We start from the raw sequence: 72089 nt of genomic DNA on the forward strand, positions 1-72089 counted from the left end.
TTTATAAATCCATAATGGTTCTTTAAATGGTTCTTTAACTTCTTCCACAGTATTATGAGACTTAAATTAGAAATGAAATACATATTAGTATAATTTTAAAAATTTATTCTTATCAAATAATTCACATGCTAATAATATCATGTTAAGTAAATTGATTAAACTGAGTTGGAAAATGCTGACATCTCATGATCACATGGCACTGAAAAACATTTTGCTGTTGTTTGGTTTTAAATGGTAAAATGATGGGTACTTTTTTCTTTAAAAAACAAAAAAACAAAATACAAGCGTATGTAGCTCCCTATTCCTAAGCACTACTTCAACTCCTGGGGGCAACCATGGTAAGCAATTTCTCGTGTATTCTCGAAGACATATTTCATCAGCAAAATATTTTGGATAAACAAATGTTAAAATCCATTATTAGTTGTATCCAATTGTGTTAACTTTTTACTTATATTGTACATATTACCTCTAATGAAGTTACTTTACAAAATAGTATGTGTAGAAACCATTCTGCAATGAAGATGACAGATGTAATCAGAAATGAACCTTTATTAGCCCACTGTCTCTTGACAAATGTTTTAAAGAATCTACTAAATTAAAAAAAAAAATTAACCATGTGGTTATTTTCACTTTTAAAGTATAAAAGAGCAAAGACTATGACATATTTACCTTGGCATGTAAAGAAAGGGAAAGCTCTTTGACTATTTTTCTAATGTATTAAGTATGCTGTTAAAAATCCATGTAAAGAAAAGTCTATAAGCAAATGTTGAGGTTAATTTTATTGGAGTTGATTTAATATAACATGAGCTCAAAAAAGCAGGGTTCTGGTTTTATTTTATCTTGTGAGTTTTTCAAGACATAGATCCCTTCTGCCTCTGTTCTGTAATATAAATAAAACTAGGTTACCTCCCAAATTCTGCTCTTCTAAAATTTATAAAGTAAATGGTGACTGTTTAGGCCATGAAAAGGATTGTTTCTTTAAGGGAAATATTTAACCCACATTTGATGCACTCGGTTCATTTGATATTGGTTCAATTTATTATAAGATTCCGTTTCCAGATAAAAATAATAGGAAATCACAAGATGACCAGGTCTGATGTTCCAATTTTCATTAACAATTACTTACAACTCATCGTATCAAAATGATTTACCAATTCTGTCCATATAAGAGTTTAATTTCTACTGCATATAATTGGTCTTTTTCATTACTCAGTTTACTGTCTTCCTTGTGGCAATATATTCTTTTAAGAATTTAGGAAGTCTGAAATTAGCCTTGTTTTGAAATTGGGCTAAAATCAAATCAATCCAAATTAAAATAACAGTGAGCGTTTTTTTTTTTTTTTTTCTTGCTAAAGTTTAAACTCACCTATATGTACACTGGTGGCCCTGGAATAACAACTTCTGAAAAAAACCCAGAGTCACTGACTGCCAGTTGTAGCTGTGTAGGCTGAGGGACATTCTGATTTTATTACCTTCTACCTGGACCATCTTTCCTATAATTTTTATCTTATTCAAATTTCTGCTGGCAATCTGTATTTTTAAGCAACAGGAATTTTACCTTATGGTTGATTTAATCATTAGTTAAGCCAATAAGAATTCTGAGTTATCCAATATAAAAAATACCTCCCTTGCCTGCTTTTAATTGAACACTTATTAAGTTAATTAAATTGTAGAGACAATTTATTAGTTGATATGGCAGTTTCAAAGATGAACAGTTTCTGACTTGGGAAATTTACAGTATAGCATTGATACTAAGACAACCATATAAATTAGAGTAAGAGAAAGCAAAGTAATGTTAAATGACTTAAGAGATATACGCTGGGAATGAAATGAGAGACTGAGATAGTTTTTAGTCAGCCTCAGAAGAAGGGTAGGATTTCAAAAGGCTGAAATGAGATGGAGTGGAGGGACATTTCGGGTGGAGAGCTCAGTATGACTAAATCCAGGTGAGAAAATGAGGTGGCACGTCAGGGATTATTTAATAGTTAAGTCTGTTGACTACAGGAAGTCTAAAGGTTTTATTATAATAGAAGACATTTATTACTTTTTTTCTATATGTTTATCTCCTATCTAAATGATTTTATATAGTCACATAAGGATCCACCTTAATCCATTTTACAAAGTTCAAGTGTTGAAATTACTTATCTGAAGGTCTCAGCTATAAAGTGGATAAGTCAGGGTTTTAATGTAGCATCTTCTGGCTCCCAAATCTATTTCCAGTTGTTAGATGAAAGGTAGAAATGTTGTTAGGACTATACATGTTACTAAATGCCAAAGCCAAGACTTCATATTTTTTTAATCCGAAAAAAAAAGATATATTGAACACTTAATAAACATTAAATGGCACATGGAAAAAGCTCCTAGAGACAGACAACAATTAAACAAACAAATAGATAAAACATATAGGATGCTAGAAGGTGGTGGGTATTATGGAGGAAAATTAGAGTGGGAAAGGGAGATAGGGAGTGCTGGGGGTAAGGGTGGAGAGGGTTTTTGTAATTTTACACAGGGGAAAGAAGCTTCTCCTGAGGAAAAAAGACGAGACTCCTGTAGTTTATCTTGGAATCCCTTAATACACAAAGCATGTTTTGTAATAGGGAAGAATCTTTTGTATTCTATTACAAGTTAATCACTAAAGGGATATTGCCTATAAGCTTAAATTATACATAACGGCCCATATTTGGGAACCCTGCCTCCTAGGTAATATGCATTTAGCTAAAATACCTTTGTTTAGCTCACAGGAAACATTCTGACCAGGCCCACCTGTGAACGATGGCAGGGAGGAAGAAATGAATACATCCCCTCCAGAGGCTGATGGGAACCAGGAAAGGTTTGACTTTACTCCCTCCCCTTTTAGTATAAAAGAAGCCAGAATTCTAACTCAGGCAAGATGGTTCTTTGGGACACAAGCCCACCATCTTTTTTAGTTTGCTGGCTTTCTGAATAGAGTTGTTTATTGCTTTCTGAATAGAGTTGTTTCCCGAAGAACTCATCTCTTGATTATTGGCCTGTCGTGCGGCAAGCAGTATGCGCTTAGACTCAGTAACAGTTTGATATGTGTTGGAGTGTGTTGCTAGCGATTCATCCAGAGATCCAGAATCTGGCCCTGAGAAATTTGCCAATTCATTTCTCTGATCCTCGATTTTCTCCACTCCAAGATGAAGGGGTTGGACAAGTGTCAATAGATCTTTGCTGAACATTTACTCTGGCCAGAGTAGGAGGGCACTGTGCTAGGAGCCAAACCTGAGACGACCTTTAGATTCCCTTCCAGGCCCAATCATAGATAACTCTTATATTGGTTTTTTTTTTTTTGCTGTACGCGGGCCTCTCACTGTTGTGGCCTTTCCCTTTGCGGAGCACAGGCTCCGGACGCACAGGCTCAGCGGCCATGGCTCTCGGGCCCAGCCGCTCCGCAGCATGTGGGATCCTCCCGGACCGGGGCACGAACCCGTGTCCCCCGCATCGGCAGGCGGACTGTCAACCACCGCACCACCAGGGAAGCCCTTATCTTGTTTTTAAAAGGATGACAATCAATTAACATTTATGAGTATTCTCATTACTAATGTATCCAAAAACAGCACTGTAAATGTGGGATAGCAACAAAGAGACACTAACAACAAAAATAGTTTCCGAGTTGGGGTAGTTTACACTTGTCATTTGTTACAGAAGCATAGGCAAGTTATCTCTTAGTCATTAGCACAAAGGTAGTGAAATTTGGCTTATGAAAACTCAGTTAAGATGCCAGGAGGAAACTGATTAGGAAGGTGATGCAGGTGATGGCTATTATCCTATCATCTTGCCCTTACACTGCTGCAGAAAAAAAGGACTATACTGGTGAGTCTCCGCGGGAGGGGATGGAATAGCATGCATCTTACAGGAGTCTAAGTATTTTGTCTAGTTCTGTTCCCAGTAATAATACTAGTTAACAGTTATTGGGTCTTACATGTCAGACAATATGCTAAGTGCTGTAGTTACCCTAGTATAATATTTAACCACCATGAAAAAGGGGGTTGGATCATTATTATCCCTATCCTACAGTAGAAGAAACTGAGATTAAGTAATTTATCCAAAGTCAGGCAGGCAGTGAAGTGCCAGAGCCAGACCTTTCTGGCTTCTCATGACCTTTATTTGAGGGCTGCTTAAATCCACCATGCTCCATGACCACAGACTGAACCCTTAATCCAACTGGCATTCTGGGAAAAAGTCATGTCATTGGTGACAAGTAGAATTGGTAAGAATGCAGAAAGAGGTTATGGTAAAACCACTGCTGCTGACTGGGGGTTGAAAGAGGGAAACAAAAAACAGAACATCAACAACAAAACTCTTCACAGCATACATTCTGCCAAGATAGGTTTTCTGTGAACCAAAACAATAGATTTCTTAATTCTCTAAGTAAGTGAAAGGTTGGGGAAAATACAAGTCTAACCATGAAATTAAGAGTGCTGAAAGGGTAATGGAGAAACATAAAACATTAACTATATGCTGGTATCCAGAATAATATAGACTCATTTATAAAACATATTATTGTTAAAGAAATGGGTCAATCAATATTTGTTGTCAATTATGTGTTAAACTCTGTGCTAAGTACTTTAAGAAAAGCATAGACTTATGCATTATCACAGTCCAAATTTTATTAAATGCTCATATTTATAATTTAAAATTTCATGTACATGCTTAATAGTAGTATTACATATGACCAAACAGTATGTCATTAAAGCTCAAGATATTCCATGGAATTAAAAAAAATTTTTTTTATGAAATCACACAGCCTCCTTTGAGCTCCTTGAAGGGATTTTTGTCCTCTGGGATACCCTTTACTAATGGATCCTCCCCAGATCTTTCTTCAACATAATCCCTTACTTCTTCACAACATTTGGACACCTTAAAGGAAAAAAGGAAAGAGATGACTCATTTGGCTTAATAGAGAGTACTGCAGAATCCAAGAATGCATTTATAATAATAATTTTTGTGTCTGTTCTATCTTTTTAATGTGATTCTGCTTTCTGCCAATGCATTTGTACTTTCTACGAGAGACGAAGAAATAGCTGCTCCCTGCCCTGCCCTTGTGGATATCTCTGGGCAAAGGCTAACCAGCCGCCATACTCCAGCTAAGGGCTCTCAGTGCACGCTGCCTCCAGCTTCTTTAGAGGAGACAGGGTCCAGGGATCAGAACACAGCTGATAGCACAAGTCAAGAACGTTACCAGAGTGAGCATTGATTAAATCGTTGACTTCATTCCAAAAATGTGAAGGTGGAAGGGAATGAATAATTGTTAAATTCCAGGCTTATCACCACTCCTGGATTCTCAGAAGTATACACATGTAATTTTATTTTAAGCTGGTCTACAATGATTGATCATGATTGTAAACTTGAAGGTGAGCTCCAAAGGGACCTTTGGCTGATTTGTTCACATGTATCCCAGGCATCTAGAACAGAGCCTGCATTTAGTTGGTGCTCAGTAAATAAATACTGGCTAAACTAGATCATCCGTTTTACTTATGAGCTTGCTCCTTAGTCATCTGCTCCGTTATAGTAATGACCCTGTGAAAAATCAGGCTTTAGTATTTTAATGGACTCAGCCAGAGCCTGTTAATGTACCATGTAACATACTGTTTAGAGAGAGGCAAAGTTCTATACATGCGTAAGTATGAGTATGTGTACGTGTGTGTGTGTGTGTGTGTGTGTGTGTATACACATGCATATACACACATGGGACCAAATTATTCATTTCTTTTAATGGTCAACTTGTTTTGTTTTCACTTAATTTATCCTTCATGACATTAACACAAAACTGCTTCATTTTTGGCAGTCCATGAAGTGACCATTCTGTAAGTTACCTAAGGAATTTATTGCTTTGTTTTAATAAAATCTTCACACCATTTTTGCATGAAAGTTCTAAGCAACATTAGACAGAAGACTTAAGATTACTTAGACTCTGCAAGCTCATTATCTACATATTAGAACAGATCATTTCTAATCAGGGGCAGGACATTGTTCAGGTGGCTCCTTCACAGGACGATACTTGGAGTTTATGCACACATTTGAAATATGCAATACTTTAGATTCACTTTTTCCCCTCAAAATTCAAACTTGAGATTTAATTTCACTTCTTCCCCTGTCTTCCAAACACCAGCTCTTTGGGCCCCAACCAGTTGTCAGGAACAGGACTCAGTGAGGGGTTAGTTTTGACAGTGCCTGGCTAGGATCTGAGGATCCTGAGGAACAGACTACCTAAAATCCTATGTGGGTGGATGTGCTTCAAAATTATTTCACGGAGCCTTATTATAAGTATATATAGTTTAATACAGGATTACATGGCATGGTAGAAGGAGCATGGGCATTGGATTCAGGCCATCCCAGGTTTGATTTTGACTCTGCCCACTTACCAGCTGTGTGCCCTTAGTTAAAATAGTTTATCTAAGGTATAGTTACTTCATCTATGAAATATGAGAAGCAACACAGATTGCATTAAGTACCTGGCATACAGAGATAGTCAATCAAATGGTAGCTATTACTATAAAGATTGCTTTTAGTTTTTGCCTATTATATTCGCTTATAGTCATCATAAATCTTTCAGCTTTAGAAACTGGATGCAAAGAGTTGTCTTACTCTGACAATAATGCTGCCTTAACAGCAAAGTAGGTTGAGGCACATTATGAATCGGTCTGGTTCATAGATATAAATAATAATTTTTAAAGTAATAATAATTACATATTGTTACTATTCCCATTTTATAGAAGAAGAAATTGGCACAGATGAGTTAGTTCATTTAAGTGAGTATTACACAGGAAGTAAGCTGTAGAGCCACAATCTGAACCAGGAATATGGTTCCAGAGGATACCCACTTACCCATACTATGATGACACTATGCTATCCTGTGTCAGAGCTCTGGGTTCAGGCTTGGAAAGTTCTGTGTGTGTGCATGTGTGTGTAGTTTTGGCAGTCTGATATTAGATTAAATTGACTTCCAAGAGCAAAGACACATTGAGTAATAGGGCAAAGGAACCCCAAAACCTGACAAATGGGGATGGATGCGATATTTATCCCAAACAAAAATTCCCAGGTGAACTTGCCACAAGTGAAGAATAACATGACGACAAACAAACTGCCTACAAAACAATCCTGAGTATATAAATAACAAAACAGCTTTTGGATGTTTCAAATAAAGAAGAAAAAGATAACCCTCCTTTACCTCAAAACTTTATTTTCCCCCAATTATAAACATAAGGATTTAAACTTTTTTGGTGTGCGTTCCAAGCTTCTGTGCTGTTTACAGATTTAATTTTATCTTTTAAAAATTACATGTTTTGCCTGTATGGAAAGGGCAACAGGGAAGTTTGAGACAACTATAAACATAAAAGAAGCCAAAATTCCAATTTTTACTGGGAGTAAGAGTTTTGAGCAAAGTATGAAGATAATACAAGCTTCTTTTATCGCTTTGGCCTGATGAGGTTTTTTTTTTTTAAGAAATATGAAATATACTCTTATCACTTGTGGAGGAGTTTTTGTTCTACTGATGTTCCCAAAACAAAGAAATCTAAAATACATATCTACATTTTCTAAGCTTCAGTCACTGTTTGGTGGAAACTTTTATTCCTTTGCCATTTCTCCTCCTTCTACTGGCAGAGGACTTTTGGTAACCATTTCTAAGATCTGACAAATATTTTTAGGAGAAACCAGTGAGTTCTTGTGCCTGAACTCATTTTTATTTGCAAAGAAGGAATAGAATGTATTCATTCATTACTGGCCATGACAGTGCTGGAGGGGATGTCTTGGCTAAAAGTATTTGAACAATATCAAATAAAGAGAAGCTTATCAATTTAAAAAAGTAAAAACAAAATGCCTATATGCATTGCTTTACTTTATTGCTAAGCTAAAATATGATGTCTCATATCCTTCATTTTATTTTTCTTTCCCTTTTATTTAAAACAACTCTATAAGGACGCTTCAAGATAGCAGAGGAGTAAGACATGTAGATCACCTTCCTCCCCACAAACACATCAGAAATACATCTACATATGGAACAACTCCTACAGAACACCTACTGAACGCTGGCAGAAGACCTCAGGCTTCCCCAAAGGCAAGAAACTCCCCATGTACCTGGGTAGGGCAAAAGAAAAAAGAATAAACAGAGAGAAAAGGATAGGGACAGGGCCTGCACCAGTGGGAGGGAGCCGTGAAGGAGGAAAGGTTTCCACACACTAGGAAGCCCCTTCGTGAGCAGAGACTACGGGTAGCGGAGGAGGAAGCTTCGGAGCCGCAGAGGAGAGCACTACAACGGAGGTGCGGAGGGCAAAGCGGGGAGATTCCCGCACAGAGAATCACTGCCGACCAGCACTCACCAGCCTGAGAGGCTTGTCTGCTCACCCACTGGGGCGGACAGGGGCTGGGAGCTGAGGCTCGGGCTTCGGAGGTCAGACCCCAGAGAGGACTGGGGTTGGCTGCGTGAACACAGCCTGAATGGGGCTAGTGCACCACGGCTAGCCAGGAGGGAATCTGGGAAAATGTCTGGAGCTGCCTAGGAGGCAAGAGACCATTGTTTTGAGGTGCGTGAGGAGAGGGGATTCAGAGCACCGCCTAAACGAGCTCCAGAGATGGGTGCGAGCCACAGCTATCAGTGCGGACCCCAGAGACAGGCATGAGACGCTAAGGCTGCTGCTGCTGCCACCAAGAAGCCTGTGTGCGACCACAGGTCACTATTCACACCTCCCCTCCCAGGAGCCTGTGCAGCCACCACTGCCAGGGTCCCGTGATCCAGGGACAACTTCCCCGGGAGAACACATGGCGCACCTCAAGCTGTTGCAATGTCACGCCGGCCTCTGCCACCACAGGCTCGCCCCGCATTCTGCACCCCTCCCTCCCCCCAGCCTGAGTGAGCCAGAGACCCCGAATCAGCTGCTCCTTTAACCCCGTCCTGTCTGAGCAAAGAACAGACACCCTCAGGCAACCTACACGCAGAGGTAGGCCGAAATCCAAAGCTGAACCCCAGGAGCTGTGAGAACAAAGAGAAAGGGAAATCTCTCCCAGCAGCCTGAGGAGCAGCGGATTAAATCTCCACAATCAACTTGATGTACCCTGCATCTGTGGAATACATGAATAGATAAGGAATGATCCCAAAATTGAGGAGGTAGACTTTGGGAGCAACTGTAGACTTGGGGTTTGCTGTATGTGACTGACTAGATTCTGATTTTTATGTTTACCTTAGTATAGTTTTTAGCACTTGTTATCACTGGTGGATTTATTTATTGGTTTGGTTGCTCTCTTCTTTTTTTAAATTACTTTTTTATTTTAATAATATTTAAAAATTTTTTAATTTTAATAACTTTATTTATTTGCTTTCTTTCTTTCTTTTATTTTTTTCCCTTTTCACTCTGAGCCGTGTGGCTGACAGGGTCTTGGTGCTCCAGCAGGGTGTCAGGCCTGAGGCTTTGAGGTGGGAAAGCCGAGTTCAGGACAGTGGAAAACCAGAGACCTCCTGGCCCCACGTAATATCAATCGTGAGAGCTCTCCCAGAGATCTCTGTCTCAACGCTAAGACTCAGCTCCACTCAACAACCAAAAGCTCCACTGCTGGACACCCCATGACAAGCAACCAGCAAGACAGGAACACATCCCCACCCATTAGCAGAGAGGCTGCCTAAAATCATAATAAGTTCACAGACACCCCCAAACTCAGCACTGGACACGGTCCTGCCCACCAGAAAGACAAAATCCAGCCTCATTCACCAGAACACAGGCACCAGTCCCTTTCACCAGGAAACCTACACAACCCACTGAACCAACCTTACCCACTGGGGGCAGACACAAAAACAATGGGAACTATGAACTTGCAGCCTGTGAAAAGGAGACCCCAAACACAGTAAGTTAAGCAAAATGAGAACACAGAGAAATATGCAGCAGATAAAGGAGCAAAGTAAAAACCTAGCAGACCAAACAAATAAAGAGGAAATAGGCAGTGTACCTGAAAAAGAATTCAGAGTAATGACAGTAAAGATGATCCAAAATCTTGGAAATAGTATGGAGAAAATACAAGAAACATTTAACAAGGACCTAGAAGAACTAAAGAGGAAACAAACAATGATGAACAACACAATAAATGAGATTAAAAATTCTCTAAAAGGAATCAATAGCAGAATAACTGAAGCAGAAGAACGAATAACTGACCTGGAAGATAAAATAGTAGAAATAACTACCACACAGCAGAATAAAGAAAAAAGAATGAAAAGAATTGAGGACAGTTTCAGAGACCTTTTGGACAACATTAAATGCACCAACAATCGAATAATAGGGGTCTCAGAAGAAGAAGAGAAAAAGAAAGGGACTGAGAAAATATTTGAAGAGATTATAGTTGAAAACTTCCCTAACATGGGAAAGGAAATAGTCAATCAAGTCCAGGAAGCACAGAGAGTCCCATACAGGATAAATCCAAGGAGAAACGCTCCAAGACACCTATTAATCAAACTATCAAAAATTAAACACAAATAAAAAATATTAAAAGCAGCAAGGGAAAAGCAACAAATAACCTACAAGGGAATCCCCATAAGGTTAACAGCTGATCTTTCAGCAGAAACTCTGCAAGCCAGAAGGGAGTGGCAGGACATATTTAAAGTGATGAAAGGGAAAAACATACAAACCAGATTATTCTACCCAGCAAAGATCTCATTCAGATTCAACAGAGAAATTAAAACCTCTACAGACAAGCAAAAGCTAAAGGAATTCAGCACCACCCAACCAGCTTTACAACAAATGCTAAAGGAACTTCTCTAGGCAAGAAACACAAGAGAAAGAAAAGACTTACAAAAACAAAACCCCAAAATTAAGAAAATGGTAATAGGAAGATACATATCGATATTACCTTAAATGTAAATGGAATAAATGCTCCAACCAAAAGACACAGACTGGCTGAATGGATACAAAAACAAGACCCATATATTTGCTGTCTACAAGAGACCCACTTCAGACCTAGGGACACATACAGACTGAAAGTGAGGGGATGGAAAAAGATATTCCATGCAAATGGAAATCAAAAGAAAGCTGGAGTAGCAATTCTCATATAACAAGAGACAAAGAAGGACATTACATAATGATCAAGAGATCAATCCAAGAAGAAGATATAACAATTATAAATATATATGCACACAACATAGGAGCACCTCAATACATAAGGCAAATGCTAACAGCCCTAAAAGGGGAAATCAACAGTAACATAAGCATAGGAGGGGACTTTAACACTCCACTTTCACCAATGGACTAATCATCCAAAATGAAAATAAATAGGAAAAACAAGCTTTAAATGATACATTAAACAAGATGGACTTAATTGATGTTTATAGGACATTTCATCCAAAACCAACAGAATACACTTTCATCTCAAGTGCTCATGGAACATTCTCCAGGATAGATCATGTCTTGGATCACAAATCAAGCCTTGGTAAATTTAAGAATTGAAATCATATCAAGTATCTTTTCTGACCACAACACTATGAGACTAGATATCAATTACAGGAAAAAAATCTGTAAAAAATACAAACACATGGATACACTACTTAATAACCAAGGGATCAGTGAAGAAATCAAAGAGGAAATCAAAAAATACCTAGAAACAAATGACAATGAAAACACGATGACCCAAAACCTATGGGATGCAGCAAAGGCAGTTCTAAGAGGGAAGTTATAGCAATACAAGCCTACCTCAAGAAACATCTCAAATAAACAATCTAACCTTATACCTAAAGCAATTAGAGAAAGAAGAACAAAAAACCTCAAAGTTAGCAGAAGGAAAGAAGTCCTAAAGATCAGATCACAAATAAATGAAAAAGAAATGAAGGAAACGACAGTAAAGATCAATAAAACTAAAAGTTGGTTCTTTGAGAAGATAAACAAAATTGATAAACCATTAGTCAGACTCATCAAGAAAAAAAGGGAGAAGACTCAAATCAACAGAATTAGAAATGAAAAGGGAGAAGTAACAAGTGACACTGCAGAAACGCAAAGGATCATGAGAGATTACTACAAGCCACTATATGCCAATAAAATGGACAACCTGGAAGAAATGGACAAATTCTTAGAAAAGCACAACCTTCCGGGACTGAACCAGGAAGAAACAGAAAATATAACCAGACCAATCACAAGCACTGAAATTGAAACTGTGGCTAAAAATCTTCTAACAAAAGCCCAGGACCAGATGGCTTCACAGGCAAATTCTATCAAATATTTAGAGAAGAGCTAACACCTATCCTTCTCAAACTCTTCCAAAATATAGCAGAGGGAGGAACACTCCCAAACTCATTCTATGAGGCCACCATCAACATGATACCAAAACCAAACAAATATGTCACAAGAAAAGAAAACTACAGGCCAATATCACCGATGAACATAGATGCAAAAATCCTCAATAAAATACTAGCAAACAGAATCCAACAGCATATTAAAAGGATCATGCACCATGATCAAGTGGGGTTTATCCCAGGAATTCAAGGATTCTTCAATATATGCCAATCAATCAATGTGATACACCATATTTACAAATTGAAGGATAAAAACCATATGATCATCTCAATAGATGCTGAAAAAGCTTTCGACAAAATTACACACCCATTTATGATAAAAACCCTCCAGAAAGTAGGCATAGAGGGAACTTACCTCAACATCATAAAGGCCATATATGACAAATCCACAGCCAACATCAGTCTCAATGGTGAAAAACTGAAATCATTTCCACTAAGATCAGGAACAAGACAAGGTTGCCCACTCTCACCACTAGTATTCAACATAGTTTTGGAAGTTTTAGCCACAGCGATCAGAGAGGAAAAAAAAATAAAAGGAATCCAAATTGGAAAAGAAGTAAAGCTGTCACTGTGTGCAGATGACATGATACTATACATAGAAAATCCTAAAGACACTACCAGAAAACTACTAGAGCTAATCAATGAATTTGTTAAAGTAGCAGGATACAAAATTAATGCACAGAAATCTCAGGGGAGGGGGAAGGGTAAGCTGTGACAAAGCAAGAAAGAGGCATGGACATATATACACTACCAAACGTTAGGTAGATAGCTAGTGGGAAGCAGCCGCATAGCACAGGGAGATCAGCTCGGTGCTTTGTGACCGCCTGGAGGGGTGGGATAGGGAGGGTGGGAGGGAGGGAGATGCAAGAGGGAAGAGATATGGGAACATATGTATAACTGATTCACTTTGTTATAAAGCAGAAACTTACACACCACTGTAAAGCAATTATACTCCAATAAAGATGTAAAAAAAAATTAAAAATAAATAAAAATAAAGCAACTCTATAAAAATTTTAAAACATTTTTAGCTTAGTGGCCATAGAAAAACAGGCTAAGTGCTGGATTTGGCTTATGGAAAATAGTTTGCCAAACTGTTGATTTTAACTCTAAATCAAAAGATAATTATGATTATTAATTTTCTTAATTTCTGATGAATTTTATCTGAACAACTTGTTTTCAACTATATTGAGTTTCTCCAGTCAATGATGTGGGAGAGGAAAAATAATTTTCCCTCTACACTTCTAGGTTCTTGACTGAGATAATCCTGTAATAAGAAAGACAGATTAACAGGAGAAAAACAAACAGAAGTTTAATAACATGTATACCTTCTGTATACAAGGGAGAGACTCAGGAAAACTGAGTAGCTCCCTGAAATAGTCCAAGCCACCATCTTAAATCCCACTGCAGTGAAAGACCAAAGAAGATGGTAGGTGTGGATGACAGGGGTGTGGGGAGCCAGTTATGGGCTTAAGATAATTACCAGAACCTTACCCTAAAATAATTCACAACAGCCTACCCCTTAAGGACAAATATTTCCTCCCTTATGTCACAGTACAACCTCTTGGCTTTGCCTTTGTAAGCCCCTGACTCTTTCTCTTCCCTGGAACACTCTTTCCATTTTACCCAAATCTGTCTCCTGAACTGTAATTCTTAACACCCCAAATACACGTTTTTTATTTGGGAATTAAAAAAAAAAAAAAAAAAAGGAAAAGCACAGTATTAAAAAAACAAAACAAAGCAAAAACAAAGAACAGTCCCTAAATGGACAAAGCTCCACATCAACAAACCAAAACTTAATACCTAACTTAACTGCAGTTTCAGCCTTTCTCAGGAGTGGAATTTAAACCTATCAATCTGTAACTTCCTGATCAGCACTAGTGAGGTAATCTGCATGATAGACCCCTGTTCTTCCCACAAAGGAAGTTGCTCCTGCCTGAAATAATTCTTTCTTTTGTTTATGACTTCCTTCTCCCACCCCTTTGTGCCTATAAAAACCTTCCATTTTGTACCGTTCCTTGGTGAGCCTTTCTACTTGCTAGATGGGATGCTGCCCAATTCATGAATTATTTAATAAAGCCAATTATATCTTCAAATTTACTCAGTTGAATTTTTTTTTTTAACAACAGCAAACAAGGGTAAGGCTGTTAAGCAGATCTAATCCTTGTGTTCTCCATGATAAGAGTTTCTAGAGATTTAGAGTCATGCTTCTCCTCCTGATACAGAGAAGGAGACACCCTTACTAATGGAGATTTCCCTTATAAATGTAACTGTCTCTTAGGAAAGGGAAACTGCTAGTTGGTTTTCAGAGCTTCCCCTGCGTCTGCTATTTTTCAAAAATAATCAGCCTAAAATAATCCATATGCCAAAAAGGCATATTTTGGGGTGGCAAATTCTGCTCCCCTTCAATGGTTTTTAACCTGGTAGTGCTACAGTTATCTCCAGTTTAAAAATAAAATTCAAAACAGAGCAGCAGTTTACCAGCATTCTTTCCAGTGTCACTTCTTTCTTGAGCTGGTCAACTTCCATCTTCAATTTGTCCTTTTCTGTCAGGTCCTCAATATTGATCACTGGCATCTTTTGCCTGCTGAAAAGGTAGAAAGTTCATACACCTGAATTGCTAGACTCACGTCAAGTTAATGTTAGCCAACCCTTCCCTCAGCTCTTAACTTACTAAGTGAACTGTTTGTTTTAACTTCCTGTGGTAGTCAATTTCTCTTGAATGCTCTTTGAACAATTCTAGCACTGCACACTAGCCTTGAGGTTTTAAAGCTTCCTTATAATCTTCATTAATATGATTAAACTAAGTATTTGACTCTAAACACCTGCTAGTAGGTTTGTGGGGAGAGGTCAGTTCAGTCAGTAAATAATCTTAAATATCCAATGCTCCTCCTTTTCCCTGTTTATTTGACACAGTGTAAAAACTTGAGGTTCCAACCCTTATCTCCAACTCCAAAGCCCTCCCTCATATGATTTATGCCATTTAAGTTAGTTTGAGGTCATTCTGAGGACTACCCATTAATCCCCTAATTCGCTGGAGTATCTGATCTGGTATTAACAGAGAAACATACAAAAAGTGTCATTATAAGTTCCTTATAAATAATGGATTGAAATATAAACCAATGGAATGAAAATATAACAAACAAATAACCTTGTTAGTTGGAAACAAACTAGCATACTACTTAGATGTGTTTCTCCTGGAATTTTTTTGTATGTAATTGTCACAACGAATTGGACAGCAATGATGAGCAAATGCAGCAGGATAAAGGGGATGCGGGGAGTCTGATCTCCTGATGTACATCATAAAAAAACAGACTCTTCTGCCCTTTTAGCAATGTCTTCTTCTTCTTAATTAGATCAATGGGCAATGGGAAAGATGGCACAGTAGCTAGTGATTCCTGTATGAAATTGCCTGGAAAATATTTCATTGTAGCCAAGTGGCATCACGCTTTATAATCTGTCCTCTTTAGGTCCTCTCTTCTCTTTTGTTTCTCTGGTCCAACTTCTATGATGACATATTTTTATTAAAGTAGACACATTCAGGTCACATGTTATTTCAGAAAACAACATCATACATCTACATAAAAATACGCTGCTAATCACATTTCAGCAATTAACTTACTTCCTTGCATTTATATAGTATTTTCATTTCCAAAACATCTGAGGAAATATTATTTTCCTTCTTTATTTTATAATATCCTGTTCTTCTCTGGAAAAGAGGTAGTTTAACCTATTTTTTAGGGATAAATACCTACATAGGCCAGCACAGAGGTACCCGATGGGTACCCAAAGCCAATGTTTCCTATCCTTTTAATTTTTATTTTATTCTGTTCTTATTTTAAGAATCAATATGACAACAAAAAAGTTATTTCTTCCTGTGTAATTATTGCTTGGTATTCAAGAGCCCATTCTCAGTGTTTTTCTTTCCTTCCTTCTTACTCCCTTCAGACTACCTGCAAAAATTCACAAGCACCTCTGTTTCTGCTGATCATTTTTACCTGTTGACATTGTCTTTTGCATAACTTTTCTCCATCTTGGAAAATGTTTTCCACTTGGCAGTGACTTTGAAGAATCACTTTAGGAATTTGTTAAAATAGAGGCCCAACTTAAGGGATTTTGATTTGGGGTAGGGGTTAGAATTTCATTTTCTCTGTTCCAGAGAAGCTTTACCATATATTGCCAATGAAATGATCACTCACTGGCACTTGCTGGCTGTGTGGTCCTGATCAAGTTATGTAACCTCTCTGTGCCTCAGTTTACTAGGAAACAGGAGCAATAATAGTACCTACATTGTAGATATTTTCTGAGAAGAATAAAGATCACATAACACTGCATAGCATGGAGCAAGCCCTCAGTACACGTTAGCTGATGTTACTCACTTACTCTGTACCTCTAGAGTTTCAGATTGTGTTGTCTTACATGTCACTTGCTGATAGGTGGCTTTATAAATGCTCTTAAAGGATATCATGTGGACATGATTTAGCTCCTTTAATACCATGTGTAGTAGATGCCGTTGGTGCCCTTCCCAGACCCCCCTTTCCCTTTCCAGGTTGGGGTATTTATACCTCCAGAAGCTGCAGTTGTTGACCACCAAACCTTTACATACGTTTGTCCTTAGCTGATGGAAGCCACTTCAGCTGGTGATGTCTGGAAGATTATGACAACTGGCCCCTGTGGGTGTCCTGTAGCAAATGGCTGGCTGAAGTGGGGTTCTAATAGCCCAGACAACTTGCCTCTGGGCTGAAAAGCCTTGGTGTAATTGAGAAACTTCCTGAGCACCCCATGGGTTCAGGATGAAGCTAGACTTCTGAAACCGCATCTTTGCCTGTCTTATCCTCCTTCATCCTGTTTTCCTCCTTCCTTCAGAGATTTCTCCTGAGAGCTCACCATCAATAAATCACTTGGACAAGTGTCCCTGTCTTAGGCTCTGATTCTAAGAACTCTAAGACACGAAGGATTGTAAAGACCTTTACAAGAGCATCCATATCTTTCATAACTTATGTCCTTATCACTGTGTATTGTTTTGTATATTGTTTGGTATACAGAAGAGAATCATGAAGTATTGATAAAGTCACTTGCAACTTACATCAGAAATATTCACCTAAACATAGAGAAAAGTGCATGATGTTGCAGGGGAGGAAAAATAATTTTCCCTCTATACTTCTAGGTTCTTGGCTGAGACCATCCTGTAATAAAAGATTAATAGAAGAAAAACAAACAAAAGTTTAGTAACGTATATACCTCCTGTATACGTGGGAGAGACCCAGGAAAACTGAGTAACTCCCACAAATGGCCCAAGCCACCACCTTAAACGCTGCTTCCAACTAAAGACAAAAGAAGATGCTGGGGAGGGGGAGGGGGAGTCAGACATGGGAGGTTAGCAGGCAAAGCACAGTAAACAAGAGTTATGAGAGTTGAGTTGCTGCCTTCTCCATTGATAAGAGCTTTTAGAGATTTAGATTCATCCTCCTCTTTCTGGTACAGAGAGGGAGACACAATTACAAATGGAGATTTCCCTTATAAATGTAAATGTCTCTTATAAGAGGATAACTTCTACTTGGTTTTCATGGCTTCCCCTGTGTCTGCTGTTTCTTAAAAATAATTAGCTCAAAATACTCCTTATGCCAGAGAGGAATACTTTGGGGTGGCATATTCTGCTCCCCTCCAGTATATAACTTCATATTAATAACAAATGATTTCTTAACTCTAAAATGCTGTGATTCACCATATTTAATAATAATTTAAGCAAAACACACTTAATTTGGTGGAGGTGAATCTTAGAAGACTTGAGAACGCTTGCCAAATTTGATACCATGGGTCTTGTATGAAAAATTTCAAAGAGTGAGGATCAAAACTCTCACCACCCTCAAGGACACCTAGATACACAGAGAAGCACAGCATATATTGTCTGCATGGAGAGTTCAAATGCTCAGAGTTGTATTGAAGTCAAGGATTTAAAAGGATTCAAAGAAAACATACAGATGGCCAACAAGCATATGAAAAGGTGCTCAACATCACTAATCATTAGAGAAATGCAAATCAAAACTACAGTGAGGTATCACCTCACACCAGTCAGAATGGCCAACATCAAAAAACCTAGAAACAACAAATTCTGGAGAGGGTGTGGAGAAAAGGGAACCCTCCTACACTGATGGTGGGAATGTAAATAGATACAGCCACTAAGGAGAACAGTATGGAGATTCCTTAGAAAACTAAAAATAGAACTACCATATGACCCAGCAATCCCACTACTGGGCATATACCCTGAGAAAACCATAATTCAAAAAGGGTCATGTACCAAAATGTTCATTGCAGCTCTATTTACAATAGCCAGGACATGGAAGCAACCTAAGTGTCCATCGACAGAGGAATGGATAAAGAAGATGTGGCACATATATACAATGGAATATTACTCAGCCATAAAAAGAAACGAAATTGAGTTATTTGTAGTGAGATGGATGGACCTAGAGTCTGTCATACAGAGTGAAGTAAGTCAGAAAGAGAAAAACAAATACCGTATGCTAATGCATATATATGGAATCTAGAAAAATGGTACTGAGGAACCTAGTGGTAGGGCAGAAATAAAAATGCAGACTTTGAGAATGGACTTGAGGACACAGAGGGGGAAGGGCAGGCTGGGACGAAGTGAAAGAGTAGCACTGACATATATACACTATCAAATGTAAAATAGATAGCTAGTGGGAAGCAGCTGCATAGCACAGGGAGATCAGCTCCATGCTCTGTGATGACCTAGCAGGGTGGGATAGGGAGGGTGGGAGGGAGGCTCAAGAGGGAAGGGATATGGGGATATATGTATGCATATAGCTGTTTCACTCTGTTGTACAGCAGAAAATAACACAACATTTTAAAGCAATTATACTCCAATAAAGATATATTAAAAAATAAATAAAATAATATAGAACCTTCAAAAATTATAAAAGTAGAATCTTTAAAAATTATATGTAAAAAAAAAAAATTATATGTAAATTTATTATATTGAATATATAGTTATATACATATATTAATTTTAATAATAGTGAAAATATAAAATTACAAACTAAAAAAATAAAAGATTCAGATATAATATGATTTAATTACTCTTTTTAAAAAACATTTTTATTGGCGTATAGTTGATTTACAATGTTATGTTAGTTTCAGGTGTACAGCAAAGTGAATCATTTATACATATACATATATCCACTCTTTTTTAGATTCTTTTCCCATATACACCATTACAGAGTATTGAGTAGAGTTCCTTGTGCTATACAGCAGGTTCTTACTAGTTACCTATTTTATATATTGTAGTGTATATATGTCAATCCCAATCTCATCCCTCCTCCACCTTATCCCCTGGTAACCGTAAGTTTGTTTTCTGTATCCATGACTCTACTTCTGTTTTGTAAATAAGTTAATTTGTACCCGTTTTTAGATTCCACAAATAAGCAATATCATATGATATTTGTCTTTCTGTGTCTAACTTACTTCACTCAGTGTAACAATCTCTAGGTCCATCCATGTTGCTGCAAATGGCATTATTTTGTTATTTCTTAATGGCTGAGTAATATTCCATTGTATATATGTACCACATCTTCCTTATCCATTCCTCTGTTGATGGACATTTAGGTTGCTTCCATGTCCTGGCTATTGTAAATAGTGCTGCAATGAACACTGGGGTGCATGTATCTTTTCAAATTATGGTTTTCTCCAGGTATATGCCCAGGAGTGGGATTGCTGGGTTATATGGTAGTTTTATGTTTAGTATTTTAATGAACCTCCATACTGTTCTGCATAGTGGCTGTACCAATTTACATTCCCACCGTCAGTGTAGGAGGGTTCCCTTTTCTCCACACCCTCTCCAGCATTTATTGTTTGTAGATTTTTTTGATGATGGCTATTCTGACCAGTGTGAGGTGATACCTCATTGTAGTTTTGATTTGCATTTCCCTAATAATTAGTGATGTTGAGCATCTTTTCATGTGTTTTTTTGGCCATTTTATCATTTAATTTCTCTTTGTCCCATTTTGCAGATGAGGCAAAGGTGATCCAGAGAATTGAAATGCCCCAAATCACACAGCTGGTGACAACAGAGCTGGGGTTATACCACAAGTGTTTGTTTTCTGGTCTAGGATGTTTTCCACTCTAGCACACTTCTCTCAGTTACCCTCTTCAAACTAGTTTAAAAGAGTAGGTTTGCTTTTTTTTTTTTTTTAATATATATATACTCCATCACTCCAGAATTACATAGAGAAAGAAAGCACAGAGTTGACAACCAAGGGCACTAACCACCTCCATCCCCCCAGTGCCTCCACTAACTAGGCCACTTATATTCTAAACTTCCAGGTTGGGCCACCCTCCATGGGAAGACCTAAGAGAGGATAGATCAGATTGCTGGAACTGTTACCAAGTATCCCCATTCCCACTTTCACCAGAATATAACGGGAGGACTGAAGACTCATAGACCAACAAGCTAAGGTAGCAGTTACAGCTAATTCAGGGGAGAAACATACCCTCATTAGGTAGAATATATGTCACCTTTTACTTCTTCCTCTATCCTGCACTACTGCTATCAGAGGAGCTAAGGCCCAAAAAGCCCAAGAAGAGAAGAGGAGGGGGAGAAAGTATCTCAGAGCTGTACCCCATCCACAGAGCACTGGTTCTCAATGGGACCAATAGTGCCCCCTACTGGTTTTGTAGGTACCGGTTAGGGATGTTGAGGATTGAACTACGTAGAGTAGCTCAGTGTCTCACTAATGTCTTTCAGAGTTTCCACAGGTTTCTTGATAATTTATTTAGAACTAAAACGGCCTAGTGTAAAGTCAAAAGGCTACTTGTTTCCTGTTCGCTTTTACCAATTATAGACTAACGTATTTTGAAGTAAGAAAACTTGACTAGGGCTTCCCTGGTGGTGCAGTGGTTAAGAATTCACCTGCCAATGCAGGGGACACGGGTTCGAGCCCTGGTCCAGGAAGATCCCACATGCCATGGAGCAACTAAGCCCGTGTGCCACAACTACTAAGCCTGTGCTCTAGAGCCCGCATGCCGTAACTACTGAACGTGCGTGCCACAACTACTGAAGCCCACATGCCTAGAGCCCGTGCTCCACAACAAGAGAAGCCACCGCAGTGAGAAGCCTACGCACCACAATGAAGAGTAGTCCCTGCTCGACGTAGCTAAAGAAAGTCCACGCTCAGCAACGAAGACCCAATACAGCCAAAAATAAATAAATAAATAAATTTATTTTTTAAAAAAAGAAAACTTGACTAATAAAATATTTAACTTATAAGGGCTATATTAGGGGAAATTATTAAAATTGATTTTTAAAAGTCCTTTGTTTTATACAGAGGGTCAATCACAGATTCTTTGAAATAGAAATGTTAGTACTTTAAATATGTTGATTCATAAACATTCAGTTTGACACATTTTTTTCAGAAACAAATCCACTCTGTTATGTACAATAAGCTTGTAATCACATGGGTATAAATTTTGTCTCATACTGTTCTTTTTCATCCTGACATTATACTCGGGACTATTAAAGAATAACAGCTAACATTTTATTCATTCATTCAACAAATATTTACCAAGTGCTATTATGTGCCAGACACCATTCTAGATGCTTGAGGGTAGAGCAGAGAAAAACAAATCAGAAAACTTTGCCTACAGGGAACTTATAGTCTAATGAAGGAGACAGGCAATGAATAAGGTTAAAAAAAAAATTAAATGAGGCAATATAGTGTGATAAGTCCTAAGGAGAAAAATAAAACAGAGAAGGAATAGGAAGTGTCAAGAGAAGTATTTCAATTATTGAGAGAGTGGCCAGGGCAGGCTTCTCTGAGACAATGCTATTTGAATGAAGACCTGAAGGAGTGATCCATGAATGCTTATTGCTTATTGATTATTATTGATTATAAGAGAAGATTATTCCAGGGAGCAGTGAGCTAGTACGACTGGGAGGAGCCAAGTGAATATGGGGAAGAGTAGTTTATGGTATCAGTGATCACGTGGGTCTTTCGGGCCATTGTAAAGACTCTGGATTCACTCTGAGTGACTTAGGGAACACTGGAGGGTTTTGAGTAATAGAGTGATACTATCTGTCATATATTTTAGTAGCATTATTCTGGCAGCTATTTTGAGGTTAGACCATAGAGGGCAAGGGTAGAAGCAGAGAAGAGACAATTTCGGTAATTAAGGTGAGACATGATGGTGGCTAAAACCAAGGTAATAGCAGTGGAGATGGGGACGGGTGGTGAGATTCTAAATATATTTTGAAAGTAGAGATAATAGGATACGCTGAGAGATCAAAAGTCAAGAAAAAGTCAAGATAACATCAATGATTTGGGTCTGAACAAATGAAGAAGGAATGCTGTTTCCTGAGATGAGGAAGACTTGAGAAGGGGAATCCCATGTTTAAGATGCTTGTTACACATTCATTTGAATGCGCAGTCTGGAGTTGAGGGGAAAGGCCAGAGCTTAGGAGAGAGCCATGAGAATGGATGGGAATACCCAGGATGAATAGGAAAGAGAAGAGAACAAAGGATTAAACACTAACCCTCTAAAGTGAGGGAGATGAGACAAAATTAATAAAGGAAAGTGAGCTTGTTGTGATGATTAGTTAATAACTTTTGAGCATTCACCATGTGCCAGACACTGTGCTGAACACACATGCAATACCTCTATCACTTTATATCTGTATGTATCTACTCTTCTTCCTTCTGTCTTTGTACGTGGACCAATAAAATGATAGCAGCTAACAAGCATTTGTTTATTCAGCAAATATTTATTGAGTAACTACCACAGACCAGGCACTCTTGATTGCTAGGGGTTGAAGCAGCAAACAAAATCAACTTTCTCTCTTACTGTGTTTATACTACATCACTCTATAAATCATTCTTTTCAGCTGAGGGTTTTTTTCTTATCACATAAAAGGTAGTTTGTATTTGGGGTTTCTTCTTCCATCTAATCAAGTTGATCACACATTTTATCATATTTCGTTTTTCAAAGCCAGTTGAGGGAAGAATGGATACATGTATATGTATGGCTGAGTCCCTTTGCTATACACCTCAAACTATCACAACATTGTTAATCAGCTATACTCCAACATTAAAAAAAAAAAGCCAGTTGCTTTTGTATATGTTGCTATTTTTGTTACATGAATACCAATCTCTCTCAACCTACAGCCTATACTTAACACACATGTGACTCATAGACATTCAAATATATTCTATGACAACTCGCTTTCTTCCCCAGGGCAACTCTATTTCTCTGTTTCTACAGAGCCAGATGGGTTTTCAAGACATTTGGAAAGAAGTGTGATTGTGGCAATAATAAGTAATTCGTTTGTTCCACAAACATTTATGAGATCTTACTTTCCAGGTCTTGTTCTTAGCATCGGGATACAATGGTGAGTATGACAGGTAAGTTTCCTGTTCTCATAGAACTTATATAATAGTGAGAGGATTAGACAAGTCAAATTAAAATAATAAACATAGTGATTTCAAATGATAAAGCTATAAGGAGAGTTTGTGATACCATGAAGTCATAAGGAGTGACTGAGATATTGGGCAACATCATATAGGCTGATTAGAGGTAGTGCCAGTGGGACCAACACCCAAATGCCAAGAAGGAGTCAGTGAAGTAAAGATCAGGAGATGAGCATTTCATGCAGGGATAAGGGCTAAGCAGAGGGAACAGCTCATGCAGAGGATCCAAGGTGGGAACGAACTTGTATGAGGAGAATAAAACACACAGTGTAACTTGAGTCTCGTAAGGTCAAGAAAGAGTGATGGGATGAGGTCAGTAAAGGGAGACAGTGGTCAGATCCCATAGTCACTCAGTTAGTGACTTCCATGGTGAGAAATAAATAAGGAGCTAAATGGGGGGCTTTATTTTTATTTTGAAGGCATCAGGTGTTGTGACATAGTCTAATGTGTTAAAAATACTCTGCTCTGTGGGGTTTAATGGAGAACAAAAGTGGAAACTGGGAGTTTCCACTAAACTAACATAATGGTCCCATAAGAACAGATAGATTTGAACTAAACTGGTGACTGTAGATATAAAGAGATATGGGCAAATTAAAAATGTGATTTGGAGGTAGGACTGACAGGACTATTGATAGACTGGGCAATGAATGGATGGGAGGTGTTAAGAATGATTCCAGAGTTTTTAGCTTGAGAATCCAAGTGTGTCATTTACAGAAATGAGGAAGATTGGGGGTTATCACCAACACTCCAGTTTAGGACATATAGCATTTGAGATGCCTGTTAGACATCCAAATGGATATGTTAAGTAGATAAAAGTGTTTGGAATCCAGCGGTGAGATCGAGACTAACCATAAATATATGTATATGTTACGTGTATGTAAAGTTTATGTGTATATGTACTTGAAATCACATAAGGAGAGAGTAGAGTTAGAGCCTTGAGTCAGCCCAACCTTTAATTGGCAGGCAGAGGAGAAGGATAGATTGATTGAAAAGCAGTCAACTAAGTAGGAAAAAAACAAAAGAATGTGGTATGGTAAAGACTAAAAAAAAGGCATTTCAAGAATGACGAAGGATTTGAAATTGTTAAATACTGCTGAGAGGTTAGACACAATGCAGATGGAAAAATGTGTTCTTTGGTGACCTTAGGGCTAGCTGCTTTGTCATACGTATTGAGAGGTCCAGTAAGATGTGGCAACATGATGAGTTGCTCTTGACAAGAGCACTTCCTGTTCTTCCTCTTCCCAGTATGAAAGTTTACTGAGTGGAATGTGGGAAAAAAGGGAGAGGAAGTGGAGGCAGAGAGCGAAGATAACATTTTTGATAAGTTTTGCTGGGAGAGGGAGCAGCGAAGTGGGGTCCTTACAGGAAAGGTATGTAGAATCAAATAAGAATTTTAAGTTTGGGATGAAAAAGAATCAGAGATAGAGCACTCCAAATGGAAACGTAAAACCTGGGTGTATGTGCTGAATGTCGCAGAGGAGTGAGTGAAGTCCTTGAGAAGGCAAGAGAGAAAAGGAGCCAGAGCAGTAGCCAAGGGGTTGGTCTCTGACCAGACCAGGGCATGCCCTCCACTGTAAGAAAAAGCAAGACAGAGAATACAGGACATTCAGTTGCCCAGTAGGAACAACTGAGCCTTCTCTGGCTGGTTCAGTATATCTAGTCCAGACTAGTGTACTCAATTCTCTTCTAATACAGACATTTCAGTTCAATTCAGTTTTTCCCTCAGCTAATAGATAGTCAATAAGAGGAAAAAAACAGTGGTAGTGCTAGGAGATGTATGCCCATTTCAAACTGCAACTAATGTTTTCTCCTGCCCTCAAATGGCAGGTTGTCCCTCCTGTGTGATTTAATATACAAAGCTTTTCTACATAAAGCTAGAACAAATGAACATTTGGAGGGCTTATGACACTTTAGTAAGTAATGTATAAGCAACATGAGATTTGGGTTAGAGTATAAAAATAACAAGGCATTTTCATGAAAGGGTATCTTTATACTTGAAAGGTCAAGATCCATTACTTACTGCTAAATATAACCCTGATAATAAGGTCTTTAGGGATTAACTCTCTCAATCCTCTAATCTGATTACCAACTTTGGCAGATGTTTCTCTTAGAGCATTAGAGCAATGTATTAAATTGTAGCTATCTGTTAGTTCTCAATTATAAACTTCATGTTTGAAGTAAAAGGAAATCTGAGATAGAGCTGTCCACGTACTGAACGAGGGTCACGAGCACATGCTCTATATAATGAGCCTGGCTTTGGTCCCCACTAATGTGGAAGAAAAGGATGTGTGCACAGAGACCAGGGGACCAGAATTCAGACTGCTAGTTGTATAGTTTTGACCAAGTCATGTATCTATCTAAAGCTTCAGCTTCTTCATTTGCAGAGTGGGGAGAATAAAGTACCTGTCTCAAGTGGTTATCGTGGGGGGTTTAATGAGCTAATGAATGCAAGGTACAATGCAATCTCTCAATAATAAACATTTTATCCAGTATTGTAGTTATTGCTATTGAGGTTTCCACATGGTATACAAGAGTTAGGGGAAAATTTCCCCTTCTTCTCCCATTCTTAATGTGTCACTCTCTAGTGGACTGGTAACCCCAGCTAGAATTCTGGGTAGGTGGTGAAGCTGCATTATGCCAGAAAAGTCTTGGATAAAATAGTCCAAAATCTGTTCCAACCTTCTGTGTGCCCTACATAGTTAAACGTGCAGCACCTGAGTGAGAAAAAAGATGGTCCGCATCCTACGTAGGCACGACCTTTGAGGGAACATAAATCTAGGAAGAAGAGAAAGGGGGTTTCTGAGATTCTGCCCTTCTGCAGAAGTCAATGCTTTGTCATAACCACAGCTGCTAAAAGAACCAACCAAAGCAACTAGCTGATGAAGAAAAGTGTCTGTGTCCCACAGGCACTGAAGATGTAATGTGAGATATGTTTGTGTGGATTGGTTTTTATTTCTAATTGAACTCTTGCTTAAGTTTTATTTATTTCATCCTCCATAGTCCCATAGAACCTGGTACATATTTTTAATATTATAATAAGAACACTATACTGTGACTGGGTCATAGAGTGTTCATCTGTCTACCCTATTTTGCCGTGAGATCCCTAATGTGTTTATTCATCTTTGTATCCCAAATGTGCACAAAGGCACAAAGTTGGGCACATTTTAAATGTTTAAGCTGTTTATTTTTAAAATAGGTGAATGAAAGAATGACCATGGTAAGAGACACATTATATACACTCCATTATCTTGTTCTGCCTAGGGAGAAGGAGAATAATAAAATTAGGCATGGGGAATGTCTCATCTTCTAAGTGACTCCACTTTATTACAACACTGACAAATGTACTCTGTGTCCGACAGAGGGTGCATTAGAGCAAACATTTCCTACAAGGCCCAACCCGCTGGAAAAATGTCTAGTTGGTGAAGGAGCTGTCTAAACTTTAACAGAACTCTCATGACCCCTAATCTCTCAGAAGAGATTAACTGCCTTTCTTAGCAGATGTGCAAACTCCTTGTTAGTGCCAGCTGGACTCATTTCAGATTTTATTTTGACAGGGCTAAACTAACGGGCAGCAAGAACTTTGTTTATTAAGAAGTTATCAGCGGGCTTCCCTGGTGGCGCAGTGGTTGAGAGTCCGCCTGCTGATGCAGGGGACACGGGTTCATGCCCCGGTCCGGGAAGATCCCATATGCCGCAGAGCGGCTGGGTCCGTGCGCCATGGCCGCTGAGCCTGCACGTCCGGAGCCTGTGCTCCGCAACAGAAGAGGCCACAACAGTGAGAGGCCCGCGTACCGCAAAAAAAAAAAAAAAGTTATCAGTGTAACTCCTTAAGTCACTATGTTATGTTATACGCAACCCCAAATCACTGGGCTAAATTAATTCTCCTCATTCACTCGTAAGTTAGACATGCCACCTCTCCCTAAGGTATCTGACAGAGAGGAAGACCATCTACCTCACTCTTTTCTTTAAATTCACGGTCACCTTTCAAGACTGTGGAGCTCTCAGAGGGTAGAACAGCATGCTCAAGGCTTGGGAATTCTAGGAGCTACTGTGTTCCAAGTCAACTTCACATCTACTTGTTCTGGGTCCAATGCGGGGGAGGGTGTAGAAGAGAACAGAGGCAAGGATCTGACACCTCAAAGCTGCTCCTGAACTCATGGGAGCCTTTGTGTGTTTCAATTCTGGAGTTTAGTGTTCTGCTCTACAGTCTTGATACAGTAGAAAGAGCCTAGGTCTGGGTATGTCAGAAAGAATACAAGACTGAGTGAGTATCAGGAATGTGGGTTCTAGTCTCAGCTCTGCCAACAAACTAAGGTAATTAAACATGGCCAGCCATTTTATCTTTCTAGGTCTCAATTTGTAAATGTAAAATAAAAATACTGGAACAGATGGTATTGATAGTTCTCTTCAGCATTCAAATTATAAGAACTCCATGTCTTATTTTACAGAGATCTAAACTATTTTGAGCCTCTGTCTTTAGCTGCAGCCACTAGAGCTGTCACTTGGTCTGGCAATGACAAATCAATCTGGGTGACTGTTCTTCCCTGATCCCTCCAGCCTTGTACTTCCTGTTGACTTTGGATTAAGGAATTCTTTTCCTCAGCTGTGGTAACCTTTTGGCCTAGACACTGGTTTAAGGAAATAGAAGTACTATGACATCCCTATGGGGAGGCTGATCGTGGTGGTCACATGGCTACTTTCACATAGTCCTAAGGATAAATCCAGTACTTTAAAGTAGTCCCCGGAATTTTAGATTCCTCTTATATAGGAAAATATCTTTTTCATGGATATAAAAATCCTCAAGTGTTTTGCAATTGAGGAGTAATTTCCTTCCTGATCATCTGGCTTGACAATCTCAAACTTCTGACTCCCCCCGCACTTGTTCACTTCTTCTTCCCTGTCCCTGCTCAGCGGTCACAGAGGTTTTAGAGACGCACCCTATTTGGCATAGAACAAGAGAGGAAACTAACATCTCTAGAGAATCTCTGAATACAGATTTCAACCTGTGTCTATAGACTCCATACCACAGAGGGGTGAAAAGCCTGGTTTTGAACCCCTCCGCCTCTATCTGTCACACAGCAGGCCTGAGTGGACTGAGTATCTGCTGGGGCTGAGAGAACCCTGAAGCTCATTTCCCCAGAAGAGACTATCACAAAGTGGTATCTGATTGTGTGACACCTTCCTACGTGGAGAGGTGACCTCTGAGCACAGCCAAAGAGGAGAGCTGATGGGAGCAAAGCCACAGGTTGTAGTCCTGCAAGGCCAGTTCATGTTGCTGTGTTTCTTGATTGTGGTTAATGCTCCATCTTAAAATGCTCTGCCAAGGCTTTCAGTGGTAACTGAGACATGGGATGATTCCGATGGATTCTGTGCCTGTATGTGAGAAGCACATCTCTCAGAGTTCTTAGGCGCTTTCCCTTTAATCCTTATAGCACACATGTACGGGACAGTGATTATATCCATTTCACAGATAAGAAAACTGAGGCTCTGAGATTTTATGTAACTTGTCCAAAGGAACAAGGAATAAAATCCAGGTTTCCTCAGACTCCCAAGTCTGCTTTCCCATTGCACCATGGAATTTCCCAAAATAACCTGCCCTAATTCCAAAGATTTCTCTTTCTACATGAAGCAAAAGATGATTAAAAACTGTCAGCAGCTGAGAACAAAGAACAGAAGTGACAATAGTTAACGCTAAATGGTAAGTCTGACTGAGTCTCCATCCTTGAATTTGTTTTAGTCCGTTTCGGAGATATATTTAATCATATTCAGAAGAATGGAAATAGGTTAAGTTTGACGTTGAATTAGCTTTTCTTCTGAACATGATCCTGTATAAACGTGTGGTAAAATTTTCCTCCCCTAATTATATTTGGGAGGTATTGGGAAGGTCTTATCTGATTCTCATATGAGTGTGTTTTTCCAAAACCAGCTGGCTGCCGCAGGGCTTGGCGTGCTGGAGTCAGCCCACACTGGCTCTGGTGAACTGATTGTATCCATCTATTTCCAACTCTGGCAGCTTGAAATCAAGCCAAAGTGAGAGCATTTACTCCATGGAAATCAGTAAAATATACAAACCACCAATTGCCCCCCCCGCCCCGCCGCCCTTTTTTTTTCTCCTGGTAAGCTTGTTGTTAAACATGTATCCTTACATCTCTGTCATTTTTATTCATAGATATCTAGTAATCTGACAGAATAAATGACACAGTATTTCCAGACCAGGTTAGTTTTCCTAGGAATATGGTTCTCTGTCATGGCATCAGGATAACTGAAAACTGGCCCAAGGGGTTATAGTGTGAAAACATCCCAGACTATTAACTCGCTGTGAGCATAGAGATTCTCAGAAACTTGAAAGAGAACTCCTGTAAACTCCCTCCAGTATCTTTAGGAGAAGCCAAGGATAATTATTCCCTTAAGAATATTAAATAGAGCAAGAGGAAAAGGGGGAGGAAGGGAAGACACATTCATCAAGAGAACCCATTAAAACCTTCTCCAAAAATATCCTTGATATTTCATGTAAAATCCCAGTGTAGATAATTTGTTTTGTATAGATAAAAAGTTAGGCTCAGGCTAATATATCAAAGGAACAATTAACTATAATAGATGCACTGACACTAAGAAATGTATGGGAAGGGGCTGATCTGGCCAAAGCTTCAGGATCCGCCCCCCGCCAGGGCCACCTCTCTTTGGACTTTCATGTTCCAGCTCCAAAAGCATAGTTAAAACACTGACACATAGCTGATGGCGGTGTAAAATGGTATAATCATTCTGGAAAACTGTTTGGCAGTTTCTAATATTTTAAAATATTTTACTCAAGAGTAATAAAATTGTTTGCACACACAAAGCAGCTTTATTCATAGTTGCCCCAAACTAGAAATAACACAAATGTCCAATAATAGGACCTTTGTTGTATACTCATACATTGGAAGACTGCTCAACACTTAGAAGGAACAAACTCTACAATAGCATGTGTGTCTTAAAAATAGTAGTGGAGTAAAAGAAGTACAAAACAGTAAATATCTTATGATTCCATTTGCATGAGATTTACAACAGGTGAAACCAATCTGTGGTGCTCAGAATGGTTGCCCCTGGCCTGGGGTTGGAAGGATTGACTGGGAAAGGGTATGAGAGAATGTTCTGGGGTGATGGAAATGTTTAATTCTTGATTGGAGTGGTGATTACAAGGGTATATATAGTCAAAACTGATCCAACTGTAATATTATGAGTCTTTTATGAAATGTAAATTAGAGCTCGATTGAAATATGAATGTGTATATCTATGTATAAATGTAAGGAAATACATATACTTAAATTTCTATTAAAGGGTCTAATGCAATGAGCCCAGCTCCCCTTGGCCCTGTGAATTCCACACTTTCTGCCCTTCAAAGACGTGGACTTTGTGCTTTCAAAGTGTGGATTCAAGCTTCAGCGTGATGCTGCAAGTTGGAACCTTGTGCAATCACATGCAGGTCATTTCCCTCTAGCCTGTGGACTTCCCATCTCTGACACAGTGCCCCATCTGGTCATCCCCGCTCGGCCACTGGAGAAAGTTTGGGAAGCAGGTTCAACTTGGTGGGGAATTCCTCTCCCCCGCCCACACTCTCCAGTGCCCAGGGGGCGGCAGGGTCAGAGCTCTCAGGGCATGAATCAGTCTCCCCTCCAGGCTCCGCAAAGGCACGCTCCGCCCTGTCCCAGGTCAGAAGGACGCTCACCCTACATAAAGCAGCAGCACCCACCACGCTACTCAGACTGCCTCGAGGTTGGACGCTGTGCACCTTCCTCCCGCTGGCACATTCTGGGGACGCCTCACCCCACGGGCGGCTTGAATCCAGACACCATGTACTCTGTTCACCCCCTCCGGCTGGTGGTTCTGCCGCTGCTCCTGGTGGGAACTGCACTGGGAGATGCTCCTCAAGCGCCGCCAGGTATCTCCCTGCCCAGGGGACCCCCTTAATGCCCCGGCCAGGTGGCGAGGGCTCCGCGGACCCCTGCACTCGCTCTCTGTGCCCCGCTTTCCCCGATCCCTGCCGTGCACCATGCAACGGGGCACTTGCACCCAAGTTTGCACTTTCTTTCTCTGCAGATGCCCTTCTGCTGTGCTGGGAAGCTGCCGGGACAGAACTCCCCGGGAAGCCTCTCCCTCCGCGGAGATGTGGCTGACCTCCTCCTCTCACTCTCTGGCTCTCCTTCTGCCCCTCCTGTAGGAAATAACGCGGAGATCTGCCTCCTGCCCCCGGACGAAGGGCCCTGCCGGGCCCGGATCCCCAGTTACTACTATGACAGGTATACGCAGAGCTGCCGCGAGTTCATGTATGGGGGCTGCGAGGGCAATGCCAACAATTTCGAAACTTGGGAGGCCTGCGATGAAGCTTGCTGGAGGATACAGAGTAAGTGCTCGCACGCACACTCAAGACTCTTGTGCTGCTCCTTGCACTGAAGGGCTAGTAGTAACAGCTTATTTTCCAGATCCCATCTTCTACAGTAAGTTTTAGCCTGAATTTTCTCAAATATTAAGTAAGGCTTTTAATGCTTTTCAGTTTACCACAAGTGATCACAAAGTTTACAACGCCTAAGACATCTCCTCTCTCCTAACTGGCATTTATCATAATTCACTGCGTGTGCAGACTCAGGGAAAGATTTCACCAGTAAGACATAACGCTGCAAGAGTATAATGTATTAGGTGCAACATAAGGGCTTGTCTGTATTTATTATAGTTCTAAACCTATGGTTTTTATGCCTCCTTGAGAATAGCATTTTCTCGTGTCCACTATCTATCAATCTGAAATACTTTTAGTGGATTTTGTTATTAAAGTGTGATTTAGCTAATTATAACCTTATTTTTGTCCCCGATACCCCATCAGGTCTTAGATTAGTATAGAGATATAGTGGAGATTCACGATGCTGTTTTCGATTTTATTTTAATTATGTTTATCTCTGTTAAGGCCTGTAACAGAACCTGGGGCTCTGCTATTCAAGGAATTGAGCCAGGGAAAAATGTGTATTCCTATGAATAAGTCTGATTAACTTCGTATGTAGAAACAATCAGAATACTGAGAGAATAGTCTTTCCACTGAAGTTGAAAATTTATCATAGCCAAGCCAAGTCTGGAGACACTGTTAAAAAAAAAAAAAAAAAAAAAAAGCCGAATCCAGTTCCCTCTCAGTGTCTGTGGGGATTGGTTCCAGGACCCCACCCCACCCATACCAAAATCCACAGCGTTTGTCTATAACCTATGCACATCCTCTCTTATACTTTAAATCATCTCTAGATTACTTATAATGCCTAATACAACATAAATGCTAGGCATATAGTTGCCACCATAGGACAAATTTAAGTTTTGCTTTTTTTTTTTTTTTTTGAACTTTCTGGAATTTTTTTTCCTGAATATTTTCTGTCTGGGGTTGGTTGAATCTGTGGATTCTGGACCCAGGGATACAAGGTCTCACTGTAACTGGACTAGTGGGCAGTCTTTTGGGGGTTTACTAGCCCAGCACCAAATATGATGCCTTCCCCCACTCCACCCCTGGCCACCACCAGTTGTTTCTGAAAATACAGTAAAGTTTTGAAAGTAATACTAAGAAGGTTAAATTTTTACTAACATTGTTTTATGCTCTTCTTGTCCTAGAAGTTCCCAAGATTTGCCGGTTGGAAGTCAGTAAGAGGCAGTGTGGGGAGCTCAGAGAAGTGTATTTCTTCAATCTAAGTTCCATGGCATGTGAAAAATTCATATCTGGCGGGTGTCACAGCAGTGAGAACCAGTTCCCGGATGAAGCTACTTGTATGGGCTTCTGTGCACCAAAGAAAGGTAAATATTCTTTTTACAGTGTTTCTATTTCATTTCCTTATTAAGGCTTTAGGGTGAAAAAGTTAACAATTTGATGTGGAATGAACATGGTTTGCGTTCTGGTGATTTCACATATGATATCAATCTTCACACTATTGCCCTGTGAGGGAGTATTATTATCCCCTGTTCTACATATTAGAGTGCAAGCTAGAAGTTAACAACTTGCCAAGTTCTCAGGGCTGGAAAGTCACAAAGCTATGATTCAAGTTTTGCTTCCTCTTCTGCATTGTTTCTTTAGAACTATTTCTCATCTATGTAATTTACACGTAAAAAATTACAATCTTCATTAATGACATGACCTCAGGTTTGTATGAAATCAGGTATATATGAGATAGTGTGATAGAAAGACTTCATGGTGAAACCTGAAAATTTCTAAAGTTTTTGGTTAGATTTCTGTGTTCTTTAGTAGTTACAAATTGTAGCACAAATTGATCTCTATCCCTCTTTTCTCTCTTCCCCATTGCTTACCTACATTCCCCCCACACAATCCCTAAAATCATGGGTTACTTGGGTAGTATGTAATGTTTGTACAGGCATTTTCCGTAGGCACAGCAGAGACACGTACACAGAGATAAATAAGTTCAACAAACAAGGAAAACTTGCTTTGGCAGAGACTTTGATAAAGCTCTGTAGCTATACAGTGTTGAATATGCAAAATTTTGAATTAATGAGGAGATGGTTGTTGCTGGCGTTCTTTTAAATTGTTTATGTAAATGTAAGTGTTCCAGTGGCTACCTGGGAATTAGATACATGTATTCTTGATTAATAATGGAAGGAGAGCTGATAAAAACATTTAAAATAAAACTACCAACACAAGAGAGTTTACCAAAGCATGTCACATATTTTCCCATGAAATGTAGCCCATTTTTACCTGGCCATATCTGTTTTTCAGGTTTAATTTCTTTACACATTCAAACGATACAAGGACATAGCTTGATATTCTGTCCACTTTATAAAAATTTAGAGTTAACAATATATGGCATGTAAGCTGTTTTGAAATTCAAGGCACACTTTTTAAATGGCGTAGTATATTTTGGATTCAGAACGAAGCTTCTATGGGATTAGATTTTCTTCAGTTACTTCAGTAATCAGCACAGTTTAGTAAATATGCTATTACTGCATTTTTAATTTTATTTTCTTTTTCATTAAGGTCCATCATTTTGCTATAGTCCAAAAGATGAGGGACTATGCTCTGCTAATGCAACTCGCTATTATTTTAATCCAAGACACAAAGCCTGTGAGGCCTTCACCTATACTGGCTGTGGAGGGAATAACAATAACTTTGTTAACGTGAAGGACTGCAAACGCATTTGTGTAAGAGGTAGTGGATTTTTTTCTTATTCAGTTTTTAAACTAACTTTATAAATAACTCATAAGCAAAATTATATTTTGATGTATCCATTTTACTAATAACATATTGCCATTTCTAGACTACTTCTACATAGATAGTACTTTAGTACTGGTCAGTTTTGTCAAAATGCTTATACTGGCTAGGTAGGGTGTTATTGACTAAGTGGATAGTGAGTAAAACTGACTTTATAATCATTAAAATTAAAATGAGGTGAGTTTGTAAGCATGTCGTAAGTGGTGATTTATAGCGAGCCTACAGACTGGGTAATATGATGTTTATTTTTATTTTGTTGACCTTAGCCTTGAAAAAGGGAAAGAACAAGAAGATGCCAAAGCTTCTCTTTGCAAGTAGAAGACTGAAAATTAAGAAGAAGCAATTTTAACCCCTTTTTTTTTCCCCGTATGTCATCTTGTGAATGCCTTTATGATTATATCTGAAGGATAATATGGTAACACAAGTAAGCGAATCATTAGTGATTTATTCACCAGTTCTTATGTTATATTTTTAAATTTGTGTATTTTTTATACATAACTAGCTGCTATTCAAATGCGAATCTATTATTTTAAATTTAATGTTCAACTATTTTTTTATGAGGTTAAATTCTTGCTGTGCATAAGATATAAAAGCAAATATGACTCACCCAGTTCTTGGGGTTGCTCTCCCTGATTTCAGAAGATGATAGTAACTGAAAAATATAAGACAATATAATCATATTCTTTTAACACATAGGATTATAAAAAGGACCAGCAAATATATTTAATTTTGCATTTAAAAGTCAGATTAAATTTTGGGGCCAAGGAGACAAACTTGCAGACTTACCAACACTTCAAAAAATGTTACAAATGCTACTATGTAGACACTGCTAACTTACTTCTATTTCTACAGTGTCATTTAAAAGATAATAAAATAAAGTAATTTTTTTGACTGAATTAAAAAGCTAGTAAAGTAATTACAACCAGAAATGCACTCCTCGGGTCGGGGTGGGGGGATTCTCTGTCTCTCTCTCTCTTCATCTATCCATCCATCCCCACTCAGCGTTAAGTTGTTAAAATTTTTGTACTGTTCAAGGTGCTTATTTATACTATACCAGAGACAATGCATAAATTTAATAATTTAAATTCCACTAATAAAATATTCCTGATAAATATGATCATCCCATTTTAAACAGTTTTTTTCTTTCTCTGTAACAACAAGATTTTTTTAAATTCCTACATTTTCTTGGCAAGATTAATGTTTAAAAGTATGCCCCTGATATGGCCAAATTATAAGTACATTTGCCCTTTTCTTGAGCAATCCCTCCTTTAAAAATCTATCCCAAAGGTATTGTGACAAAAAAAAACCCCAAAATGCTATATGCCGTAGTTGATATATTATTTGGAATAACTGAAAACTGGAAACAAACCAGATACTCATCAATAGGGGGTTGGTTGAAGAAATTATGGATGAAAAATCAGCAAATTATCAATATGTGGATATCATCTGATCCTCAGGATACATTAAAGAAAAACAGGGTCTAGAACAATATGAATAAATACACACACACAAATCACAGAAGATACAAAGATATTAAAAATGTTTACCTATTAGATGAGGTAGGAGACAAAGGATTGGACAGGTATTGAAGTGAAATTTATGTGAATGTACCTTACTATAATTTTGATCCTGGATCATGTAAATATTTTGTGTAATTAAAAAACAAAATTAAATCAAAAAGAATAAAAAGCATTCCTTCTAAAACTGGAAACAAGACAAAACAATTGAACCTAAATGAATATCAAATAATGGCGTAACTACAAAAAGGGTATATAATTATTTTCAGTGACTTTCAAAACTAGTATTTTGACTCTGTATCTTTTGGAGGATATAATCTAAGAGTCAAATAAATTCTGAAGATATCTAATAATACATTTTTTAGTCTGATTAGTAATATTGTTATTTTGAACCTATCATACATGGAATACCATATTATATATTCTATAAAAATGTATTTGCCACCCTTTCATTGAAAAGTCTTTTGACAATCCAGTAGGAGTAAGTACACCTACTGTCCAGATTATGGTCACTAAAAGAAACCAGAGCTTGCTGAGTCTAGGTCTGGGACAGGAAATGTGTAAGATGAACCTGGGCCATCTTATGCTGTAAAGCAAGGAAACTATCAAAGACTAATGAATTAAAAAAAAAAAAAGACTAATGAATCACGTCACAAAAACAGAAGAGTAACATTAGGGGACTTCCACTGACCTAAAATGAGGCAATATGAGCATCAAAACAAAAAATGACCACAAATATATAAGTATACGAATATGAATATAACATGAGTTAATAATTACACATACACCTCCTTAGTGACACTTAGAGGTTGCTAGGGCATTATCTCATTACTCTGAAAACTGATGAATTAGAAAAATACTAAAGTACTTATCCTTTTTTATTTAGTCTTAACAACTAAATAGTGTACGAGAGAAAGTTACTCATAGAAGAATCCCACCTAATACATGCAATAAAATGTTAGAAGATACCCCTAATGAAGTATGCATCTAGGTAATGATCATCTGTGGATGCTGAAACCATGGCATGAAAGATTGATGGGGAACAGTATCATGGAGAAATCAGACTAATGTCTCTGAACCCATGGATAATTTTAACATTACTAAAAGTGTGCCAACAGACATTATTCACTTCTGGATGTGATGCAATAAGAAGTGTACACCCTTTCTGATGAAGTAATCTTTCAGAAAGAAAGAGAGAAAAAATTAAACCTCAAGTTAGGCCAGTCTCTAGAGCTTACTATCATATTGCCAGATTGTAAGTTACTCTTGGTGGGTAAAGGAGCAAGTTGGAAGAAACGAGGGAAAGTCAATCAGCCAAATACACAATATTGGACATTCTACAGGACAAATATCCTAGTTTCTCCAACAAACCAAAAAAATTTTTTAAAGGAGGAAAAAGAGGAGACAGTGCTTTTATAGAGTATGAGATGTAACAACAACAAAAAGCCTGTCATTAAAAGGTTTTCAGCTGAATAAGGCCTGTATTTATGACTGCTTTTGGTGGTTTCTGAGAATGACTATAGCAGAAGGATCTTGTGTGTGCTCTGGGGTTGTCGAGTGAGCGATACAGAGCCTCTGGGCATGGTGGTTAGGGGGTTTCAAGCACTACAGGGAAGCTTGATTTATTTGTTGACTTTAACACACCCTGGGACCAAAGCCCTTTGGGGATCATGGACCTGACTTAGCTTACAGCTACAGCTTTCTGTTCAGCAAGGGTAGGAGGTAGACTTTCTGATATAACTGTTCTAATAGCCCAAACCTCTGCCATTTTAATTTAATGACAAAATAAATAGAACTGTCGTAGGACATTCTGCAGTTGAAGGGAAATTCCTTTTTGCCACAATCAGCTTGAAGACAGGTCACTACTGTGATTTTACCAGACAGCTGTTTAAAAGGAACGTCTCATTCTGTGACACAAAAAAAGGAATGGCTAGCTTTCAAATATCACAGCCTCTTACTGAAAAAAATTATTCTGGACTACCACTTATGCACACACATTGTCACATGTTCACCCACAGAAACTGCAGTGGAGCCTTCTAGATTGCCTGGATCATGGTACCTCCAAGTGTACGTGTTATCTCTGCCAACAGTCTTGTAGACATTTAGCTAATGATGTTATTCAGTAAGGGACTGTCCTTTGGCATGTCCTTCCCTGCATTATAAGAGTGGTCATAGAAGCTTGTCTTTAGAAGCTTCATGTTTCTAAAAAAAAAAAGAAAAAGAAATGTCTTGCGATAAAAATAAGAAAAAATAGAAAAGTGCAGAGTTGTAGCTTTAAATATTTGTTGTCTATATATTCTGTTATAAATATAGAGATGGAAGCAAGTAAATATGGGAATCAAAATCATCTACAATTATTTCTTCTCCCTTCACCCTTGTATCAATTGGTCACCAAGTGTATCTATTCAACCCTATTCTAATCCTCCTTATCTTACTCCAGAAAATTAAAACATTCTCCCAAGTTTCCTCCCTGCCTATGTCTGCTCCATATCCAATCATCCACACTAAGGCCAGGGTAATCTTTCTTAAAAAAAAAAAAAAATCTTATCAGGTTACTCTTCTGCTTAAAACTCTTTAGTGGTTGAATTGGGAGATTGGGATTGATATATATGCACTAATATGTATAAAATGGATAATTAATAAGAATCTGCTGTATAAAAAAATAAAATTCTAAAAAAACCCCTAAAACAAAATAAAAAACCACTCTTTAGTGGTTTCCTATTAAATCTTCATGTTACTGTCCAAGCCCCTAGTATGTCATTTAAGACTTCCTACAAGTAGACCATGACATTCTGCTCCAGCTTCATCTCCCCAATTACACCATCATCTATAACCTACAATTCAGTTGCACTAAATTGTGTTCAATTTCCAAAGCATGTCATAGTGCTTTATTTTTCTATAATACAGTTATTAAATTTTGTGCATGAGAGCCATCTAGGCAGCCAGGCACAGTACAGACTCCTAAGCCCCATGCCCAGGGGTTTTGATTTAGTGGTTAGTGTTGGCACTCAAAGATGTACATTAAAAACACTGGATCCAAATGATTAGAACGTATACTTGCATGACACGTGAGGAATACAGTTTTATGCCTTAGAATGTTTAATTTTCCTTTGAAAATAGTATCCATCCCTCCTTAAGAACTACTTGACAAGTTGAATCTTCTTGTTGGCACAGCATTCCTTCACCCTCCTCAAGCAGGTTTAACCATTTGTTCTGTGGGCTTGGCTATATCCAATACAATTCCTAGTCGCTCTAACACAGTATTTAATTATTTTCCCAGGAGTTTTATTGTTAGGGTGTTCGGGTTTTTCAAGCAAAATTAATAGGTTTTTTTCATTTTAAAATATATTATCATACTCACTGTATAATATATAGAAAATAAAAGAAAAATATAAGGATAAAAATAAAAACAATCCAGTATTTTACCACTAAGTGATTAACAACATTTGTCTCCTTGAGGGAGAAATAACTTAGTCAAGAGATATGAGCATTTTTATGCTCTCAGTATATACGAACAAACTGCATTACAAAGTTAAATCAATTTATCCCCACCTAAGAATCTATGCAAATGTCCAACAATTTGGTTTAAAATAAACAGAAAAATAAATCACTTCTTTATAATTAAGTGGTATCTAATCATTATTTTAACTGGTATTTCCAAGATTATTACTAAATGTTGCACTTAAAAATATTATACATTTTCTCTCATTAAAGGTTAGTACTTCCCTTTAAACTTAGCTTACAACGTTAGCATAAAAATAGAGCTAATATTTTATAATCGAATTTTTAATAATGAATTGTTTCAAACATAGAAAATTACAGAAAACATTATAACTGACCCAATTTAAAATACATGATAGGAGTTTGCCAGATTTGTTTCAGGTGCTTTTTCTATTTTAAGAAATGAGATGTGGCAAATAGAGCTTAAGACTCAAATGTTCCTCTGTCATCCCATCTCTCCCTTACTCTCCTGAGAAGTAACTGCTCTCCTAATGTTGGAGTATATACTTTCTGTGCATATTTTAATGCTTGTATTATAAATATATTCACCCACAGCAATATGAAGTACTGTTACACATTTTAAAATTATTTATGATGTCACACTATGTATCCATTGTCATCATGCATTGCTACCATTATGTTTTAGGTATAGTCTATAAATCCACATTGTTTCATGTAGATCTGCTTCATTTATTTTGACTACACAATGTTATTCCAGTACGTGAATACAGTATAGTATATTCATCCATTTCCCTATTGACGTATATTCCCAAATTTTTGCTTTTATAAGCAATATAATAACAAATGTTTATATACGTATCTCATATTACACACACATGGACCTGGAAGTTGAACTGCTAGTTAAAGACACGTTCATCTTTAACTTACTGTATTTTGCCAAGTCACTCACCAAAATATTAGTACCACTAAGCACCAATGTATACAAATTTCTATTTCTTCAAGTTTTTGACAACACTGAACACTGTCAAAGTCTTTAATTGTTGCCATTCATAAGTGAGAAATTGTACCTCACTGTTGTTTAATTTTTATTTTCCTGATTAGTAATGCTGAGAATCATTTTTTTATATTTGTTGGCCATTCTCATTTCCTCTTCTATAAATTGTCCATTTGTATTTCTTCCATTTTTCCCTTTGACTCTGTATCATTAATTTGTATATTTTTATGTATTCTGGGTAAGAATCTTTTGTTAGTTATGATTTACAGATATCTCCTTCCAATTTGTGTAAATAGTGATGTTATTTTGTTTTTCCTCTGCAAGTTGGATTGGGAAGCTACATTATTTCATGATATGTCATTAAGCAGGATTCATTTAGCACTTTCTCAACTCTTAAACTGATTATGTGACATCCTTACAAGAAATCAGGAAGTATGATATTTGTGCCAAAGCCCAGTAGATTGTGAGATATTTCCTCAATAAAACACTGCAACATTTTGAACAAAGTGATAAGGAAAGTGTTATGTACTATAAGAATTATTATAGAGAATATAAAAAGAAGCAATATTGGAAAAATTACTGGCTAAGAACTTCTCCTAACTAAAAACATATGACTATATATTCAAGAAGCTCTACATGTTCCAAACAGAAAAAATTCAAAGAAAAATACAACTGGCCACATCTCAGTCAAACTTCTGAAAACTAAAAACAAATTGAAAATCTTCATATAACTAGAAAAAACAAGTATCTCCAAATGAGCATCAAAAAGACTGATGACTGATGATATTTCAACAGAAACTATGGAAGTCAGAAAATGACAGATTAACATTTTAAAGTGCTAAACAAACAAAACCTGCAAACCAATAATTGTACACCCAGCAAAAACATCCTTCAAAATGGAAGGATAAATGAAGATGTTTACATATAAACAAAAGCCAAGAGAATCTGTTGTCAGCAGATCTGCACTACAGAAAACATTAATGGAAATTCTGAAGGAAAATGATCCCAGAATGGAATGAGAGCACTAGAAGATAGAAGTGTGAAAAACTATAAATGAATATTCTGTTTAAAAGTATTGAGTATTATATCTTATGAATTTAAAACATGTAGGTTTTAGATATATGGAATTAATAGCACCAAAGGTAGGAGTGTTGGTTAATGGAATTAAACTTTTCTCAGCTTCTTGTATACTTTGGGGAGTATTACAACTTACTAGCTAGAATACATACAGTAAGTTAAGGGTAATTGGTGAAAGAATAACAAAACAGATAGGGCTAAAAAGTGAGTAGAGGAAAGAATGGACTAATAGGAAAAATGGAATAATGATTAATCCAAAGGAAAGCAGGAAAAAAGAAATGAAGAAACAAAAGATGGGACAATTAGAAAACAGTGGCAAGATAGCTGACTTAAACTCAACTATCTAAGTAATATTATTAAATATAAGTTGGCTAAACACTCCAATTAAAGGAAGAAATAGTCATATTGAATTAAAAAACAAACAAAAATCCAGGATTCAACTCAATACTGTTTACAAGACACATGCTTTATATACATGTTATAAATAACTGAAAATAAAGAGTAGAAAAGGTATACCATATAAACACTACTAAGCAAAACAGTTTATTAATCTCAGACAAAGAAGATTTTGAGACAAGGAGAATAGCCAAAATAAAGAGGGACTTTCACAGTGATAAAAAGGTTCAATTTAAGCAATAGGAGGATATAATAATTATAAATGTCTACATGTCTAATAAAAAGTTCAATACATGAAAGGAAAACAGATAACTAAAAGGAGAAATAGACATATCTATATTGTAATTTATATAATTTGATATTTTAACACAGTTCTTTCAGTAAATGAAAAAGTAGGAAAAATTAATGAAATAGGAAATTTAAATAACACTATACCCAACAGATTCAGAATAAACATTGTTTGTAAGTATATATGGAATATTTACCAAATGGACCACTTGCTGATCGTAGGTAAGTCTCAATCTATTCCAAAGAATCAAAACCACATATATATATATTCCCTGTATATTCCCTGATTACAAAATTAAACTAGAAAGTTAGAAAGATGGTTGGAAAATCTCTGAATTTGGAAATTAAACACATACTATTATATAACACATGTGCCGAAGATGAAATCACAATGGAATAGATTTCAGCTAAGTGAAAATAAATCTGACATATCAAAAATCTGAGATGCAGTTAAAATAGTGATCAAAGGGAAATTTATACTTCTAAATTAGTAATTAAAGAGAAGAAAGATTGAAAATCAATGTTCCAATCCTCCATCTCAAGAAACTAGAAAATTAACCATATTAAACACATTATTTAAGCCCCCCCCAAAAATGTAGAAGAATGTAAGTTATTAAAGATAACAGCAATAATAAAAATGTTTAGAAAACAGACATAAATTTTAAGAAAATAAAGTCAAAATTTTTTCTTTAAAAAAGTTAATCAAGTATTTTGTTAACAGCAAGATTTTAAAGAAAAAGAACATAAATTATTAATATCACAAATAGAAAAGCAGACAATACTACAAATCACAAAGTTGTTGAAAATAGAATTAATGGATATTGTTAACAAATTCATAACAATACATTTGGTAACTCAGATGAAATAGGCAAATTCCTTTAAAAACAAAAATGACGGGTCTTCCCTGGTGGCGCAGCGGTTGAGAGTCTGCCTGCCGATGCAGGGGATGCGGGTTCGTGCCCCCGTCCGGGAGGCTCCCACATGCCGCAGAGTGGCTTGGCCCGTGAGCCATGGCCGCTGAGCCTGTGCGTCCGGAGCCTGTCCTCCGCAACGGGAGAGGCCACAACAGTGAGAGGCCCGCGTACCACAAAAAAAAAAAAAAAGACAAAACATGAGAAGCTATGTAATTTGAGGGGTCCTGTACAGAGTGAGAATGGCAGATTCCTTGCTCAAACACTAATTAGCAATTTAAAGATGGTGACAATAAAACATTAAACCAAGAGCAGGACCTTTGTAAATGCATGTGACCACATGGAATGCATGCCCATTAAGCTGGTCCTGTTTCCAAAACTAACATGAAAATAGGAAGACATTCTGGACGTTCCCATATCTGTTAAAGAAACTGAAGCCACAGTTCAACTTTAGCACAAAGAAAACTTCAGGCCCAGATGGATGATTCATTGGTAAATTATCCCAGACTTTTAATAAGAAATAATCCTAACTTCCAAAATCTCTTCTAGAAGATAATAAAAAAGAAATACTTTCCATTTTTCAAGACTAAAACTAATTGGGAAAGGCATTACAAGGAAGAAAAATTATAGGCCAATTTCTTCTTTGTGAATAGATGCACAAAACTTGAACAAACTCTTACAAAGTCAAATGCAGTAATATACAACACATCATGACTAAGTGAAGTTTGTCCCAGTGGTGTAAGACAGTTTCAACATAAGAAAATCAATCATTGTAAATGACCACATTAACAAAATAAATGACAAATCACATAATCATCTTAACAGATGCAGAAAAGGCATTTGATAAAATTCAGTATCAATTCATGATAAAAAAAATCTCAACAAAGTAGGAATAGAAGAGCTCCTCCTTCATCTGAAAATGGATGCCCACAAAAACCTAGTTAACATCATATTTAATGTTGAAATCTATGAAATTTAAGCTATATGAAAAGAGGAAGGAAAGCACCAAGGGGAGAGAGAGTGAAAAGGTGGTAGGATCAATAATGCTGTGAAATCTGTTGTTGATATCTGTTTTCCTCTGTGACTTGGTCTTTTAGCCTGAAGTCCCAGAGGTTTGTTCTTTAATTTTTGAGTCTAATAATTTACTGAGTAACATATCAAAACTGACCCAAATTTAAATATTTTATAGCTGTTTTTCTTCTTGCCACTTTTGTTATTTATACATACACATGATTTGCTTGGCCTATTTTCTATATCTAGTGTTTTCCTTTTGAACAGCTTGTGTCTTGCTGTGGTCCCCAGCCTTTTTGTTTGGCGCCAGGGACCGGTTTTGTGGAAGACAATTTTTCCACTGACCAGGGCGGGCGTGGGGATGGGGGTGGGGGATGGTGGATGGTTCAGGCAGTAATGCGAGTACCAGATGAATTTTCGCTTGCTCGCCCTCCGCTCACCTCCTGCTGTGCGGCCCGGTTCCTAACAGGTACCCGTCCACGGCCCGGCCCGGGGTTGGGGACCCCTGATGTCTTGGATATTCTTGAGTCAACAATAACAAGCATCCCACGGAGCACTACAAGGGGTATGGGTGGCTTACTAGGGTTCTTAGTTCAGGAATACTCTTTTCTGCCGGTGCACAGAATTATAAAGACTTTACACTGTGGTGTGTCTTCTACTGCTGTAATTCTTGAACTTTCTATGAGATTCTTACTTTCCACCATTTTCTTCCTCTTACCATTCACTGTCAAGTCTATCAAGCCTCCAAGGGCTATTTACTTCTTTTCGGTTGTCTCACTGCCACCCTAAGCAATGTCTTCCCTAGTCTGCCACCTTTGGTTCTGCAGCTTCCATGTCTTTTCTCCTTCCCAATTCCCCAACAGCCGTGGCTTTGATCCAGATCTCACAGTCCAGTTTGGGTAAACCCCTCTTTTTCTTGGGGTAATATTATCTGTATTTCACCAACTGCAGGATCCCACTACACTCTCCTCTTTTGGGGGCATAATCTTCACATTATTTCCCCAATTACATGTAAATTGAAGTTTGTGCGTTACCTTTCTCTTAGTTTTGCTCTAGATGTAAGTTATGGGTGGTTTTATTATATCTCCTTATGGATCCATATAGTCTTTGGAGGATGTGTAGAGAGATTATTACTTAAGTAACCATCATTATCCTAGGGAAATCTGACAAACACTTTTAAAACTGAAATAATATTTAAAGTTTTAAGAACCACAGATCAATTTTCCTGTTCTCTTTTTTAAACTTACTCTGATTTTTACATTCATAACTCTTAATGTTTACAGAATATAAATTACAGTTGACTCTTGAATACAGGTTTGAACTGCACAGGTCCATTTATATGCAGATTTTTTCCAATAAATATACTACATATATTTTAATTGTACAAATCTTTGAATTAACTAAGTGTGGGGAAAAGTTTGTTTGATTAGAGATCACATTATGTGGAATCAAAAGAACTGGGGTTTGAGTTCTGATTCTATCTAAACTGTTTCTGCTTCCTGACCTTGAGTGAGTCATTTATTAATTCCTTTGTTTTTGAGGCAGAGATAGCAGTATACAGACTTTTGTCTGCACAGGCATGGGTGCTCCTAACCCCTGAGTTGTTCAAGGGTCAACTGTATATGTTGACACTACCTTCAGAGCCTAAGCCCCTTAACCCCACAGCTGCACTTATAACTTTATCTTACCTAGTATTTGAAGCTAATAAATTCTTCAGCAAAGATACAAATTGATATGGTCCTAGATTAGAATTTTGCAGTAGAGGCCAGCTATTCCCCTCTGAAACTAAAATGGAGGTTAATTTTATATTAATTTTATATTTTGCTTAAACAGTTCTTTTATATTTGATACAGAAGAGCTCTGTCTTAGTCATCCTCTCCCGGAAATTTTTCATCTGAATCACAGCACTATAATTCTCATGACAAATTGGTATTCTGCATTGTGTTTTAAAGTTAATCTTTTCAGATAACTTTTACTTGTAAAATACATTTTTTTTTTTACATAGAGCAGTTGTTCAGCTATAATTTTAAAGAATATATTCTCAGTCATTTTTTGTTTCTTGAGTTTACTGGAGTGAGATGAATGATGGGATACCATCAGTTTAATGATTACCTGCTAAAAACTTTTGTTTCAAAGAGTAGTCTACAATTTTAAGTGAACAACCAAAGCTATTTACAACTTTTTAACAAATATTGCTGTAATAAAATATTACTTTATAGATCAAAATTTTGTATGCAAATGTCATTTCTTGTAACTAATAATCAAGGCTAGCCTTATCTCAAGATTACGAGTTATGCTTCAAGGAGACAATTACCTTTAAAATCAGGATATTTCTAAATTATGGTCATTAGTTCAAGCATTTAACTACTAAAGACCAGTATTTGCCCTTCTTAGAAAATAAATGGTTATTACCTTTCTTTTCTAAAGATTTATATTGATTTTTACAATAATATCACAGTGTTTTATTCTTCTTTAAAAGTAATTTCTTCACTATTTGGATACATTTATTTTCCAGGTTAATTTCAGAATCTGTTTTTCAAGCTAAAAATATAACCCCATTCCATTAATTGGGTTTGCACAATATCTATACTTTCATTTGCAATAAAATTGTCATCTGTAATATAAGAAATTTGTCAGTGACACAAAGCATGCATTTAGGGTCATATTTCTATCTCTATTTTGTAAAATCATATTATAATTTTTCCAGGTCCTCTTATCAAGACAGATGGTCCACTACAAATCTATGAGAATTCTCTTGCTTCACTTGGATAGTTTAAGATTACTGGGAGATGGAAGCCTTCTTCAGCTGCAAATGAGAGCTCTAGACATTCAACTTAGAGACAGGGAGAAGCCTCCTCTCTGTCCATGACCCCTACTTATCCTTTTATAGAAGAGAATGCACTATCAGCAATCATCCGCAACTCTGCCTGGCTTCTCTATGCTGTAATGTGGCTGTTTTTCTCAGCCACTTGTCCAAATCAACTGGTCCTACAAAGGAATTTAGGCTCAGATTGAATCCATATCCTGTTTCCTAATGTTGAAGTCAGTGATATTCCTCACCTAAAGCACATCCAGGCCTTATGGGCTCACTCATAGCCACCCTCTCCTGAGGTGTTCTTTGGAGGTGCTATGGCTGAAAGGAATCAGATATGTTTCAATAGGGGCATCTGTAACCCCTGCCCTTCTGCCTGTACCAATAATTCTCCAGGATTCCATGATTTCTTAAGCCCTATGGAAATAAAAGGCTTATGAAACCCTCTCTTCCTGTAATGGAGTTAGGTCCAACAAAGGATAGCTACTATAAATCCATGCATCTCACTCCTTTCTAGGGATGACAGCCCTAAATACCTACCTGATTCCTTCAAAGATATGTTATCTTTACTGTCTTAAAGATGAAGAAAGGGGTGAAACACACATGCACCTCCCTGGTAGGGTATTATATCAGAATAACAAAAAAAATCATTCCTTGGTGCATCATTATTTATTTATTTTAAAGTTTATTTTTCATGTTTTTAAAGTTTTTGTTTTTTGTGTTAGTGAAAGTATCTTATGATTCATACATTCTAACTGGTAATTACTGTTAAATAGGAAAGATGATTTTTGGCCTAGTTATTTTCTGATTAATCAAACACAATAAAGCTTTACTATCTGTTATACTATTTCAGCTGATTTTTTAAGTTTTTCTACAGAGAGATTCACAAAATTTGCAAATAACAATTGTATCTCCTTGTTACTAATATCTAAACTCTGTTCTTTTTCTTGCCTTGTTGCATTGCCTAAAATTTCCAGAAACAATGATACATAATAGTAAGGAAAGTCTATTTGTGTATTCCTGACTTTTATCAACATACTTTGTGTCTTATACTTAACTATGCACTGATTGCAGGTTTGAAATTAATATTTATCAGATTAATGAAATATAATCATCTTCCTTATTTACTAAGAGGTTTTTCCTTATATGAGGAATATATCATGGTTCTAGTTACACAGATTTTCAGCAAATAAATGTGATATTTTTTCTCCTTTGAAATTTTGATATGATAAATTATCTAATAGATATCTCAATATGAGCTTATGTATAAATTCTTAAAATAAACCTTACATAAACATTAAGGCTTTTAATATAGCTCTGAATTCAATTTGATCATTTTAAAGGAATTTTATCTAAAATCTGTAGCTTTTCTCTTTCTAATGCTCTGTCAAATTTTGGCATTAGTGTTATATGATGGACCAAAAAAATAAAAAAGGTGTATTCTAAAGTAGTCTATCTTTTTCTATGCTCTGGGATTTTATAATATTATAAGATTTATTTATTTGTGTTAAGAATGGTTTTACTAACTCACACATTAAACTGTCTAAGCACTTTTAAAGGAAGTTCTTTGTCAACTTTTTTCATTTTATTTATGACTTTTGATTTATTCAGGCTTTCTATAACTTCTTGGGCTGATTTTGGCAATCAATATTTTCCTTTAAAGTAATTTGATGGAGGCTTTCAATATTTTTAGCAATGAAATTTACATCAGATTTTTAAAGACAAACCTTTCGTTAATTTTATCCTTGATTACAGCTTTATTATACTTTTTAATAAACAAATATTCAATTAAACGATTCTGCTATTTGTATGTGTTCTAGTAAATTAACTTTTGCTTTTATCTTTATTAATTCCACCATATTCTTTTTGTAAGTTTTTCCTTACTTGAAATTTTTTATATGGAAGATTTGAAATATAATAAGTGAATTTAAAAAGTAGAAATCTGTAGTTAAATACAAATAAATCCATGCAAAAAAGGAAAAAAACCGTAACACTAATTTTAGGGGAGGAGGTTAAAATATGACAGAAATAAATTGAAAAATTATGTTTAAGTGGAAAGTAAACTGAGTAGAATGAAAGTATTCTAAGAAAGTAAAGGTACATGATTCTGTTAGGTTAAAGAGAAACAATAAAATTAGAAACAATCATTTCAAATGAGGGCAAGAAAGGGGCAAAAAAGAATCAAAAGATTCCAAAGCCAGGACAAATAGAAAGTCCAATATAAGCTTTAGAAATAAATATAACAGTAACTACATTAAATGCACATGGAAGAAATTTTAAAGGCAAAGATCATTTTCCTGGAATAAATAATAAATTCCAGCTCTCTGCTGTTCAGCAGAGACAAATCGAAAACATAACTACACAGAAAGATTGACTATAAAAGCATTGAAATACATACCAGGCAAATACCAAACAAAAAGGTTAGTATATGTATATTAATAAAAGGCCAGAATTCCATCCAATATTCAAATTTAAAAAATTCACCTGAAAAATATAACTATTCTAAGCTTCTGTGCATCTAAGAACAAATCATTTATCTGTGTATCTATCTATCTGTCTACAGCAAAACTGAAAAATTTTACAGAATTATAAGGTTAAATGAACAAATATACTATATGGAACACAGAACACTGCCCCCAAACTGCAGAATACATATTTTCCTAAAGTAGGGATCAGCAAACTTGTTCTAAAAGAGCCAGATGGTAAATATTTTAGCCTTTGCAGGACACAGAATTTCGGTCACAACTTCTCAACTCCGCCACTGTAGTATAAAAGCAAACACAGACAATACATAAATAAATGGATGTAGTTGTGTTTCAATAAAACTTTATTTACAAAAACAGGTACCTGGCTGGATTTAGCCTGTTGGCCATAGTTTGCTGATCCTTGTTCTTAAGTACACATTGAACATTAATGAAAATTACCACCTAACCCTAAAACAAGACTCAACCAATTTCAAGGTATTGCTATCATATGAGCCACATTCTTTGAAAACAATACAGTTAACTTAGTTAATAGCAATAAAAAGTTAACTAGAAAATCACTTTTGTTTGGAAATTTAGAAAAACACTTATGGGTCAGAAAGAAATAATTGGAAATTAGAAAATATTTTGAACTGAATAATAATGAAACTATTACATAAAACTCATAGAAAGCAACTAAGAAGCTCCGAGACAAAAACTGTTAGCATTTAATGCATATATTAGAAAAATATGAAAGGCTTAAATTAATGAGTTAAACGACCAAGTTAAAAATCGAGATTAAAAAGATTGGATTTTCAAATAAGACTCACATGAATAAGAGGTCAAGCTTTATTAAGGATGCAAACAGTCAAAGAGCATAGTCAAATCACAGAGAGAGGTCTAGAACCTCTAGTTGGGCATTCTCAGGTCTTTTTTTTTTTTCCAACTTCATCAGAAATTCTCTGGCTCAGAGCACTCATACTGAAGGTGCTATCTAGGCCATAAACCATCTCTGCTTTCGACTCAGATGCTTAGAGTTTACATGATATTTTCTAGGCAATCATGTCCTATAAATCCACAGATTCCAAGTTTCTTTACTTTAAGCAATTCTTAATAACTAGGCACACCCTGATAAAAGCCTTTCATAGATAAGGCCTATTTTTCTGCAAAACCATTTCATTTGTTTACTATTAAGTCTATCATCAGTATGTTTACAACGAGATTAGACTGGGACATCTGCCTTCATTCTTTTCCAGGGATGTCTCCTCCCCTGACCAGCAGAGTAAATGCAGTGTAGACCTTCTGCTTTAATCATTTATTTCCCAAGAAACTAGAGTCAGAACAATGAAGTAAAGCTCAAAACAAAACCCCAAAACAGAAAATGGTAGAAGAATTAAGGAGGTAGAAACAAAGATAAAATGGACAGAATACACAATGCCAAACACACAAACAAGCAAACGCTGATTAATTGGAATTATTAGTAAAATTTATAAACTTCTCGAAAGATTAACAAAACAAAAACAAAGAAAAAAGTATAAAAAGACAACTGCAGATGTGAATAGAGATTACAGGGATAATAAGAGCTTTTTTGCCACAATTTCTATGAAAACAAATAAGAAACCTTTTTTTTTTTTTCTTTTGCAGTACAAGGGCCTCTCACTGTTTTGGCCTCTCCCGTTGCGGGGCATAGGCTCCAGACGCACAGGCTCAGCGGCCATGGCTCACGGGCCCACCCGCTCCGTGGCATGTGGGATCTTCCCGGACCGGGGCACGAACCCGTGTTCCCTGCATCGGCAGGCGGACTCTCAACCACTGCGCCACCAGGGAAGCCCAACAAGTAAGAAATCTTAAATGGGCACAATTCTAGAGGAGAATCTGTAGTCAAGCAAATAACAAGAGAGAAATGTGAGAAAAATTATTGTTGGGAGCTATGAATGCTGTTAACTGTAGACTAATTTTTAAAAAAGGTGGGAATAAGGCTAACAGAATGGAGTGATTTTGTTATATGCTCAATGTAGAAATGAAACTAGTAACACAAATCAGGAGCCAAAGAAAAGAGACGGTGGAAAACAGAACCAGCTGTGATACCTGGGAGTCAAAGGATATCACTTACAGCTGAGAGGTCAAGTAGTTGGAATAGTAACACCTTCACAAATACAAACACTAAGATCAAATTCTTGACTGTGCAGTTCAACTACCAGTGGCGGGTAGAACGTAAGTTAATTTTACTATAGCTCATAATAGGGAACTGATAGGTAGCGACTAAAGAAAGAAGGAACTAAGAGCATTTTATAAAAGTAAAACTGTCAAGTAGCCAGTAGAAAAGAAATAAACTTCTTAAATATTAGAGAATTGGAATAAAAAGCAAAGAAAATAGAACATCTAGTGAAATACACATATTTATAAAAACAGAAGAGACTTGCAGTTTCCAGTCACTAATAAAGAGCTTGAAAGTTGTCATTCTGTCCTTACAACAAGATAAAAGCTGAAAAAACTGGAAATTAACAACCCTTCTTAGATCTATCAAATAATTGACGTCACAGTGTAAACTGCCACCCTGAAAACTAAAGAGAGAGGTGAATACAGAGAATCACAACTTACCAGGAGTAGAGGCCCAGGAGCAGAATCCGGCAGCTCACACCAGTAGCTGGTAGGAACACTTAAGTAATAATTGACTTAATTGCTGGAGACTGAGCATGGGCTAGTTTGAGAGATTAAAAACACCTGGGGGCTCAACTTTGCAAAGTTAAACCATCTTACCATATGGTCCTGCCATCATGCTCCAAGGTATTTACCCAATAAGTTGAATTTATGTCCACACAAAAACATACACACAAATCTTTTTAGCAGTTTTATTTACATTTGCTAAAAACTGTTAACAACCAAGATGTCCTTCAGAAGGTGAATGGATAAACAAAGTGTTGTTCCTTTCCATAGAATGGACTATTATCAGCAATAAAAAACTATCAAGCCAAGCCACAAAAAGACATGGAGGAAACCCAAATGCATATTGCTAAGTAAAAAAGCCAGTCTGAAAAGGCTACATCTTATATGATTCTAACTGTATGACATTCTGGAAGAGACAAAACTATAGAGAATAAAAAGATCAGTGGTTGCCAGGAGTTTGAGGAGAGGGAGGGAGGGATAAACAGAGTACAGTGGATTATTAGGACAGTGAAACTATTTTGTATGATACTTTAATGGTGGATACATGACATTAAGCATTTGTCAAAACCCACAGAATGCACAACACAAAGGGTGACCCTAATGCAAACTATGGACTTTAGTTAATTATAATGCACCAATATTATTTCATCAACTGTAACACATATATCACACTACTGCAAGCTGATAATAATAGGGGAAATTGTGAGCAAAAGAGGGGTATAAATGGGAACTCTCTGTACTGTATGATCAATTTTTCTATAACCCAAAACTTCTCTAAAAAGTAAAGTCTATTAATTAAAACAGAATAAGTAATGTAACACTATGAAAGGATTCAAACACACCTGTCGTATAAGTGAAGGTAACGATCTAAATCATGTGGAAAAGATTGGATCACAAAGAAAAACCTACCTCTGTACTATACACAACAGACAAATCTAAAAGTAATCTGATTCAAAGTTAAAATTAAAGAGTAAAGGCAAGTAAAAAGAAAACAGATTGTGTTCTTAATATGAGACATGGTAGAATAAGTGGATATAAACTAGGTTTAAATAAGACAAAAAAGGACATAAAATAATGTTAAGGATATGACTCACAATGAAAAGATAGCAGTTATGAATATGTATGCACCTATAACATAGAATCACTTTTCATGCAGCTGAAATTATAAGAGATGTCAGCGGGACCAGTCAGTCATACATGTGAAGCCAGCAAAGTGTACAGCATAGCTCTTTAGTTCAGTTCCAGTCTTCTTCAGGACTACCTAAGTGGTATTTTCCAGGTGACAGATCTGAAGCTTACAGAGTTTTTGAGACCATCTTTAGATAAAGAAGGTAATTTACAAATTCAAAATTAGGTACAAAAGTGCTTATTTTGAATGAGAAAAGAAATGCCAGTAAAATATTGGAGCCTGGGAGACACAAATTTCCTTTTTTTTCTGAGGTCTCTAGTAAAACTACACAGATATGCTTCTTGATTGCACTCTGGCTCCCCCTCCTGCAAAACACTCTGTAACTCCCAACACCACCCACTATTCACAGGTGAAAACCCTTGAATCTTAGTCTTCATTAGCATCACAGTACATCTGTCTTTGTACCATGACTATTATTCTCCAATTCTCAAGAGTCCACAGCACCTGGGGGTTCCAGAGTATCTCTGAGAGCCCCAAGCTTCTCCATAACCATGAATGCCTTCATTCTTGACTCTCAGGACATAAATTGTGGCCTTCCCTCTGGGGTCACTAACGAAAACTTTTCTTCTTGGAAACTCCTTTCCTTATAGGCTAATTGCTTTAAAACCTTGTTTCCCACCTCACTGTCTTGTCTCCTAGCCTTGGCCTTCAGTTCCAGCTTGCAATCACTGAGTTTCTGAAGGGAATCAGAAGGAAGAGGTGGAAGTTGGTCTTTGGGGCCAGTAAGTTTAAGGAGCTGATGGGGAAAACGGGTCCTAAGAATGAAGTAGGTATAAGATATTGGTCTCAGGTCTTTCCTTTCATTAAGTTTGACCTCCTCTTAACCTACATCCTAAATAAGACTATATTATACTTTCTGTCTACCTGGAGTTGTAAAAAAAAAAAAAAAAAAGCAAAACTTTACCCCCCTACTTCTATTATATGACAGTTTCCAGTAACAGGAAAAGTAAGTAATTCTGACATTATTATGTCTTTATTCATCTCATAGCTTGAGGAGGTAGAATATATCTTAAATACATTTTTTCAAGAAGGTTACATCAATGGTATACTTTCTGAAAAACTCTTTCTTTGTCTTCATACATGAGGAAGGATATGGCTGGGATGTCATTCACTTCCAGTTCATAGATACATTATTTAATTGCTTTTGTCATTTAGTGTCTTGGAGAAGAATCCTGCATATGTCCGGCTCTGTTATTTAACACTGTAGCAATCTATGAACCTTTCCTACCCATATACTTAGGAAGGCTTTCTGCCATGGGCATACCTAGAATTCTACAGTAGTCTTTTTTTTCTTGCTTGTCTATTTACTCTCTCTCTCTCCCCCTCTCTCTTGCATTCGAAAAAAAGCTTACATAGTTTTTCCTCTTTATTCATTTTATTTTGTCAGTTTCAATTCCACTCTTTCTTTTCTTCCTCCAGTTTTCCCTGAAATTCTGGTACTTCATTTTTCATTTTCTTACAATCTTATCTTGCCTTTTACCCCTCTCTTCTAATTAAGATTCTTCTCATCACAGTCTGTGCAACCTATGTGCACAAAGGTCTTCTTTTTCACAAAGGCTATATATTGGCATTCTGTTTTCTGAAATGTTTTTCCTGCAGTAAATCATGTTTGCTTTTCCTTTGAGTCTTTAAGGACTTGTTCATTTAATATGAATTGAGTGTAGTTTCATAGATCCCATGCTGGTTTTTATACCTTATGCCTTTTTGTAGGAGAAGAAATCAATTCCTCCATTAAGATAGTATATGTAGACTTCCCTTGGCATTTTTAGTTACTACCATTCTCTTTAGTGCCCAGATCTCTACCTCAGAATTGCAGCTGGAGATGCATCTATGTACAGAGAGCAATTATCAGAGTTCAGCAGATGATAAACTGACCCAGATTTCTTAGGTGATATAAGGTATTCTTGTGTTCCCACTTCAAGAAGCTTCCCGAGATTCTGAACTAGAATAAAAAACGAAGACAAAACAGAAAACCTCACGCTATAGCTCTTGTTGCAGGCTTGCCAATAGCATTTATTTGGAAAACCATAACTTGCAAGATGCAGTGTTTATTGGTGATCCCTCTTCTCCCTTCTCCATTTCCTTTTGCATTGTTTACCGGGAGTCACAAATTCTAACTGATTACATATAGAAAGAGTGCTGCCGGTGAGGGATTGTGATTCCCTGCTTCCAAGGTAGCCCCAAGACTTCCCTGCTTTGTGCTAGGCCCCTCCTGTGTGGTCCCTTTCCACACTGGACGAGGGTGGGTCTCTGAGAGCAACAGCATACAGCAAACACCATGGGATTTAACTTCTGTGATTCGAAAAGCCTCCATCTTGAATATTTTCTCAGTCTCTTTTTCTTTCTCTTTTCTGGTTACTCATTCTGGGCGAGGCCAGTTTCCACATCTTGTAGACACTCAGGTAGCCCATGGAAAGAACCATTTGGTGAGGAATAGAAGCCTGTCAGCAGCTACGTGAGGGAGCTAGGAAGTGGATTCTCTGGCACCAGTCAGGTTTGAGATGACTGCCGCCCTGGCTGGCAACTTAACTGCAATCCTGTGAGAGGTGCTGAGCCAAAATCCTCCAGATGAGCTGCTCTTGGATTCCTGACACTCAGAAACTCTGTGACATAAGAAATGATAGTTGTTTGAAATTGCTCGATCTGGGGATAATTTGTTATGGAGCGACAGATAACTAATATAAGAATGGAGAAAAACATTTTGGGTAACCTCAAAAAATAGCAGTCATAAAGTATATGGATAGTTGACAAGGTGTGTGGTGGTTTACCCCAAAAATGTTTTTTCTAAACTGGGAAACAAAGAATAAGGGAAGAATAAAGTCTCTTTCATTCAGAAAAGGGAGTTTTCTCCTTTCTAGCATGGCTGCTGAAGTGGGCAGGAGTTTTTCAATCTAGCTCTTTTAGTATCACAATTAATACAAATTTCTCTCAGACACTGATAACAGATTTTCTAAAAATTTTGGTTTATAGCATCATTATGAGTTTCTTTATTTTTCTATATCTTCACAGGTATTTTTGTGACTATTTGGGAAAATCTATAACAGGATTTAGTAAGCCAACTCAATTTTGAAGTAGAATTTCTGTAATAAAATTAATTATATATGATTTCAATTATTTTAAATTTACTTATGTTCATTTTATGGGTCAGGATATGGTATCTTGGTGAATGTTCCCCAACTATGACAGTCAATTTTTCTATTTCTTTTGTCAGCTCCATCAGCTTTTGCTCTATTCATTTCAAGAATTTTGTTTGGTGTGTACACTTGGCATCATTATGTGTTTCTGGTAGATTGATCCTTTTATCATTATGTAATGTCATTCTTTCTTTTCAGCAATTTCTCTTTCTCTGAAGTCCATTTTCCTGGACATTAATAAAACTAATCCCTCTTTTTAAAATTCACGTTTAAGTGGTATAACTTTTCCATCCTTTTACTTTCAATCTACCTATGTCATTGAATTTAAAGTGTCGGTTTCTTGTACACAGTTTATAATTGGGACATGTTTTCTTTATCCACTCCGTCTTTTGCTCAGTGTATTTAGACTATTTACATTTAAGGTAATTATTGATATGCTACAACCAATTTGCCATTTTATTTGTTTTCTCTTTGTTTCTTCTTGTTTTTGTTCCTTTATTTCTGCCTTTCTGTAGGATATTGCAATACATTTTTAGGATTTCATCTCGATTTATTTAAGGTCTGCTGAGCAGAGAGGAGCAGGGAGAAGTGAGTCTATGCCATCTTACTTGGAGTGTTAGCCTCATTCGTCTACTCTTGATTTCTTGACACACTACTCTTGACATAGTACCTGATATAATCCACACCTAGTCTAGTTGAAATTATACTTCCTATTTATTCAGAAAATGTGCAGTGTTGGGCTATTCTTTTTGTAGGGCTGGCCACAAGGCATATTATATGACAAAGAGCACTTGCAGGCTATTCATTGACTGTTTATTGGTCAAAAAGAAAGGGCATTGCTCAGTGGGGGGAATTTCCTAGATCAGATTAGCTCCATCTAAAAATCTTGACAGATTAATCTGTGTAAAACTATACAATTAGCAGTAAGAAATGTCAGTGATGAGGATCATGAAGGCAAAGAAAGAGACAGAGAGAGACAGAGAGAGAGAGAAATTGGCAAAAACCCATCTACAGAGTTGCCTAGAAACCTAAACATCTATGTGTCTTCATACAATAAGCACCCACACTTTGTCTCTAGAATGTGACTTGAATAAGTGTTTGTCCCTGTCAATAATATTATAGAACCACCAAAATAATGCACTACACCTAGAAACTCTAATGAGATATGATTGGGAAATATTAACCTATTCTTTTATCTTGATCTTTCCCCCCATTCAAGAACTAGATTGTGGGACATCCTCAGGAATGGGACGTTACAACAGAAAATCAGGGGAAAAGTTTTGTAATTTCAAAAGCTCAGAACATAAAAAAAAAAAAAAGAATGTGGTAAGGCTGAGCTAGACTTCTTACTCCTAGAAGAAATACAAGACTTCAGATGGCCTCATATGTCCTGGGTACAGCAATGATGATTCTGGTGTGTCCAAGAATGGAACAAAAATGTCAAGTACAGAGCAAAGTCTGGCAACACACACATTCTATTGGACAGAACTAATCATATGATCCAAACTAGACACAAGGAGGCTAGCAAATTCTAGTCTCTGGCTGGGCAGCAGCTTCCCAACAATTCTACATTATGGAAAGGGAGCATAAATTTGTAGTGGTACTGAAAGTGGGTTCTGCCACAGATAGGTTGTAAAGTGTTCATGGCAATTTTGCCAGATAATTATAATTTGCTTTCTAAGAGGTGATAATAATTTGTATTCTCACTAGCAGTGTAGGAGTTGCAGTTGCTTCATATCTTTGTCTGTGCTTGATACCATGCAAGTTACTTCACTGAACAATTATACAGATCATCAGTTTGTAAAGTTTTTTATTTAAAATGTGAATTCCTAGAAGGCCTTTCTTAAATAAATCATTAACTGTTTTATGATGAAGCAAATGAATAACAAATCATATAATTTATTAAGGTCAGGCCAGTAGTACCCAGACTTTATTCTCCATAGCCCAGCCATCTTTTCTGAGGGTTTTAGTAATTACAAATGTATTCAGTGAAAGATTTTTTTATTGTTTGTTTTTTTGCCCCTATGGATTTAAATATTTAGCATAGTGCCTTGTAAATTATTGGCAATTAATAACTATTCTTTGAATGAATGAATAATGAATTTCTAGGAAGCAATCACATTTCAAAGCTTCGTAATATGCTTGTATTATAGTCCCCTCTATTTCAGGTTGGACTCTTTGGTCTTTAAAAAGGACTTGAAAATCACCAGTTGGGGGCGGGTGTGTGTGTGTGTGTGTGTGTGTGTGTGAGTGGCAATGACCTGATGGTATAAATGGCCAATTTTTCCCTCCTTGGGAATAAAAAGCTTAAGTCAGTTTGTGTCAGACTGTGATGCTTCTTGCTTAATCACCATAGTTACCTATTTTGAGCAAGAAGTAACTAGTGTGGCTTCCTCCCCCTGCCATGTTTCTATTCTCACCTAGAGATTAATCACTACTGGGACTACAGAGGCTTGTACAAATAGCACTTGTTCACTGTGAAACTTATAAATCAAATACTGCAAACATTCTTTCTTCCTCAGAGAAGTCAGGAGCAGGAAATGCTAAGTTCATAGAAAAGTGACATGCCCTTCAACCACATAGAGTGAGAGAGTAGATCAGTTTAAAATCTATGGGGCTTTTATTACTTTTAGAAGGTGTAAAGGAGAAAGGAACTAAAGAAATACAAGTTAGCCTGCAGTAGTGGTTACTTTTTGCCTTTTCTTATTAACACTTTTCCTAGGCTATGAATAGATGATTACAAGTAGATACTTTGATTTTCCATAGGACTTGCAAAATTGTATTGGGGAAAAAAATCAATTTTGTTCCTTCAGAATAATCTCACATTTCTTGTTATGTTAAAAAAAAAGGGGGGGGGAAGTAACTTTTCTTTCTTTGTAATGTCAAGCATAATTAGAGAGATTTGGATTGCTCAATGCTGAGACTCATACTCCCTAGTGCATAAATCACCTTTTGCAGAGAAGTGAGTTGTACACTATTTAATGGTGTGGCAGCATAATTGCCTCAGATCAGTTTGCTCAGCTTGCAAGGCCAAGGGTTCATACGTCAAGGAGCAGTCAGTTTTACTCCATTGCAAAACAGACTTTTGGCCTGAGATGGGTAGGGCTGAAGGGGAGAGGCGGATGTATTCACTCTCCCAGGAGAAGAGCAGAGAGAGTTCATGACAAAGGACACTTTAAGGCAGAGTGAGGAGTTCTGTTTTAAGAAGCCTTGGGGGCAAGTCTCTCCAGTGTTCTAGCATGGTAGATTTGGACACATTGAGTCTGGAGTCAGTACATTTTCCCCCATTAAATATGATACTTCATTTGATTTTAAGGAATTTAAATTGTTATAATTCTCTATTTCTTGGAAACATTAGCCTGAGACCACAGTTCAGTTAGGATTCCCTTTCCTTATCCTGCTTTTCAATTTGAAAAAGGAATTTTTTTGACCTTTATTAGTAACACAGATGCTAAATTGCCAAACGTCCTACTTCTCCCGTCGGTTTGAACTTTGAGTCTGTCAAGCTATTGATTTGTTTTTGTCAGCATGAATCTTAAATAGCACCTAATGTTGTTCACCCAAACTTTTTACCAGATAAGCACACTTTTCCCCATTATTTCTTCTTCCCATGAACTTGTGTTTTTAAAAAATATTTGTAATCCAGCAAACCACATTTGTTAGGCAGTATCTTGTTTTGCCTTATAACACAAGATATATCTATACATATATATTAATTTTTTACATCATGGAAAATAACTTGTAAGCAGACAGTGCTTTTGGATAAGTGATATAATGCAGGGATCTCAATGGGGATATGGTAAGTAAAAGAGCTAGAATACAATGGTTTCCTTGAAAGCAACATCTATTTCATTAGAAACATTTTGAAGACTGAGTTTAAATAAAGGGACGTCACTAATAGGGTCAATACTTTCTGCTGATTTCTAGGAAAGAAAATTGGCTGCATGACACAGTCACAAATAATATTTTATGGTGACATTTTATTGAATGTATTTAATTTTTAAGTCAATAAGTAAGGTAAAAGTAAATATCACAGAATATTAAATATTTAAATGCATCTAAATACCCTCAACATCATTGTTACCACAAATTTTTCATTTCCTGATATGTCAGTTGTTTCAGCTTTCATGGATCTGCCTTGGTACAAAAAAATTCTCCCTGTTAAGAGGTGACAGGAATGCACTCTCTAAATAGGTAATCCTCATGTACTTTCATTTATAAAGATTACACTTACACTCTATTATAGTTTGGTGAAATTATAAAGTTTACATCTGTACTACTTCATAAAATTTCTACAGTGTCCCTGTGGGTTTCCAGATACCACTTCTCCTGGCCTTGTGGTCCCTTATCTGTAGATTTCTTTCCTTATTCCTCTTCCAGCCTCCATCAAAACTTATCCTTTCCATCACTGCCACCACACAGTGCTAGCTCTAAGATGGTATAGGGCTAACTCATATAATAAATGCACTTAGGTTTTACATCCCTCAGTAGAATGTGAACCCTCTGATGGTGGAAGTTCCATCTTTATCTTCAGTTTTCCTCAAGAACAGGAAATGTGGTCTTCCCTGGTGGCGCAGTGGTTGAGAGTCCGCCTGCCGATGCAGGGGACACGGGTTCGTGCCCCGGTCCGGGAGGACCGCGCGTGCCGCGGAGCGGCTGGGCCTGTGGGCCATGGCCGCTGGGTCTGCACGTCCGGAGCCTGTGCTCCGCAACGGGAGAGACCACAACAGTGAGAGGCCCGCGTACCGCAAAAAAAAAAGAACAGGAAATGTAGTTAGTATTTCTACCTACTTCAATCTCCTAAAACTGCTCTTGTAAAAGATCCGCTGATCTTCTAATTGTCATATGTAATATTTAAGCTTTTACTTTACTTGCCATTTCCTCAGCATTGACAGATTGGCTACTTCTTTTTTCAACTGTCTCTCCCCTTGTGTTTGAAAATACAGCTCTATCCAGGTTTCCTTCCATCTGTCTTGACTTCTCTTTCTCCATTTGCTTAATTGGGTCCTCTGCCCTGAACTAGCGGTGATTCCCAGGCTTCTATCCTCACCACTTTTTTCTTCTATTTTTTTTTTCTCACTCCCTGAATAAACTGATTTATTTCATTCTTTCTGTGTATTTTAGCATACTAGGACTTTTTGTTTTTTGTCTGTCAAACTCTTATAGTCTTTCATGATCCAGTTGGCTGTCAGTTCTTCTTAATGATACTTGACAGCCCAACTCAGGCATCGCCTCGTCTGTGAACTCTTCCCTGATCTTTCTATACAGAGCAAATCAACCCCTATTCTACAAGATGGCTGGTTAATATATATACTTCTGTTATTGTTCCTATTATACTATTAATATATTACCTTTTTCCTGTGACTCTGTGAGCTAGTAGATGGCAGTTTGTGTTTTATTTATCTTTGTATATCCAGTGCCTAACACAATGCATAATATATGGTACATTCTCAATAATTGTATGTGGAATGATTGAGGGGGTACGTGAACAGACATGCAAATGAAAAAGTAAATGCTACTTAACTATTGATTCAAACTGTTTTAGTCACCACAGCCAGTTTACACAGCTACAGAAGCAGTAAGGAATTGGAACATTCCAGTCCCAGATGTATGTAAGTGGTAAGTTTGACCTGAAAATCATTCCTCATATCTGCTTCCACAGTATATAAACTCATGTAAACTAAGCAAATAAAGTCTTCCCTTTGTTCCTATCAATCTTATAATTTGCATTGTCTAATAGTCTTTAGAAAGGTTCTACTGACAAACCCACCATGTCCCCATTCTATGTACTATCTTTACTTATGCTTTGTTTGTATGACATTTAAGTACTTTTAACTGTTTGAATTCATTTGGCTGCAAATTTAATCTGACTAGGAAGTAAGAAAGAAATACCAAAGGAGAGACTATTTTCTTTTCAGAAATAAAATATGATATAGTTTTTTTTCACTTGTTAATACAATCAAGCTTTCAACACTGAGGAAAAAAAAACATGCATTTACTGTCAATGGTTAGAGACTTCATGATAAATAATTTTGTGTTTAATAATACATTTGACATAATTTCTTAATGAGTCCATTGGAAATCTCTGGTGAAATTAACTGGTCTTTTAATATTGTGCCAGCCATTTTTAAGAAATAACCTGACACTTTCATTTAAACCACCCTAAAAATAGCAACACTGACAAAAAAATTTAATCCTTGGTATACACCATCTCGTACATTCTTAGATCAACCATTGCCAGTTATCTAGCTTTAGAGAAATAACTAATTTGAAGTAATTGGTTGCTTTTCCTTAGAAGAGGTCCAGTTTTGTGCTTCATGTCTAAGACGAAAATATAATTTTCTGAAGTTGATTTGCACAGCAAGTTAAGGAGATAGTAGCAACATTATTTATTTTATTGGATAAGATAAACGCAACAGGCAGCAGGAAAGTTTTCCTCTGTTTCCTTCCCTGAATCTGCGTTTAAAGCCCAGCTTATAAAGGAAAGAACTAAAAGTCCAACTACTATTTCTCACAGTATTGGGAAAGAAAAGAATGGCAGCCACATATAAGAAAGAACAAAATTATAATAACTCTGTGGTTACTTCATGGTAAAGTGCAAGAAAATCTCTGGAAACATCTCAAAGGAGTAAATGAATTTTCCTGGAATGTACTTAGAGTACAGACAACTCATCACAGAGATCTTCCTTTGGGATTTCTATAATGGACATAATGACAAATCTGGTAAGTTCACATATGACTCTAAGATATAGCCATGGAGTTGTGTTTTTATATCATATTCCCTAAAGGCTCTGTGCATAAGCCAGCAGCTGGAATTGGCTTTGTCATGTTGATTAAAATCCTAAACTCAGTTCGTTATAGATGGTTATGATGAGTCAATTCAGACACTGAAGAAATATCTGAAGATCTAGAAATCTTCCTGATATGCCATTTTTGTCTATCAAAGTCCAGGTCAGTTGGAATTCTGTGAACCTGGATATAAGAAGTGGATCATCGTTCAGCATTCATAGTCTTCCTAACCCAAGAATGCAAAATATTTTAAAGGCCAAACCAAATGCAAAATTTGGGAAAAACGCAAGGCTAAGGATCATGCAAAGAGATGGAAAGAAACTAGAAGTATTGTGTTCATTTATTCTCAAAGAGCAATGATTCCAAACTGAAGAAGAGGATTACAAAATGCAATACGGATGTCATTATGTGATCCTACGGAGTTCTGATAATGATAGGAATCAACTTAGATCAGCATCCACAAACCCTAAAAAAAATTATCCCAAAACCCCCCAAATCAAACCATGCAAAACTTCATTGTACATAAACCAAAATAGTCTAACTAAATAACTTATAAATCATAGTTACAGAGGAAATGACATGGTGTTATCAGAGAAGGGACATAAGTTTTTACATAATGTCAGAAGGGAGTCCACTATAAAAACCTCTGAAGAGATCACCGTCCTCTGCAGGAGGCTGGCAGAGCTGCTTCTCATCCAACCTCCTACAAGGCAACATAATGTTCTTTTGCATTTTTTGAGGAAGCAATAAATCCCATGTGCATGCCCACTTGTGTGCATGAGCACATGCATACACACACACACAACAGAGTTATATCTGTAAGCCTTCCCCAAACGATTAAAACTTTACTGAGTTTGCTGAGAGAGTTTAATATTTTTCTAGACAAAATCCATCCTAGATACTGAAGATTACTTTGTTTGGAAGTTTCATTGCTGCGTGTAGAAGCATGGGAGATTTTCCATATATATACTCAAAGAAAGAAAATGAGGTGAATCTTGGGAACATGACCTTATATTTCTGGTGGTATTTTTAATTCTAGTCTAATTAACATGAAGTCATATTTTCAGAAGTCCCAGAATATGTATTGTGAATGAAGATGCTTGAGATGTACATAATTGCCCATGTTAAGTAAATTACAGGTCCCTTAATCAACAGTCTGAGAGAAAATATGCAAATTAATTATTTTTCAGTTAGAGACTAGAGAAAAAATTATCAAAAGATGAATAGCTGAAGCAGTTAGGTAGCTGGTTTTATTTATTCTCAATTTACCTTTGAAGTGATAACATATACAACATATTTAAAATCAATTAACTTGTGAATACTATAATTCAGTTTTCTAGCAAACATATCAAACTTACACTTACAGTATTTCAAAATAAATTTCTTAAGGGAGACTTGGCTTCTGGCTATTTTTAAACTGTTTAATCATTTGAACTACTTGGATGAAATAAGATAAACAGATGTTAGTAAATAAAAGATTTTGTTGTTATACGTATAAATCCCTGATGAAGTCGTACTTATAGAATGGACTTTTTGCTTTAGATGCTTTCTTATGCCAAAAATTATTACCAGTGAACCCTTTATGAGAATTGAGAGAAACTAATAGGCTATAATGCAATCACCCCTCCTAGAGTGGATTTGGTGAGATTAGAACAAGCCAATCTGCCTGGGTACACACACAGCTAATACATCTTGTCCATGGCAACCTGGAAATCTTTCACTTGGCAAATTACCTTCCCTGACCCCATTCGTATAATGGTATCTTAGCAAACATATAGTAACCTAAGTTCCAGAAAAAAAAAACAAAACTACATAAATTATATTTTTATAATGTTAAAGAAAACTGTTGCACATTGTATAAAATTAAGGTATGAGGACAACCAAATTGGATAATTTTGGACAAAAGTCCATTTGGGGAAGGAAGTCACCCAAATCAATATTTCGTAGTCATTCTATAAACCACATATTTGCTAAATAACTCCTTTAATTTGGGCATAGACAATCTACAAATAACAAGGGATAGTTTACAAGAAAGGTTAATACAGTATGATAGATTCCTACTGGTGAGGTAAATTATAATCTTAGTAAGGTTTATCAGCTTTCAGTAAATACTTGGAGCGAGTTTTTGAGATATTTTCCTACCTGAATGCCTCAGAGCCTGTCATTCATATAATTATAGTCAGTATTCTAGGTTAGAAGGAGCTTACAGCCTGGGAGGAGAAAGATGTTAATATTTTATAAAGGATTAACTGTTATTAGAAGGATGTCACCCAGCACATCATATTCAGGGTTGTAAAACAGAAGGAAAGTAAGAGATTTTGAACACAGAGATAGAAAGAGTAGAAACTTTACAATGTCTAGAGGAAGGCTGGTCATTGAAAGACAGAATGGGGGACTAGTACCAGAACACCCCTCTCAAAAAGAAACCTGAATACCTATGGAGGAGGAGGGATACAAGAGGGCAGGAAAAATAGAGCATAAACTTTGAATATCCAAATTTGAGTTTGGAGATGTCTCTATTGAATCATCATGAGAGGAATGAAAAGTCTGACAGGAAAATAACACCTGTTAGAATTTGTCATTAATAGAGCTGAGAGTGGGTTTCTAAAGAAGATTCCTTGTAAGCACAAAATCACAAGAAAGACTGGCAGATTCTGCTTCCAAATAAAGTCTGACAGGCAGAAATTTACAATGTATCAATCTGTGGGTGACCAAGTTTCCTCCTGTGAAGTACAGGAACCATGCCTGGGTGAAAAAAGGAAATGGAAGGTGGCCATTAAAGTAGATAACATTTTTGTTGCTGGGTTTCCGCCTTCATATTGACAACTATTAACCACTTGTTGCTTTAGATGAATTAGGGTATCAGGACATCAGACTTCCCTTCAATCTCAGAACACCGTCATGGTATTTTCTTGGTTAGCCTCTTTCCTTTAATGTGGGCTTCAAATTTTAAAATATTATTACTCTCTTCATTTGCCTAAAGGGCCATCAGTACAGCCATACACCTCCTAGTCAGAGGGCCCAAGGCTTGACAAGAGCCATTGAAGAGGACATCTATGTCTAACTTTTGGAATTGAGATGAGCATGGACATGTTCCCATTATTCTGATAATCATGATATTCTGCCTAGGGCATAACATCTTCCACTACAATGAATAACTACAATAAATATTCGGCTCTTATAATTCTTACATCACAGAATTTGATAGTTGAGAGAGACCACGAATACTATCTTAATCCAATGGTTTCCCACTTATAGTAGCTGAATTCTTTTTCTCAAATGAAATCCTACATGGAATTCTTTATCTCCATTCCACCTTTCTCTGATGTCATACAATACTTGTTCAGAGAAAGGAGAGACATATCTTTTATGTTCCATCTTTTAATGAACTTTCCATGACATCTGGTACCTTTTCCTAAAAGAGTTCCTCTATTTTCCATTTTTTCTGGGCGACATCTTTACGTTTCCTCACACTGGACCCTCTTTTTAAAATCCTGAACACGTGGGTGGAGATGTCCTTCCAGTAGATTTCCTTTGACAATTTTCAGAGAGGAAAAGTAGTCTTCCTGAGCAATCTCAGTAACTCCCATGAGCCTCCTTTCCCCAAGCCTAAATAACTTATTTTTCATATCTCAGGGGTTCCTATTTTATTTACTGGGATGCCTTCAAAAGAAAGGCTCCAAACTTGACATATGGATTAAAAAAAATCCTAACACAGTGTATTTTTATTATTAACAAACAGTGTAGAATGATGTGGACACAAAATTGTGTTCTTCCTGAAATCATACAGTTTAGAAAAATATTAACTCTTCAAACCAGATAATAATAGCAACCATGTACGTAGACCCCCAAATAGAAGTATTTATCCTACAGTTCTGGGCATTGTGTATACAAGAAACTGGTTTTTGTTGTTGTTGATGCTTGTGTAGAGGAGCACAACTTGCCACCCCAAAATATCTCTTTGGCATGCGATTGTTTCAAGCTGAAAACAATCAAGCTGTGTCCCATTGTCTCGACATGGTCCAGAGAATATTTGTTTATCAAACATTTGCTTTCCCCTCTCCGTGTGAATTGCCTTTCTCCACTCTGAAGTCACAACCCACTACAACTAACACACTCTTTTGTCTTTAGCTGAAGATGGTACTGTAGGTGACGGCTTCAGCCATCTTGGTGAGTTACTTAGTTCTCCTGGGTCTCTCCCATATTTACATGTTATTAAACTTTTGTTTGATTTTTCTCCTGTTAACCTGTCTCATGCCAATTTAATTCTTAGAGGAGCCAGAAGAACCTAGAAGGGTAAAGGAAAATTTCATCCTCCCTGACACTCGTGTGTGGGTGTGTGTGTATTTGTGTGTTTTACTAACACATGGTTATATTTTCTACCACCTCAATCCAAAATAGGAATTTTTTTTTGAAGAGCACAGTGAGGGAGATAGATAGATAGACAGATAGATAGATGATAGATAGATAGATAGAATTACATATATAGATTTTTTTTCCTTGCAAAGGTGGCCACCTGAAACTAATAAGAAGATTGAAAAAATCTGAATATTTAACATTGTCCTCATATTAAATAAGACTACATGAAGCAAAGATTTATTTTATTGTTTCTTACATTCTTTCTTACCTTCTCTTTCTCTCTCTTTCTCGTTCCTTTATCCCATAAGCTAACTGTTTTTTGCTTTTGTTCTTCAGTGCTGCCATTTAGCCACCTATATATGGTTCCTGTGGAAAAAACAAATTGAATGTTTTCTTGGCTTTTGTGTCTGGCAGAAGTAGGACAATAAAATAATTCCAGCACAAATAGTTGGATGTCTAGGAGACCTTCCCACAAAACAAAAATAGGAAAGAGTAAAACAAAAGTTAGCTGTCAGAAACAGCTGTCTGGCAAACTTTCTTGCATTTACAAGTAGTCCCTGAAATGACCGTTTGGGAGAAGCCATTCACCTGGTTTGCATGGCTCGCTGGGTCAAAATGGAATTTCCTTCCATACTTGCTTCAACCCCTCCAAACATCTACTAGTCATACCCCAATCAGTCTTCATTCTGATTGGTAGAGTCTTCAGTATCCAGGCAATAAAGATAATCCTACACCTTAGTTCTTGGGTATTCTTTCCACATTTGAAAAGCTGAACTGTACAATATTCAGAGCAAAATTTCAGTATTGAAATTCTTACAGGGACTTTGTTGACTCATAGTACTATTTTCCTCAAGTAAAGCAAATTAATTTTATGGTTGAATCAATACCATGCCCACACATAAAAATAAAAAGGAAGAAGTCAGCTCTCAAAATCAGCATTTCCAAAACGTATCTGAAAATTATAAAGAACTGATTGAAGTCTGACAGGATAACACGAGTATAATTCAACCTTGAAGTCAGATAAATACAGAAGGTACTGATAATACATTTGCTATGGTGTAATGGGAAAGAGATGTTTTTCTCCTATTTGGGAATATCCCTTCATCTGAGTGGATGAACACCAACGTGCTAGGATGATGCTTAGTGCAGCTAGAATCTCAGAAGGACCTGGGTGGGTGTTCAAGCCAAAATAAACTTTTATTGTTATTTAAGCCTTGGTTTTTCAGGATTATTAACTTAGTAGGGATTGTGGAAAGATGCAAATCTTTGATCTGAACAGAAACCCATTTTGTTTTGAAAGCAAATGTACTTCTTCTCCAGTCTCTTATTTCCACTAACCATAGTATTCTTTGGGGGATTATTTCTTACACTTGCCTTTGAGATATTTGCCATTTCCTTGTAAGCTGGAGCTTTGATGATTAGCATTGCAGATGTTATATATTCTCCAAAAAAATTTTTCCAAGGAAAGAGTACTAGCAACTAGGCATTTTAGTTCCGACAGAAAAGCACTTCTATTAAGTTTGAAGTACTAAAATGTGAGGAGTCAAAATTGTCCCGAGTGAAAAGATGCAGAGTTTGAAGAAATGAAAAATTAATCTCACTGGGCTCTTTTTAGTTGATTTAAAATAAGTTATTTATTCATTTATTATTGAGCCTCAACTGAGCCTGGAGTATGTCTCCAAAGATAAAGAACTGGAATCCTTTCACATGTGGTCAATTTAATTCTTAGGCTATCTAGTGCATCAAATGAGCTCTTATAGTAATCCAAAGACAATTTTTAATATTAACTCTTGGTCAATCCACTTGATTTTCCCAATAATCTGGTTCATATTTGCTTATAAGTATTTTCCTGTCGTGCTACTTCTTCCAGTATTAACTTCTGCTGCACATGCTAATATCACTCTAATGATTTATCTTCTATTAATAAATTGAACAAGACTTCTTCTGTCTCCTTCAGGGAAGCAGTCTCCTCACTATAATCATTTGTCTCTAGTCATAGAGGAAATGCATCTCTGTCTTAGTGACTCTCTTTCCCGCTCCCTCCTCTCTTACTAAATAAAACTTAACCTTTGAGGAACTTCCTATTACACGATCATGGTAGCAGTAGTTCTTTAAATCTCCCTTAAACTCCTCCCTAAAACCAAACTGATTAACCATAAGAGTAGAAGAAAAAAGAACTCAGATGACATTTTCAACCAGTTTTATATCACAGTCCAAAATCCAGCATTTTACTTTATGGGGAAACACTAGAGGGTTTCCAACAAAAGCCAAGAATAATGCAAGGATGCTCACTATCAGCACCTGTGTTAGACATGGTACTGAAGATATTAACCAATGTAATTAGAAAAAAATAATTAGGGGCCAAAGAGCAGAAAGTAAGATGTTAAATTAGCATTGCTAGCGGGTAATAATGTATGATTGAATTTTTTTCAAAATCCAAGAGAATCTATGAAAAAAAGTGGTAAAATCCATGAGAATTTAGTAACAGAGAATATAAAGTTAGTATACATAAATTAATCATCTTCATGTATGTAAACAATAATCTGTTAGAAATATAAGAAAAGGCTCATTTACAGTAGCAAGAAAAATAAAATTCTCAGGCAAAGCCATTACATAAAAATACCTTAACAAAGCCTTAACTTCAAAACATTACTAAAATTATACAAACTATACTTGAATAAAAAGATTGAATTATCATGTTTTTGAACAGAAAGACAGTATCAGAAATGCATCAGTTGACTTAATTTATGAGTTAATAATTAAAATTTTTTAATTTTTTAAATGTTTTAAACTAGAAATAATGTGGAAAAATAAACAAGTAGCCAAGAAAAGAGCAATTCATGATAAAAGTTCTCAGCAAACTAAGTAAACATGGAATCTACTTAATCTGATAAAGAGTGTACATGGGGAGTGGTGGGAGGAACCCTATAGCTAACATCATACTTAATATTCAAATACTGAAGGTATTTCACCTAATATTAAGAACAAGGCAAGGATGCTTATGCTCATCAATTCTATTCAACGTCATACTGGAAGTCCTAGCCATCGTAATAAGGCAAGGAAAGGAAATATAAGTCATGCAGACTGAAAAAGGAAGACATAAATGATTATTTATTTTAAAAATAGCCAGAAAAACTTCGGAAAGAAATAACAATATCAGTGAGCTTGCTTCTATAATTTAAAATGTGTGTTGATGCATGAAGAGACATAACAGTAGAACAGAATAGAAATTCCAATAATAGAGCCAAGTATATGCAGAAATGTAGTGTATTATACAAGGGGGCTTCCCAAATCCCTGAGGAAAAGATGTACTTTTTATTACAGGAGTTCTCACTTTCCATGGTAATATAGGAACACAAAAATATGACTATGCAAGCTGATATCATGTAGAGCAATCTTAATAGTTAATGGAAAACTTTATGTTATCAAGTATTTTTGGCTGCATATGTAGAGCTTCTCAAATGGCAGAAGTGTCACCATTCCCAAAGTCAGCTATTTTTTTATATAATGTCATTTTTGTTTGATTCAAATTTACTTCAGCATTATTATTTTTATTTCTTCAGCACACTTTTTACTTTGTGCAGCAATTCTCTCTTAATTATCTATTTTTATAAAATGGCACATGGATTTATCACTGGAGGTCAAGAAGGCAAACGACTATATGCTTCACTGTGCATGAATTGAATAATTGATGTACAGTAACCAATTACCAATAGGCTTTGAAAGAAGTAACATGATTTGTCACTGACCAAGATGTCCATCTGTTGTTTATGTAGTGATTTATAAACTGAAGAGCTAGCAGCAAAGTTTGTACTGTATGTAATTATTCACAGTTAATATACTGTGGTAACTGAAATTTGAGCTACATTATTGAGGAACAATGTTATTTAACTAAACCATGGTAATTGAAATCCATGCATATTTGAACCATGAAAACTGGGATTGCCTGTTAATTATTAGTATAACTGGTTAGCCATTTGAAAAAAGATAAAATCATATTTGTACCTCACTTCCACACAAGAATACATTCCACAACTGAT

At 36.8% G+C, this 72089-nt stretch overlaps 2 protein-coding genes across 2 annotated transcripts; one reads left to right on the forward strand and one right to left on the reverse strand.

The window, feature by feature from the left end:
- Positions 1–4617: 4617 nt before the first annotated feature.
- GNGT1 (G protein subunit gamma transducin 1) lies at positions 4618–15007 on the reverse strand. Its single transcript, XM_024767124.1, has 3 exons — positions 14958–15007; positions 14765–14867; positions 4618–4881 (listed from the first exon to the last, which is right to left on the reverse strand). The coding sequence occupies exons 2-3, from the start codon at positions 14858–14860 to the stop codon at positions 4753–4755; spliced, it is 225 nt and encodes a 74-aa protein (XP_024622892.1). The 5' UTR covers positions 14861–14867; positions 14958–15007; the 3' UTR covers positions 4618–4752.
- Positions 15008–31337: 16330 nt separating this feature from the next.
- Positions 31338–36098, forward strand: TFPI2 (tissue factor pathway inhibitor 2). The gene is made up of 5 exons (XM_024767120.1): positions 31338–31678; positions 31958–32140; positions 33379–33558; positions 34748–34918; positions 35248–36098. The coding sequence occupies exons 1-5, from the start codon at positions 31396–31398 to the stop codon at positions 35328–35330; spliced, it is 900 nt and encodes a 299-aa protein (XP_024622888.1). The 5' UTR covers positions 31338–31395; the 3' UTR covers positions 35331–36098.
- The last annotated feature ends 35991 nt before the right edge of the window (positions 36099–72089 follow it).

This window comes from Neophocaena asiaeorientalis, unplaced genomic scaffold, assembly GCF_003031525.2.
Source record: "Neophocaena asiaeorientalis asiaeorientalis breed wild unplaced genomic scaffold, Neophocaena_asiaeorientalis_V1.1 scaffold70, whole genome shotgun sequence".
In the NCBI taxonomy this organism is placed as follows: Eukaryota; Metazoa; Chordata; class Mammalia; order Artiodactyla; family Phocoenidae; genus Neophocaena; species Neophocaena asiaeorientalis.

What these genes read in the sequence shown, in the direction of transcription:
- GNGT1 (XM_024767124.1), bottom strand. Translation starts at nt 14,860, where the DNA reads ATGCCAGTGATCAATATTGAGGACCTGACAGAAAAGGACAAATTGAAG. An exon ending in TGACACTGGAAAGAATGCTG is followed by an intron (nt 4,882 to 14,764) that starts GTAAACTGCTGC and finishes TTTTCCTTTAAG; the next exon opens with GTGTCCAAATGTTGTGAAGA.
- TFPI2 (XM_024767120.1), top strand. Translation starts at nt 31,396, where the DNA reads ATGAATCAGTCTCCCCTCCAGGCTCCGCAAAGGCACGCTCCGCCCTGT. An exon ending in TGCTCCTCAAGCGCCGCCAG is followed by an intron (nt 31,679 to 31,957) that starts GTATCTCCCTGC and finishes CCCCTCCTGTAG; the next exon opens with GAAATAACGCGGAGATCTGC. An exon ending in CTTCTGTGCACCAAAGAAAG is followed by an intron (nt 33,559 to 34,747) that starts GTAAATATTCTT and finishes TTTTTCATTAAG; the next exon opens with GTCCATCATTTTGCTATAGT.